Source organism: Phyllobates terribilis, unplaced genomic scaffold (genome assembly GCF_046119375.1).
Source record: "Phyllobates terribilis strain yellow unplaced genomic scaffold, ASM4611937v1 Scaffold_7__3_contigs__length_470593459, whole genome shotgun sequence".
In the NCBI taxonomy this organism is placed as follows: domain Eukaryota; kingdom Metazoa; phylum Chordata; class Amphibia; order Anura; family Dendrobatidae; genus Phyllobates; species Phyllobates terribilis.
Genome location: NW_027362767.1, coordinates 39,473,161 through 39,544,584, shown reverse-complemented (window position 1 = coordinate 39,544,584; position 71,424 = coordinate 39,473,161). Strand labels below are relative to the sequence as shown.

Genomic DNA, 71,424 nt, shown 5'->3' with positions numbered 1-71,424 from the left:
CTTGTAAAAATAGGCTTTGTGACTTTCAGAGTCCCTCCTTCATAAATGAAACAGGATGTGTCTGATCATGTCTCACACACCACATGGACAGGTAAGGTGTAACGGGTCTGGGAGGCGGAACCTCTGAGCTACTATACAAGGGGGCGGTCCTTGTAAGGGAGCGGGTGGCGACCAGGCAGGCAGTCACAGCAGGTGACCGGGACAGTCTCTAGAAGAACGGGCAGGAGGTCACGGCAAGTGACCGGGGCAGTCTCTGGATGAACGGGCAGATGGTCACGGCAAGTGACCGGGGCAGTCTCTGGATGAACGGGCAGATGGTCACGGCAAGTGACCGGGGCAGTCTCTGGGTGAACGGGCAGATGGTCACGGCAAGTGACCGGGGCAGTCTCTGGGTGAACGGGCAGATGGTCACGGCAAGTGACCGGGGCAGTCTATGGGTAAAGGGTTGGTACGACATGTGGCGGCTGATGGTAGACGTGAGCTCCCAGGTGAGCAGGCGAGAGTCTCTGGATAAACGGGTGGTCACAGCATGTGACGGCGGAGCCTCCAGGAAGACCAACAGACAGGCGGCAGATGAGCGCTCCCAGGTGAGCGGGCAGAAGTCTCTGGACAGGCGGGTGGTCACAGCACGTGACGGCAGAGCCTCCAGGTAGGCTAGCAGACAGGCAGCAGATGAGCGCTCCCAGGTGAGCGGGCAGGAGTCACTGGACAGGCAGGTGGTCACAGCACGTGACGGCAGAGCCTCCAGGTAGGCTAGCAGGCAGGTAGCAGATGTGCGCTCCCAGGTGAGCGGGCAAGCTGGTCCATAGACAGACTGACAAGAGTTGGAAGGCAGACCGTCGGACCTCAGGCAAGCAGGCAGGTAGTTGATGTGCGCTCCCAGGTGAGCGGGCAAGCTGGTCCTTAGACAGACTGACAGGAGTAGTAAGGCAGACCGTCGGACCTCAGGCTAGCAGGCAGGTAGCAGAATATTAGGCAGGAATAAGACAGCAAGCTGGCAGGAATCTGGCAGGTATCTGGCAGGTAACTGGCAACGGGACCTGAGGGCTGAAGCAGAGTAGTGAACAGTGCAACAACATTGCTCGGGCACCTCCATTTTGGAGGAGGTGCCTTATATATGGTGAAGTCCTCCGGCCATTGGCCGGGGACTCCTTAGGACGGCGCGCGCGGCCCCTTTAAGAGGGAGGGAGAGCGCGCGCGCCCTAAGCACAGTCGCTGGGAAGGAGCGCGCGCTGCCAGCAGAGCGGGAGGAGGACGCCGGGCACGGAGCAGAGAGGTGAGGGGAACAGCGTCCCTGCCTAGGAGAGGGCAGGGACGCCGGCGCTACATAAGGTAGTAAAATGTTAAAATGACATTTACTGGTGAATGTATTTTTCAACGCTGAAAGCAATGCAAAAACGCATAAAAAACGCTACGTGTGAACATAGCCTAAGGTGTGGAGGAGCATTTTTTTGGTGTTTTTTCTTTTTTTGCCTTATACACAAGTCATTACTCTGGAAAGAATGTTCCTTAATGTTTTTTTCCAGGAAAATCCATTTTGGCGTCGTTTTTGTATGTTTTTTTGTGAGTCCATAAAAGTGGTGTAATACTCTGACAACATTGTTCACAGCAGTGACCTGGAAGTCAGAGATGCTTCCAGGGGTCTTCCCTGTGCTGTTCCCATGCCATTTGAGCACTGTTCCCATCGATTTAGGCAATTTTTAGGCCCCCTGCAGACCTCCGGGTGGGGCTGCCGGAAAAATGCTCGAGTTTCCCATTGACTTACATTGGGCTCGTTGCTCGGGTCATGCACCCGAGCATTACGATTTGCTCAACCCGAGAAACGAGCACCCGAGCATTTTAGGGCTCGCTCATCACTAATTCCAAAACAGTATAATGCCCCCACAGCCTCCACACACAGCATAATGCCCCCACAGTGACTCCTTACAGCATGATAACCCCCACAGCCCCCCTCACACAGCATAATGGCTGCAACATAGCCCTTCACACAGTATAATGCCTCCCACCACATTGCTCCCTCAATGTACTCATCAATAAAAAAAAAAAATACTCACCTTTTCTTGTTCCCTCACTGCTCCGGTTTGGCAGTGAATGTTCTGAAGCTCTGCACTGCTCGGCACCGCTAGCACATTGTAGTGACGTCAGGGCTGCCACCAGGAATTTCAGGGCCCCATACTGGCAACATTTTCAGGCCCCCTTGAGACTCCGGCCAGGCTCCAACCCAGCTCCGCTTCCATCCCTCGAACCTTCCAAAGTCCCACCGCCCACTTTTGGAAAGACTCCACTTCTGCACCACATCATCACCAATCACACATTAACAGTTCCCATCGAACCATATCACATGCATACATCAGTTTTTGTTTTGGCCAAAAGATTTTTTAAGCTGCCACCACAACAAGGTAGACTCTTTTGGCAGGGCCCTACTCTACTCTAACCTAATAAACATTTCTTAAAATATCCAACACTTTATGTATTTTTTTATTTATTTTTCTTTAAATTAATGTGTCACATACATTTTTTAAAATGACCAATAATACCACATAGAAGGATCAAATATCGCCACATCATGACCAGAGCACATATTACTACCACATAGTGACCGAATAATAGCACATACAAGGGACAAATGCCACCACACCATGACCACACCACAAAACCACCACATTGTTACCAAATAATACCACATATAAGAGACAAATACCATTACACCATGGCCGGACCACATATTAACACCACATAGTGACTGAATAATACCTTGTACAAGGAACAAATACTGCCACACCATGACAAGACCACATATTACCACCACATACAAGGAACAAATACCACCACACCATGGCCGGACTACATATTTCCACCACATAGTGACCGAATAATACCACATCAAAGGAAAAAATACTGCCACACCATGAGCAGACCACATATTACCCCACATAGTGACCGAATAATACGACATAGAAGGAACAAATACAACCACACCAAGATTAGACCACATATTACCACCTCATAGTGACTGAATAATACCACATACGAGGAACAAATACTGGCACACCATGACTAGACCACATAGTGACTGAATAATACCACATACAAGGGACAAATACGATGACACCATGACCAGACCACATATTACCACCACATAGTGACTGAATAATAGCACATATAAGGAGCAAATACCACCACATCACATATGAGGAACAAATACTGCCACACCATGAGCAGAGCACATAGTGATCGAATAATACCACATACAAGGGACAAATACCTTCATACCATGACCAGATCACATATTACTACCACATAGTGACCAAATAGTACCATATGCAAGGTGAAAAAACGCGAAAATGAGTATAGATGGCATAAAAACGTTAAAGTTTATTAATCAATTACAAAATGTACAAAAATGATAATACAAAATGTATAGACATATATAAATATAGAGACAATAAAGTGCTGGCCAAAAGTATTGGCACCCCTGCAATTCTGTCAGATAATACTCAGTTTCTTCCTGAAAATGATTGCAATCACAAATTCTTTGGTATTATTCTCTTCATTTAATTTGCTTGCAAGGAAAAAACACAAAAGAGAATGAAGCAAAAATCAAATCATTGATCATTTCACACAAAACTCCAAAAAAGGGCCGGACAAAATAGCCTAATACTTGGTTGCACAACCTTTAGCCAAAATAACTGCGAACAACCGCTTCCGGTAACCATCAATGAGTTTCTTACAATGCTCTGCTGGAATTGTAGACCATTCTTCTTTGCCAAACTGCTCCAGGTCCCTGATATTTGAAGGGTGCCTTCTCCAAACTGCCATTTTGAGATCTCTCCACAGGTGTTCTATGGGATTCAGGTCTGGACTCATTGTTGGCCACCTTAGAAGTCTCCAGTGCTTTCTCTCAAACCATTTTATAGTGCTTTTGGAAGTGTGTTTTGGGTCATTGTCCTGCTGGAAGACCCATGACCTCTGAGGGAGACCCAGCTTTCTCACACTGGGCCCTACATTATGCTGCAAAATTTGTTGGTAGTCTTCTGACTTCATAAAGCCATGCACACGGTCAAGCAGTCCAGTGCCAGAGGCAGCAAAGCAACCCCAAAACATCAGGGAACCTCCGCCATGTTTGACTGTAGGGACCGTGTTCTTTTCTTTGAATGCCTCTTTTTTTTCCTGTACACTCTATGTTGATGCTTTTTTCCAAAAAGCTCTACTTTTGTCTCATCTGACCAGAGAACATTCTTCCAAAACGTTTTAGGCTTTCTCAGGTAAGTTTTGGCAAACTCCAGCCTGGCTTTTTTATGTCTCGGGGTAAGGAGTGGGGTCTTCCTGGGTATCCTACCATACAGTCCCTTTTCATTCAGACGCCGACGGATAGTACAGGTTGACACTGTTGCACCCTCGGACTGCAGGGCAGCTTGAGCTTGTTTGGATGTTAGTCGAGGTTCTTTATCCACCATCCGCACAATCTTGTGTTGAAATCTCTCGTCAATTTTTCTTTTCCGTCCACATCTAGGGAGGTTAGCCACAGTGCCATGGGCTTTATACTTCTTGATGGCACTGCGCACGGAAGACACAGGAACATTCAGGTCTTTGGAGATGGACTTGTAGCCTTGAGATTGCTCATGCTTCCTCACAATTTGGTTTCTCAAGTCCTCAGACAGTTCTTTGGTCTTCTTTCTTTTCTCCATGCTCAATGTGGTACACACAAGGACACAGGACAGAGGTTGAGTCAACTTTAATCCATGTTAACTGGCTGCAAGTGTGATTTAGTTATTGACAACACCTGTTAGGTGCCACAGGTAAGTTACAGGTGCTGTTAATTACACGAATTAGAGAAGCATCACATGATTTTTCAAAGGGTGTCAATACGTTTGTCCACCCCCTTTTTTAGGTTTGGTGTGGAATTATATCCAATTTGGCTTTAGGACAATTCTTTTTGTGTTTTTTTCATTAAAGACAAATTAAATGAAGAGAATAATACCAAAGAATTTGTGATTGCAATCATTTTCAGGAAGAAACTGAGTATTATCTGACAGAATTGCAGGGGTGCCAATACTTTTGGCCAGCACTGTAGGTGAATGTTGGATCACAAAGAGAAGAAAGCCCCCATAACATCTTCAAAACCCCTCGTAAAGATGTATTACAAATTGCACTGTGTGCAGATAAAGTCCACAAGGGAAGAAATAAAGAGGGAGAAAAGAGGGAGAAAAGAGAAAAGGGGATAAAGCAAAAAAAGAAAGCATAAGAAAGGTGGAATCAGAGGGAGAGCATATAGTCACAATCAGGTAACTGGAGTAGAATACCCCTTACATGTAGTTCCGAGATACCGGAGTTAAAAGTGAATCAGGGCACTCACCAAGCTGATTGATAGCTCTCACAGATGTATAGGGCACAGGGAGGCAAACAAAAAAAAAATACTGCCACACCATAAGCAGACCACATATTACCCCACATAGTGACCGAATAATACGACATAGAAGGAACAAATACCACCACACCAAGATTAGACCACATATTACCACCTCATAGTGACTGAATAATACCACATACGAGGAACAAATACTGGCACACCATGACTAGACCACATAGTGACTGAATAATACCACATACAAGGGACAAATACGATGACACCATGACCAGACCACATATTACCACCTCATAGTGACCGAATAATACCACATACAGGGGATAGAAACCGCCACACCATGACCAGATCACATATTACCACTGAATACTACAATACTGATCATTAATAAAAAAAAACACAATACTAATATTACCATAAGTGCCATTATACACAGGAGCTCTGTACATAGTACACAGTGTATTCAAGAGGGAGCCGAAGCACAAAACAACGATATATAGCCTATTATATTGAAAATATGAAACAATCTTTATTAAACATATAGCCACAGAGAGTCTGGAGAGACTATTAAATGCAAAAAATACATACATAAATATAAAAACAAGCAAGTATCACGCAAAGTACAGATTTCTCTTTTATCAAATTCCTATTGCACAAAAAACATTGTATAGCAAAGAGGATATATGTGGATATATAGAAAGAGCAATCTATATATATCCAAGATGCCCCTATTCAAGTGAACCTATCACCTACCCTCACATCATATCCAATTGTAATCAATCATATTTACCTCAGTGGGAAGGGCAGAGCCCGCACAACCTGCACAATGCGTGTATCCCCGACGCGCGTTTCGGCGCTTTTGCCTTCCTCAAGGGGACTGCTCTGGTACGGCTGCTGATCATTTAAATACTAACCAACCGGGCAACGTAGACGCCCCGAGCGGAAGTGGTGGATCATATGTATGTGTTACTATATGAACGGAAGATGCTACCCAGTAATGCACCGCGACTCACCGGAAGTGACGCAGGATGCGTCGCCGTAACTAGGACACCGGACTCCGGCGGCATCGCGGCAGCACAAGGCCACCCAAGGATGCCAAAGGAAGTCAGGCGTGTAAGGACGGCGATGCTCCTGCGTACTGAGTCACAGGTATATATGGCATATAACTGTAAGCGGCATCACGGCCCCACAACGATAAAGAGAACATCCAAGATAACAAGAGACATCTCAACCATTTGCCCTTAGAGAAGATAGATTCCATCAACAGTGCATTGATATGTGCATAAATCCATAATGATATATCGGCGACAAATACATATATATATACGTGTGGGACATACATCATTCTCATCGCCAACATGGCATTCACAAATATCCCTGGTATATATATATATACCACCACCATAACCAAATACATGTAGGTGATTCATGAACCATTTTACATAATATTGGTCAAAGCACATATTGAAACTTAGATAGAATATATCGCCGAGTCAGAGCAGAATTTTTATATATTTGGGTCACTATAATAGTATATGGGGCAATAAATTGCAGCCACAGAAGTATCTAGAAACTTCCCACATAGGACAATACTAGCCAATAATATCTCCCAGGATGGGTCAGCACCATAGATGGATATATCATACATTATATGAAGATTATACAGCCAGAAATTAATGTAGAACTACAAATAGAATCCCTCATGTATATAATCATATTATTCATGATTCATATCTTCTCAAAGGAAATCCCTTAGTATATTCCTTGGATGGAATTCTCATTCTTTGTTCCAAAAAGGATGTTGTGCCGCGGATTCATAAATGACCATACGTTCAACCAGAGCAGAGAAACATATTAAACCTGCTGAAAGAAATAAAATTAATATCACACCATGACAACCTATAAAAAATATACTGCATGCATTAATCGCATGGGTGCAATGATGTACCAACTGGACTAAATTACAAAAACGGGGCAAAACTATTGCTCTCATTAAGACCATCAGGGTATAATGTTCTCAGGGTCCAAATCCACCTTGTCTCAATGCAAGCAAGTCTCTTAGACACCGGGCCACCCCGTATCCCTGCAACCACCATATCTATCCCCCTTACCTCTAATAATTTGGCATTACAGTCGTGATAGGATTTAAAGTGTCTTGGTATAGTTTTTAGCATGGATATATCATTTTGTTCCGCAGCTGCCAATATCCCTAATACATGTTCTCTAATGCGTGTTTTTAAACAACGTGTGGTCATCCCAACGTAAATAAGACCACAAGGGCATGTGGCATAGTATACCACATTGCGTGATGTACATGTGATGTATTTTTTAATCTCAAAAGAACGCTTGCCTGTAGAGTCAAGAAATGTGGTGCTTCTAATTACGTGGGGACAAGCAACACATCGGCCACATGGTGTGCAACCTTGGTGAGTTGTTGCCTTGTCCATAAATGTGTGTATTGCACCACCCTCATAGTGGCTATGGACTAAATGGTCACGGAGATTTTTGGCACGCCGAAATGTAATTGTAGGCTCCACGGAAACATATTTAGCTAATACCGGATCCGCTCTCAGGACCGGCCATGCTTTAGCAAGAGCATTTCTAACTGCTGGTATCTGAGTATGGAATGTTGTGATAAACCTCACCATATCATTTTGTTGCTTATCATGGGATTTATATAGTAAATCCTGTCTAGAGGAATGTTTAGCTCGATTATAAGCTCTTTTCACCATTCTATGACTGTATCCACGTTCATAGAGGCGTTCCCTCAACTCTAATGACTGTACCTCAAAATCTTGTTCAGTGGAGCAGACTCTGCGAAGCCGCAGAAACTGCCCCACCGGAACAGATTGAATCATGTGTGACGGGTGAGCAGAAGAAGCATGGAGAAGAGTATTGGTTGATGTCAATTTCCTAAAGATATTAGTTTGGACGGCATTGTCATTGTCTCTTGTCAGACATACATCTAGGAATTCAATTTTGTCCGAATCACATACATATGTAATGCGTATGTTCAACATGTTTTTGTTGAGGTCTTGCATAAATGTATCAAGGTGGATGCGTGGTCCCTGCCAGATCAAAAAGATGTCATCGATGTACCGCGTCCAGAAGAGGACACGGCCCATCGACGACTCATGATCAGGCAGGGGGAGGTCCCTCTCCCACAGCCCCAGGAAGAGATTAGCATAGGAGGGGGCAAAGGCCGCCCCCATGGCCGTCCCCTGGAGCTGTAGGTAGAAGGACCCATTGAACACAAAAAAATTATGAGTTAACGTGAATTCCAGTAATTCCATAATGAATTGTATAATCAATTGTATAGTGTCAGGTTATAGGCAATACAGTTATGACCAGTGACTTTATACACAGAAGATCTGCTGCACATAGTGTCCGTGTACAGGTAATACAGGGATCACCATTGACACTATACACAGTAGCTCTGTATATAGTGTATAGGTAATAAAGTGAACACCAGTGACATTATACACAGGAGCTCTGTACATAGTATACAGTGTATAGTGTCAGTGTACAGGTAGCACACTGACTCACCAGTGGCGTCTCTAGTTGAGGTCCTTCATCTTCGCTTTTCTTCTTCATCCAGTGCAGACCGCCATCACTTCTTCCAGCCAGGACTCGTCTCTGCAAACAATAACACAATTATCTAGAGCACATTCTCCAATTTCTCCTCAACTTCTACACTACACCAGATGAAGAAAAAAAAAGCGACATAGTGCCAACTTGCACAATAACAGGACCCCCTTCACTGAAAACAGTATCCTCAAAAATAAAATACATTGCTGCAGTAATAATATCCATAATTAGCCCCTACAGTAATAATATCCCCCATCCTGGCCCCCTTGTGTCTCATTCCTGGCCCCATCCATATGGTTTCCCATCGTGGCCCCATATGATCTCCCATCCTGCCCCATATGATCTCCCATCCTACTCCAATATGTACTCCCATCCTACTCCATATGATCTCCCATCCTACTCCATATGATCTCCCATCCTGCCCCATCTGCCTCCATGCTGCCCAATCTGTCTACATCCTGCCACATGTGTTCCATTATCTCACCCTATGTGTCCCATTATCGTGCCCCATGTGCCCCATTATCTTGCCCCATGTGTTCCATGATCCTGCCCCATGTGTCCCATCATCCTGCCCCATGTGTCCCATGATCCTGCCCTATGTGTCCCTATGTGTCCCATCATCCTGCCCCATGTATTCCATCATCCTGCCCCATGTGTCCCACCATCCTGCCCCATGTGTTCCATCATCCTGCCCCATGTGCCCCATTATTTTGCCCCATGTGTTCCATGATCCTGCCCCATGTGTCCCATCATCCTGCCCCATGTGTCCCATGATTCTGCCCTATGTGTCCCATGATCCTGCCCCATGTGTTCCATGATCCTGCCCTATGTGTCCCACGATCCTGCCCCATGTGTTCCATCATCCTGCCCTATGTGTCCCATTATCTTGCCCCATGTGTTCCATGATCCTGCCCCATGTGTTCCATCATCCTGCCCCATGTGTTCCATGATCCTGCCTTATGTGTCCCACGATCCTGCCCCATGTGCTCCATCATCCTGCCCTATGTGTCCCATGATCCTGCCCCATGTGTCCCATGATCTTGCCCTATGTGTCCCACGATCCTGCCCCATGTGTTCCATCATCCTGCCCCATGTGTCCCATGATCCTGCCCCATGTGTTCCATCATCCTGCCCCATGTGTTCCATCATCCTGCCCCATGTGTTCCCTGATCCTGCCCTATGTGTCCCACGATCCTGCCCCATGTGTTCCATCATCCTGCCCTATGTGTCCCATGATCCCGCCCCATGTGTTCCATCATCCTGCCCCATGTGTCCCATGATCCTGCCCCATGTGTTCCATCATCCTGCCCCATGTGTTCCATCATCATGCCCCATGTGTTCATGAATCTGCCCTATGTGTCCCACGATCCTGCCCCATGTGTTCCATCATCCTGCCCCATGTGTTCCATCATCCTGCCCCATGTGTCCCATGATCCTGCCCCATGTGTCCCATCATCCTGCCCCAGGTGTTCCATCATCCTGCCCCATGTGTTCCATGATCCTGCCCCATGTGTCCCACGATCCTGCCCCATGTGTTCCATCATCCTGCCCTATGTGTCCCATGATCCCGTCCCATGTGTTCCATCATCCTGCCCCATGTGTCCCATGATCCTGCCCCATGTGTTCCATCATCCTGCCCCATGTGTTCCCTGATCCTGCCCTATGTGTCCCACGATCCTGCCCCATGTGTTCCATGATCCTGCCCCATGTGTTCCAGCATCCTGCCCTATGTGTTCCATGATCCTGCCCCATGTGTCCCACGATCCTGCCCCATGTGTTCCATCATCCTGCCCCATGTGTTCCATCATCCTGCCCCATGTGTTCCATGATCCTGCCCTATGTATCCCACGATCCTGCCCAATATGATCTCCCATCCTGCCCCATATAATCTCCCATCCAGCCCCATCTGTCTCCATCCTGCCCCATATGATCTCCCATCCTGCCCCATCTGTCTCCATCTTGCCTCATGTGTCCCATGATCCTGCCTCATCTGTCTCCATACTACCCCATGATCCTGCCCCATCTGTCTCCATACTACCCCATGATCCTGCCCCATCTGTCTCCATACTACCCCATGATCCTGCCCCATCTGTCTCCATCTTGCCCCATGTGTCCCATGATCCTGCCCCATCAGTCTCCATCCTGCCCAATGTTTCCCATCATCCTGCCCCATGTGTCCCATTATCTTGCCCCATGTGTCCCATGATCCTGCCCCATCTGTCTCCATCCTGCCCAATGTTTCCCATCATCCTGCCCCATGTGTTCCATCATCCTGCCCCATGTGTTCCATGATCCTGCCTTATGTGTCCCACGATCCTGCCCCATGTGTCCCATGATCCTGCCCCATGTGCTCCATCATCCTGCCCTATGTGTCCCATGATCCTGCCCCATGTGTCCCACGATCCTGCCCCATGTGTTCCATGATCCTGCCCCATGTGTCCCATGATCCTGCCCCATGTGTTCCATCATCCTGCCCCATGTGTTCCATCATCCTGCCCCATGTGTTCCCTGATCCTGCCCTATGTGTCCCACGATCCTGCCCCATGTGTTCCATCATCCTGCCCTATGTGTCCCATGATCCCGCCCCATGTGTTCCATCATCCTGCCCCATGTGTCCCATGATCCTGCCCCATGTGTTCCATCATCCTGCCCCATGTGTTCCATCATCATGCCCCATGTGTTCCATGATCCTGCCCTATGTGTCCCACGATCCTGCCCCATGTGTTCCATCATCCTGCCCCATGTGTTCCATCATCCTGCCCCATGTGTCCCATGATCCTGCCCCATGTGTCCCATCATCCTGCCCCAGGTGTTCCATCATCCTGCCCCATGTGTTCCATGATCCTGCCCCATGTGTCCCACGATCCTGCCCCATGTGTTCCATGATCCTGCCCTATGTGTCCCACGATCTTGCCCCATGTGTTCCATGATCCTGCCCCATGTGTTCCAGTATCCTGCCCTATGTGTTCCATGATCCTGCCCCATGTGTCCCACGATCCTGCCCCATGTGTTCCATCATCCTGCCCCATGTGTTCCATCATCCTGCCCCATGTGTTCCATGATCCTGCCCTATGTATCCCACGATCCTGCCCAATATGATCTCCCATCCTGCCCCATATAATCTCCCATCCAGCCCCATCTGTCTCCATCCTGCCCCATATGATCTCCCATCCTGCCCCATCTGTCTCCATCTTGCCTCATGTGTCCCATGATCCTGCCCCATCTGTCTCCATACTACCCCATGATCCTGCCCCATCTGTCTCCATACTACCCCATGATCCTGCCCCATCTGTCTCCATACTACCCCATGATCCTGCCCCATCTGTCTCCATACTACCCCATGATCCTGCCCCATCTGTCTCCATCTTGCCCCATGTGTCCCATGATCCTGCCCCATCAGTCTCCATCCTGCCCAATGTTTCCCATCATCCTGCCCCATGTGTCCCATTATCTTGCTCCATGTGTCCCATGATCCTGCCCCATCTGTCTCCATCCTGCCCAATGTTTCCCATCATCCTGCCCCATGTGTCCCATTATCCTGCCCCATGTGTTCCATGATCCTGCCCCATCTGTCTCCATACTACCCCATGATCCTGACCCATCTGTCTCCATCTAGCCCCATGTGTCCCATGATCCTGCCACATGTGTCTCTATCCTGCCCCTTCTTTCTCCATCCGGCCCTATGATCCTGCCCCAACTGTTCCCATATTGCGGCTTGCCACTTCTTTCAGTACAAAAAAAAAAGTAAAAAAAAAAAGTTTCTCCTTACCTGGCCGCAGTCCAGAGGCTCCGGCTCTCCCTCATCCATTTGAAGCGTGGACACATCGGCACATGACAGTGACGTCATACGCCGGTGACGTGCGCGCGACGTCAGCTGCCGGCTTCTGATTGGCTGGCGGCTTTTAATTATTTCCGTGCGGCTTCCCGCACAGAAATAGATTTTAACTGAACGTGAGTCCGAGGATGCATGTTCAGTTACTGAACCTGCAGGATCCTGCCCCTGGGGCCTGGTGAGCAGAGGGGGGCCTGGTCTGGGCCCCCCTCTGCTCACCAGTCCCCATATGCAAGTAAGGACAGTAAAGCACAGATGACAGACCTGCATACAAACGACAAATACCACCACACCATGACCAGACCACATATTACCACCACATAGTGACCATATAATACCACATACAAGGAACAAATACCATCATCATACTTATTTGCTCTCCCCCACGCTCAAGTCATCATTTGATGTTCCAAATCCCCCACCCTCAATTCATCATTTGCTCTCCCCCACACCCAATTGATCATTATTTGCGCCCCCTCACCCTCAATTCATCATCATTTGCTCCCACCACACCGATTTAATTAATTTTCTTTAAAAATATAAAAAAAGTTTTTCATACTTACCTCTCATACGATCCCCTGCAGCTCCACTTCTGGACTGGTATCCTGGCGAGTGGTGCGCGTACATGCCTACGAGATGACATCACCAGCGCGTCACAGAAGAGGCGGAGGGAGCTCCCCTGGAGCTGCGCGCCCGTTCTGTTTTGACAGCCGTGGAGCTCCAGGAAAGCTCCCAGCGCAGAGAGCATGATGCATTATTATACCCTGGGGCATGATGAGCAGAAGCACAAGAGGGAGAGGCCCGGACTAGGTGACCCCCCTCTTTGCTTCTGTTCACCGGGCCCCATACAGCAGTAAGGGCAGTGATGCCCTGATGGCGGCCTTGAGTGACGTCATCATACCGGCTGCGCTGAGATGGCCCAGAACTCATTCAGGCCACTCTTAAGAGACCTAAATTTGATGCGAGGCATTTAACACGTTTCGGCGCTACTTTTATATCTTCGGTAGCTGCTTGTGAGACTATTCACGTTTTATCATAGGGATCATTACTGCTTCTAATTAAACTTGTAAAAATCACACAAAAAAAAAATCTAAATTCTGCGAATATGAAACCAATTTCAGCATCGTCAGTGAGAAACGTCCATAATTATTACATTACAGAAAACCGCGACTCCTATAACAGCGCCACGTTGGGTGACGTGGTCAGGCGGGAGTATTACACAGTGACGTCAGAGAGCAAGGATTTCATGCAGCGATGTAGCATGCCAGGAGTAATAATGTCGCAACACGGGTTTTATAAGAGGATTTGCTCACTTTGCAGGTCCAGCAGGACTTCTTCCTCACAATAGTTTGTCCTGTAGTTTCACTGTATACTTGTGATTTTAAAACATTTTGCCTCCTCTGCCATCAGCTGGCCGGTTAGCTCAGTTGGTTAGAGCGTGGTGCTAATAACGCCAAGGTCGCGGGTTCGATCCCCGTACGGGCCATTAGCTTTTCATTTTTTATTTTTAATAAACTTTTATTATTCCACTAATCAGTGTCTGTGATTTATAGATTTACCATTTTTCCATTACTAACTTTGTAGCAAATTCATGACCGTAAAGCTGTCACTCATCCGAACTCAGTAAACTAAAAACGCGCTCTGAATTTTGAATCACGTCGGCCACCGTACAGCACTTCCTATTTTGACCTTCCGTGATCGGAAGAAAAAAAAAAACTAAAAGGAAAACCCCGTGACTGCTTCCTCCTCATTTGGAGCTGCGTCCTGGACACTGACACTGATTGAAAAACGACAGACGAAGTTTTATATATCGGCGACAAAAACTCCAACAAAATGGCGGCGCTGGGTTGCCCCGGAAACATGGCGGAGGTGGTGAGCGCCGCGGTGCAGGAGTACGTGCAGGTGGTGGTAGAGGAGCACGGTGACCCCGGACAGGTGGTGTTCGTACATGAGGGAGGCGGAGGGGACGCCCTGAGCCCGGAAATCCTGCAGAGCATCTCTCATAGTGACACCGTCTACTACGTGCAGCCGGACGGGAGCCTGGTGCCCGGGGGGAGGCTACTAAATGGGGGCCGTGTGCTGGAGGTTGCCCACCCTGAGGTCAGGCTGGAGGCTGGAGGTCGTGTCATGGAGGCCGCAGTTATGGAGACTGCAGTCATGGAAACTGGCATCATGGAGGCCGCAGTCATGGAAACCGCCATCATGGAGGCCGCGCACCCCGGGATGGTTCTGGTTGGAGCCCCCGGGGTGGCAAATGGCGATGAGGAGGATATGGCCATGGAAAGTGCATTAAACCTCACTATGGAGGCTGCAGACAGAGGCCGGGAGACCGCTACAACGCCCTCGGGTGCCCCAAACATGGCGACGCATCAAGGCCTCTTGCCAACAATCGGGGGGCCCACTCCGGTCCCGCAGCTGCAGACAGTAGCCCACCCTGTGGTCCTACAAGAGGGGACCCTCGCATCCAGGATCCCGGAAACTAAGGTAACTCGTCTGGGCATAACGCCGCTTATTTTCTGTTTGTTTTTTTTGCAAAATGAATGCAAATTTTATTAAAATACGTGGATTTCAAAGCAAATTCAATGTACAAAAATGCACGAAATCCTCCCAATGAGTCTCCTCTGCGGGAAAAAACGTGTTGATAGCGCGCACAGGGCTTAGGGGGATGAAACGCGTCGCTGGATCAATCAGAAAGCGAATAAAAAGAAAGCAAAAAAAAAAATGCTGCTCCCCATTAACAGTTTCTGCATATATGTACATATAAATATTTATTAGCCTTTTTATTTTCATTTTTTGCTCCACATTATTTTTTAAACTATTATACAGGATTTCATGAATTGGCAAAAATTCAGATTATTTTTTTTGCTACTTTAGAGTAAAGAGTTGCACGATAATCAAAAAATAAAAATTAGATTTTGCACTCAAAAAATAACATTAGTTCCCAAAAAGTCGAAAATGATGAGCTAGGAAGAAACTTCTGGATGACCAAAAAAACACCTGTAAAGTTAACACAAATAAAGTCACTTTTAGAATCGTTTTTGCTCCTGAAAAAAGACGCAAATGTAACCGTATACCAGCCCCTTGTTGCTTCTCATGGCTGAGGGTTTGTTACAATTGTATCCAGTTTTCCTAATCCCCTGTGAGGACTCGGGCCCCTTGGTTATATCTGGACTGATACAATGCAGCAAACACAAGAAGAGAAGGATGCTTAGCTGGAGGATTGATGTGGCACATTGTAACGAATCCTCAGCTGTGGGAAGTCTTAGCATTATGTGTGAATAATAATTTTATTTTCGCTGCAGCTCAATCCCGTCCCCGGTCTCCAGGCGAAGAAAAGCGCGGATCCGGTGGTGCTTAACCTGAGCGGCGTCCATGTGAAGAACGCCGGTCCCTGTCTCCTCGGCACACAGGTCGTGCAGATCAAGTCTCTGAGCGATTCGGGGCAGCCATTGGTGGTAAACGCGTCCGCTCTGGAGTCTCCGATCCAAATCCTCGTTCGCTCGGCTCAGCTGTCCACTGCAAAACCGAGGACCCTCGACCTTAATAGGAACACCGGGGAATCCTTAGTCATGCACTCGCAGAACGGCGCTCGCACGTTGACCGACCACGCGCAGAACAAAGGCCATAAACGCAAGAAGGCCATAAAGATTAAGACCCGCTCCGGACGTATATCTCGGCCCCCCAAACACAAAGCCAAGGACTACAAGTTCCTTAAAGTGGGTGACATGATTCAAGACAGCCCCTCAGATTCAGAAGACTATTCGGAGCTGAGCACGGACGAAGAGGAGAAAGGCGCGAAGGAGAAAGCACCGAGCGAAGTGCTGCCGAACACAGTGAAAAACGCCCTGTTCCAGTGTCAGACGTGTGAGAAGTCCTATATGGGTAAAGGAGGACTGTCCCGACACTACAGGCTGTACCCCGGTCACGGGCAGATGGAGCCGGCAGTAGTTATCGAGGCCAAGAAAAACGGAGAATCTGGTGTTGGTGGGAATTCGCTGCCTGGTCAACCAAAGGTGAGGGTTCTGATCGGTCAGAGACTGGCGCTGTGTGCACAGAAGGAGGCTGCTCCTCACTGAGCCGGGGCGCTGCGTCCCTAAGGGTTGGACCTTAGTTTATTAATGGCATGGTATCATTGTCTTTATATAATGTGATTTGTGTTTCAGAAACCAATACCGAGACCCAAGAAGAGGCTGTTAGAGGACCCCCTGAACCCCGATCACTCCAGACTTCTAACTTTAGATAATGATGGACTTGAGTTTGCTTCAGTATCAACCACGTGTCAGGGACGGCGGCAGAAAACAGCCAGGAGATTCGGACGCCCCCGGAAAGCATTGGCCATTGCCTCCTCTGAGCAGAACGCACTGACAGCAAAAGAAGTGAGTACAATATGTATATCCATCATATGAATCGTAAGTCTGTGTGAGGAAGCCGAGAACTGGGCTCTTTACAGGCTAATAACTTACATCCTGCATTATACTCCAGAGCTGCACTCACTATTCTGCTGGTACAGTCACTGTGTACATACATTACATTACTTATCCTGTACTGATCCTGAGTTACCTCCTGTATTATACTCCAGAGCTGCACTCACTATTCTGCTGGTGCAGTCACTGTGTACATACATTACTGATCCTGAGTTACATCCTGTACATCCTGTTTTATACTCCAGAGCTGCACTCACTATTCTACCGGTGCAGTCACTGTGTACATACATTACATTACTGATCCTGAGTTACATCCTGTATTATACCCCAGAGCTGCACTCGCTATTCTGCTGGTGCCGGCCCTGTGTACATACATTACATTACTGATCCTGAGTTACATCCTGTATTATACTCCAGAGCTGCACTCACTATTCTGCTGGTGCAGTCACTGTGTACATACATTACATTACTGATCCTGAGTTACATCCTGTATTATACCCCAGAGCTGCACTCGCTATTCTGCTGGTGCCGGCCCTGTGTACATACATTACATTACTGATCCTGAGTTACATCCTGTATTATACCCCAGAGCTTCACTCGCTATTCTGCTGGTGCAGGCCCTGTGTACATACATTACATTACTTATCCTGTACAGATCCTGAGTTAAATCCTGTATTATACTTCAGAGCTGCACTCACTATTCTGCTGGTGCCGGCCCTGTGTACATACATTACATTACTGATCCTGAGTTACATCCTGTATTATACTCCAGAGCTGCACTCACTATTCTGCTGGTGCAGTCACTGTGTACATACATTACATTACTGATCCTGAGTTACATCCTGTATTATACCCCAGAGCTGCACTCGCTATTCTGCTGGTGCAGTCACTGTGTACATACATTACATTACTGATCCGGAGTTACATCCTGTATTATACTCCAGAGCTGCACTCGCTATTCTGCTGGTGCCGGCCCTGTGTACGTACACTATATACTCTTTCTCTCCATCTTTTGCAGCTCATTCAGCAGTGTGACGATGCAGACATAAGGGAGCACGTTGCACCGTGTCTTTCCGAGCGCCTCTCTGTCTGTGATTACTCGCTTGTGAAGGTTGGTGCACTGATTCTTTAGACTTTTTTTGTTTTGTATGTGCCTTTATCTTATATTACTGTTTGTGCTTTTTACTGTGTGCTTTTTTTTTTTAAAGGTCAAACGGGAACATCCAGACGAGCCTTTGTTTCCGCACCTATACAAAGAATTGGAGAAATTGCACTCCATGGTCCGAATGTTGGCTGAAGAGTATTTCAGTAATGGGGCGGGAAAGATTCTTGAAGTTACTGATAGTAAGGTGAGTTAAAGGGGCTGTCGCCTATCATGTATATGTGGTGGGACGATCCTCTATCAAGAGATTTATGACCCATCCTGTAGATTTGCCCTGAGTGTAACACATGGGAGCCCTACATTTTTTCATGCAATTTGGCTAATGAAGGGATAACTCTCTGCTCTTCATGTGATGTGTTTTATGTCCACTAGGTGGCAGCATCTTTGGGCATTTCTGCAGAACAGATTGTAGAAGTTTCTCCTCTCCCAGAAGAAACATCAGAAGAACAGAGAATACAGTCACAAGAGGAGAATAATGAGGTAAGAGGTCTCTCCCCAAATAATGATCTGATTTAAATATTATTGGTCGATGAATATTAATTATAATATGCTCTGTGGTAGTGTTCAATAGAAGAGAAGATGCCGCCATCCAAAAGATCAAAACTGGACGAAACAGAAAGTGAGAGTCCGACCACAGAAATATCCACAGTGAACACGTTGTTCATCCACGAAGAACAGACGCCGGGTAAGTTACTCTTTACATTCTTGTACATAGGAGCAGTATTATAGTAGTTATATTCTTATACATAGGGGGCAGTATTATAGTAGTTATATTCTTGTACATAGGGGGCAGTATTATAGTAGTTATATTCTTGTACATAGGGGGCAGTATTATAGTAGTTATATTCTTGTACATAGGGGCAGTATTATAGTAGTTATATTCTTATACATAGGAGCAGTATTATAGTAGTTATATTCTTGTACATAGGGGCAGTATTATAGTAGTTATATTCTTGTACATAGGGGGCAGTATTATAGTAGTTATATCCTTATACATAGGAGCAGAATTATAGTAGTTATATTCTTGTACATAGGGGCAGTATTATAGTAGTTATATTCTTGTACATAGGGGGCAGTATTATAGTAGTTATATTCTTGTACATAGGGGGCAGTATTATAGTAGTTATATTCTTGTACATAGGGGCAGTATTATAGTAGTTATATTCTTATACATAGGAGCAGTATTATAGTAGTTATATTCTTGTACATAGGGGCAGTATTATAGTAGTTATATTCTTGTACATAGGGGGCAGTATTATAGTTGTTATATTCTTGTACACAGGGGGCAGTATTATAGTAGTTATATTCTTGTACACAGGGGGCAGTATTATAGTAGTTATAGTAGTTATATTCCTGTATATAGGGGCAGTATTATAGTAGTTATATTCTTGTACACAGGAGCAGTATTATAGTAGTTATATTCTTGTACATAGGAGCAGTATTATAGTAGTTATATTCTTGTACATAGGAGCAGTATTATAGTAGTTATATTCTTGTACATAGGAGCAGTATTATAGTAGTTATATTCTTGTACATAGGAGCAGTATTATAGTAGTTATATTCTTGTACATAGGGGCAGTATTATAGTAGTTATATTCTTGTACATAGGGGGCAGTATTATAGTAGTTATATTCTTGTACATAGGAGCAGTATTATAGTAGTTATATTCTTGTACATAGGAGCAGTATTATAGTAGTTATATTCTTGTACATAGGGGCAGTATTATAGTAGTTATATTCTTGTACACAGGGAGCAGTATTATAGTAGTTATATTCTTATACATAGGAGCAGAATTATAGTAGTTATATTCTTGTACATAGGGGCAGTATTATAGTAGTTATATTCTTGTACATAGGAGCAGAATTATAGTAGTTATATTCTTGTACATAGGGGCAGTATTATAGTAGTTATATTCTTGTACACAGGGAGCAGTATTATAGTAGTTATATTCTTATACATAGGAGCAGAATTATAGTAGTTATATTCTTGTACATAGGGGCAGTATTATAGTAGTTATATTCTTGTACATAGGGGCAGTATTATAGTAGCTATATTCTTGTACATAGGGGTAGTATTATAGTAGTTATATTCTTGTACATAGGGGCAGTATTATAGTAGTTATATTCTTATACATAGGAGCAGTATTATAGTAGTTATATTCTTGTACATAGGGGCAGTATTATAGTAGTTATATTCTTGTACACAGGGGGCAGTATTATAGTAGTTATATTCTTGTACATAGGAGCAGTATTATAGTAGTTATATTCCTGTACATAGGAGCAGTATTATAGTAGTTATATTCTTATACATAGGAGCAGTATTATAGTAGTTATATTCTTGTACATAGGAGCAGTATTATAGTAGTTATATTCTTGTACACAGGGGGCAGTATTATAGTAGTTATATTCTTGTACATGGGCAGTATTATAGTAGTTATATTCTTATACATAGGAGCAGTATTATAGTAGTTATATTCTTATACATAGGAGCAGTATTATAGTAGTTATATTCTTGTACATAGGGGCAGTATTATAGTAGTTATATTCTTGTACATAGGGGGCAGTATTATAGTAGTTATATTCTTGTACATAGGGGGCAGTATTATAGTAGTTATATTCTTGTACATAGGGGCAGTATTATAGTAGTTATATTCTTATACATAGGAGCAGTATTATAGTAGTTATATTCTTGTACATAGGGGCAGTATTATAGTAGTTATATTCTTGTACATAGGGGGCAGTATTATAGTAGTTATATCCTTATACATAGGAGCAGAATTATAGTAGTTATATTCTTGTACATAGGGGCAGTATTATAGTAGTTATATTCTTGTACATAGGGGGCAGTATTATAGTAGTTATATTCTTGTACATAGGGGGCAGTATTATAGTAGTTATATTCTTGTACATAGGGGCAGTATTATAGTAGTTATATTCTTATACATAGGAGCAGTATTATAGTAGTTATATTCTTGTACATAGGGGCAGTATTATAGTAGTTATATTCTTGTACATAGGGGGCAGTATTATAGTTGTTATATTCTTGTACACAGGGGGCAGTATTATAGTAGTTATATTCTTGTACATAGGGGGCAGTATTATAGTAGTTATATTCTTGTACACAGGGGGCAGTATTATAGTAGTTATAGTAGTTATATTCCTGTATATAGGGGCAGTATTATAGTAGTTATATTCTTGTACACAGGAGCAGTATTATAGTAGTTATATTCTTATACATAGGGGGCAGTATTATAGTAGTTATATTCTTGTACATAGGGGGCAGTATTATAGTAGTTATATTCTTGTACATAGGGGGCAGTATTATAGTAGTTATATTCTTGTACATAGGGGGCAGTATTATAGTAGTTATATTCTTGTACATAGGGGCAGTATTATAGTAGTTATATTCTTATACATAGGAGCAGTATTATAGTAGTTATATTCTTGTACATAGGGGCAGTATTATAGTAGTTATATTCTTGTACATAGGGGGCAGTATTATAGTAGTTATATCCTTATACATAGGAGCAGAATTATAGTAGTTATATTCTTGTACATAGGGGCAGTATTATAGTAGTTATATTCTTGTACATAGGGGGCAGTATTATAGTAGTTATATTCTTGTACATAGGGGGCAGTATTATAGTAGTTATATTCTTGTACATAGGGGCAGTATTATAGTAGTTATATTCTTATACATAGGAGCAGTATTATAGTAGTTATATTCTTGTACATAGGAGCAGTATTATAGTAGTTATATTCTTGTACATAGGAGCAGTATTATAGTAGTTATATTCTTGTACATAGGAGCAGTATTATAGTAGTTATATTCTTGTACATAGGAGCAGTATTATAGTAGTTATATTCTTGTACATAGGAGCAGTATTATAGTAGTTATATTCTTGTACATAGGAGCAGTATTATAGTAGTTATATTCTTGTACATAGGAGCAGTATTATAGTAGTTATATTCTTGTACATAGGGGCAGTATTATAGTAGTTATATTCTTGTACATAGGGGGCAGTATTATAGTAGTTATATCCTTATACATAGGAGCAGAATTATAGTAGTTATATTCTTGTACATAGGGGCAGTATTATAGTAGTTATATTCTTGTACATAGGGGGCAGTATTATAGTAGTTATATTCTTGTACATAGGGGGCAGTATTATAGTAGTTATATTCTTGTACATAGGGGCAGTATTATAGTAGTTATATTCTTATACATAGGAGCAGTATTATAGTAGTTATATTCTTGTACATAGGGGCAGTATTATAGTAGTTATATTCTTGTACATAGGGGGCAGTATTATAGTTGTTATATTCTTGTACACAGGGGGCAGTATTATAGTAGTTATATTCTTGTACATAGGGGGCAGTATTATAGTAGTTATATTCTTGTACACAGGGGGCAGTATTATAGTAGTTATAGTAGTTATATTCCTGTATATAGGGGCAGTATTATAGTAGTTATATTCTTGTACACAGGAGCAGTATTATAGTAGTTATATTCTTGTACATAGGAGCAGTATTATAGTAGTTATATTGTTGTACATAGGAGCAGTATTATAGTAGTTATATTCTTGTACATAGGAGCAGTATTATAGTAGTTATATTCTTGTACATAGGAGCAGTATTATAGTAGTTATATTCTTGTACATAGGGGCAGTATTATAGTAGTTATATTCTTGTACATAGGGGGCAGTATTATAGTAGTTATATTCTTGTACATAGGAGCAGTATTATAGTAGTTATATTCTTGTACATAGGGGCAGTATTATAGTAGTTATATTCTTGTACACAGGGAGCAGTATTATAGTAGTTATATTCTTATACATAGGAGCAGAATTATAGTAGTTATATTCTTGTACATAGGGGCAGTATTATAGTAGTTATATTCTTGTACATAGGAGCAGAATTATAGTAGTTATATTCTTGTACATAGGGGCAGTATTATAGTAGTTATATTCTTGTACACAGGGAGCAGTATTATAGTAGTTATATTCTTATACATAGGAGCAGAATTATAGTAGTTATATTCTTGTACATAGGGGCAGTATTATAGTAGTTATATTCTTGTACATAGGGGCAGTATTATAGTAGCTATATTCTTGTACATAGGGGTAGTATTATAGTAGTTATATTCTTGTACATAGGGGCAGTATTATAGTAGTTATATTCTTATACATAGGAGCAGTATTATAGTAGTTATATTCTTGTACATAGGGGCAGTATTATAGTAGTTATATTCTTGTACACAGGGGGCAGTATTATAGTAGTTATATTCTTGTACATAGGAGCAGTATTATAGTAGTTATATTCCTGTACATAGGAGCAGTATTATAGTAGTTATATTCTTATACATAGGAGCAGTATTATAGTAGTTATATTCTTGTACATAGGAGCAGTATTATAGTAGTTATATTCTTGTACACAGGGGGCAGTATTATAGTAGTTATATTCTTGTACATAGGGGCAGTATTATAGTAGTTATATTCTTATACATAGGAGCAGTATTATAGTAGTTATATTCTTGTACATAGGGGCAGTATTATAGTAGTTATATTCTTGTACATGGGCAGTATTATAGTAGTTATATTCTTATACATAGGAGCAGTATTATAGTAGTTATATTCTTATACATAGGAGCAGTATTATAGTAGTTATATTCTTGTACATAGGGGCAGTATTATAGTAGTTATATTCTTGTACATAGGGGGCAGTATTATAGTAGTTATATTCTTGTACATAGGGGGCAGTATTATAGTAGTTATATTCTTGTACACAGGGGGCAGTATTATAGTAGTTATATTCTTGTACATAGGAGCAGTATTATAGTAGTTATATTCCTGTATATAGGGGCAGTATTATAGTAGTTATATTCTTGTACACAGGAGCAGTATTATAGTAGTTATATTCTTGTACATAGGAGCAGTATTATAGTAGTTATATTCTTGTACATAGGAGCAGTATTATAGTAGTTATATTCTTGTACATAGGAGCAGTATTATAGTAGTTATATTCTTGTACATAGGGGCAGTATTATAGTAGTTATATTCTTGTACATAGGAGCAGTATTATAGTAGTTATATTCTTGTACATAGGAGCAGTATTATAGTAGTTATATTCTTGTACATAGGAGCAGTATTATAGTAGTTATATTCTTGTACATAGGAGCAGTATTATAGTAGTTATATTCTTGTACATAGGAGCAGTATTATAGTAGTTATATTCTTGTACATAGGAGCAGTATTATAGTAGTTATATTCTTGTACATAGGGGCAGTATTATAGTAGTTATATTCTTGTACATAGGAGCAGTATTATAGTAGTTATATTCTTGTACATAGGAGCAGTATTATAGTAGTTATATTCTTGTACATAGGAGCAGTATTATAGTAGTTATATTCTTGTACATAGGAGCAGTATTATAGTAGTTATATTCTTGTACATAGGAGCAGTATTATAGTAGTTATATTCTTGTACATAGGAGCAGTATTATAGTAGTTATATTCTTGTACATAGGGGCAGTATTATAGTAGTTATATTCTTGTACATAGGGGGCAGTATTATAGTAGTTATATTCTTGTACATAGGAGCAGTATTATAGTAGTTATATTCTTGTACATAGGAGCAGTATTATAGTAGTTATATTCTTGTACATAGGGGCAGTATTATAGTAGTTATATTCTTGTACACAGGGAGCAGTATTATAGTAGTTATATTCTTATACATAGGAGCAGAATTATAGTAGTTATATTCTTGTACATAGGGGCAGTATTATAGTAGTTATATTCTTGTACATAGGAGCAGAATTATAGTAGTTATATTCTTGTACATAGGGGCAGTATTATAGTAGTTATATTCTTGTACATAGGGGCAGTATTATAGTAGTTATATTCTTATACATAGGAGCAGTATTATAGTAGTTATATTCTTGTACATAGGGGCAGTATTATAGTAGTTATATTCTGGTACACAGGGGGCAGTATTATAGTAGTTATATTCTTGTACATAGGAGCAGTATTATAGTAGTTATATTCCTGTATATAGGGGCAGTATTATAGTAGTTATATTCTTGTACACAGGAGCAGTATTATAGTAGTTATATTCTTGTACATAGGAGCAGTATTATAGTAGTTATATTCTTGTACATAGGGAGCAGTATTATAGTAGTTATATTCTTGTACATAGGGGCAGTATTATAGTAGTTATATTCTTGTACATAGGGGGCAGTATTATAGTAGTTATATTCTTGTACATAGGGGGCAGTATTATAGTAGTTATATTCTTGTATATAGGGGCAGTATTATAGTAGTTATATTCTTGTACACAGGAGCAGTATTATAGTAGTTATATTCTTGTACATAGGAACAGTATTATAGTAGTTATATTCTTGTACATAGGAGCAGTATTATAGTAGTTATATTCTTGTACATAGGAGCAGTATTATAGTAGTTATATTCTTGTACATAGGGGCAGTATTATAGTAGTTATATTCTTGTATATAGGGGCAGTATTATAGTAGTTATATTCTGGTATATAGGGGCAGTATTATAGTAGTTATATTCTTGTACATAGGGGCAGTATTATAGTAGTTATATTCGTGTACATAGGAGCAGTATTATAGCAGTTATATTCTTTTACATAGGGGCAGTATTATAGTAGTTATATTCTTGTACATAGGAGCAGTATTATAGTAGTTATATTCTTGTATATAGGGGCAGTATTATAGTAGTTATATTCTTGTACATAGGGGGCAGTATTATAATAGTTATATTCTTGTATTTAGGAGCAGTATTATAGTAGTTATATTCTTGTATATAGGGGCAGTATTATAGTAGTTATATTCTTGTACATAGGAGCAGTATTATAGTAGTTATATTCTTGTATATAGGAGCAGTATTATAGTAGTTATATTCTTGTACATAGGGGGCAGTATTATAGTAGTTATAGTCTTGTACATAGGGGGCAGTATTATAGTAGTTATAGTCTTGTACATAGGGGACAGTATTATAGTAGTTATATTCTTGTACACAGGAGCAGTATTATAGTAGTTATATTCTTGTACATAGGGAGCAGCATTATAGCAGTTATATTCTTGTACATAGGGGGCAGTATTATAGCAGTTATATTCTTGTACATAGGAGCAGTATTATAGTAGTTATATTCTTGTACATAGGAGCAGTATTATAGTAGTTATATTCTTGTACATAGGAGCAGTATTATAGTAGTTATATTCTTGTACATAGAAGCAGTATTATAGTAGTTATATTATTGTACATAGGGGGCAGTATTATAGTAGTTATATTATTGTACATAGGGGGCAGTATTATAGTAGTTATATTCTTGTACATAGGGGGCAGTATTATAGTAGTTATATTATTGTACATAGGGGGCAGTATTATAATAGTTATATTCTTGTATTTAGGGGCAGTATTATAGTAGTTATATTCTTGTACATAGGGGACAGTATTATAGTAGTTATATTCTTGTACATAGGGGACAGTATTATAGTAGTTATATTCTTGTATATAGGGGCAGTATTATAGTAGTTATATTCTAGTATATAGGGGCAGTATTATAGCAGTTATATTATTGTACATAGGGGCAGTATTATAGCAGTTATATTCTTTTACATAGGGGCAGTATTATAGTAGTTATATTCTTGTACATAGGAGCAGTATTATAGTAGTTATATTCTTGTATATAGGGGCAGTATTATAGCAGTTATATTCTTGTACATAGAGAGCAGTATTATAGTTATATTCTTGTATATAGGAGCAGTATTATAGTAGTTATATTCTTGTACATAGGGGGCAGTATTATAGTAGTTATATTGTTGTACATAGGGAGCAGCATTATAGTAGTTATATTCTTGTACATAGGGGGCAGTATTCTAGCAGTTATATTGTTGTACATAGGGGGCAGTATTGTAGTTATATTTTCTAGGATAACTGTACTTTACTTGTGTAACATGTTTTATATCGTGCAGATCTCATGGCTGATGAGTTACTTTGTGGAAACGACACACGTTCAGATGTTACAATAAATTGTACCGTACAAGTCTGTGAACCGTCAGTCACAATTGTGATGGAGGAAGAAGCTAAGGAGCTGGCTGTGATTACCGATCCAGGGTCTATTCCATGTGGTATAGACCAGGACATGATGGAGGCCGCTCCGCCTCTGCTCGGTGGAGAATCGGGTGACTCCGTACAGAACTCTACGGATCGTTCAGAGGAAAGTCCAGGTGATGAATTTTGCAGTCACATTACGCAGGACGACACACGGCCCGATGAGGTTTTACCAGGCAGCCTTGTCCCTCCGCTCTCTTGTCTTCCGGCTGACTTTGCCCTTCCTTCTAATGCTTCTCCACCAACCATTACTGAAAAGACATGCAGCGAAAGCTTCCAAGGAGTTGACGCTTTCATCTCCTCAGACATCATTGCCAGCGCCTCGTGCACACAAGTTTTTGGCTTCCACCATGGACAGGAATTGGTGTTTGTTCACGAGTCGGAAGTAGCCGCCGTGGGCGAGGCTGGTGTAATATACGAGCCCCCCGCTCACCCGCAGCTGGACACGGTGGCGGCACTTATGGAAATTAAGTGAATCTACTTTTCTGACTTTTTTTTTTTTTTTGACGTGTGGATTTTTGTAATAAATTTAGGAAATCTCCTATGTATATTCTTCTAAGATCGAATCTGTATCTTTATAGGAGTTATTTTTTCACTAAGGAGCAGTTTTCAGAGAAGAAAGTTTTCACATTTGCACTATTACCCTATGACTGCGTCCTCCGACTTTCTTTTTGATTTTTTTTTTTTTTTAATTGCTCACCATTTGCAATATCTCAGCTTGCTGTCAGTGAAGGCAAACCTTAGAATCCAGACGGATCTACTGTTTTTGGAGCTAAAATATATATATTTTTTTCTTTTTACTAAAAAATGCTGCAGCGTTTTGGCCTTTTTACAGGCTCTTTATTTTGATCCTTTTTGCAATAAGTCGCCGTTCGAGATGTCTGGTAGCGACTCGGAGAACACAAGGGGCACTTCTGTGTATGGGAGGAGTGGATTACATAGGTCCCATCTATACAGTATGGTGGGGGAAGCTTTAAACTTTCCCAACCACGAGGTCGCTGATGGATTCTTAGCCGATTTTGTAACCCGCAGTCGACAATGCAACAAAAACAAGGCGTACCGTGCCAAACTTTTAATGAAACCCAATTGTAAAAAAAATTTTAAGTCTAAAATAAATGCATTTGAGTAAATAAAAAAAAAAAGTTCCTTTAGAGTGACAGCACCTTTAAGGGATGGTTCAGAAAAATTTATTTTTAATCCATATGTGCAAGGCACACAAGTGATTTCTCCATTTGGACTATTGGAGAAAAAAAAATGGCAGCGTGCATTATTTTTATCCATAAAACACAATGGGGTTGTAGTCGCGTTAGACAATCAGATTTCTCCCCTTTCTGTAGCTTCCTGAGATAGGAACGGCGTCACTGTGAATATTAGGGGCTGCCTCGTTTTGTTAGGAGTGCCACATTGCATCTTATTCGCAGGCAGCAGTCACATATATTTGATGCAGCTCAAGGTAAGTGAGTTTATTAACCTCCTGCACTATGTCAGGAATTATAAAATGTGTTAAAGGGTTTGTCCAGGATTACTGCACCTCCCCCCCCCCCCCTGTCTACAGGTCGTGTCTAGTACTGCAGCTCATGGAAAGTTCTGCAATACCTCACATAACCTGCGGACGGAGGGGGGCGCTGTGTGTTAAGAAGGAAGTTTTCTTTTTCTTCTAATCCTGGATGATGACGATCAGATTTTAATTTCCTGTAGTCGTCTATGTTCGATCTTGCAACAAGGTCTGCGTAAAATTTTTCTAGACTATTTGTGAATTTACTGTTAATTTGCCGTCGTTACTTTTGTTTCAGTTCTGGACTCACAGCAAGAGCTGCATTCTAAATTCTGCTGTTTTCCTTTATCCAAGCGGCTCTGCAATAGGCCATTAACACAGGGGAGATAATCGGCTGATTTGCAAAGAAAAAAAACAAACTCGTTCTTGATAAGTGGCCAGGGAAACGTGGCAGTATCGGCTGACTGTTGCTCTGTCGGCAGCACATTCAGGGGCTGTGCTGCCAACTGTAATCAAACTCTATGGGGTGCGGACGATCATTAGCGAGCAGCCGTTCCCATACAGTGTAAAAGCAGCAGCAGATCCAACTCTGGTTAAAGGGATATTTCCATCTTCATAGATGGATGTTGTCAGTTCCTTTAAATACAAGCACTTTTGTAACTTACTGCTTATTAAAATTTGCAGCTGTTCTTGAGCTATAACCACTTTTCGCTTAATTACGGCTGGTTGCCAAGGAAACCGACTACTGCTGCTGTCTAAGCTTGCAAGCACTGCTGAAATTAGGAGCTAACACCACGTCAGTGATCCACGAAGGCTTAAAAACTGGATGTAGAAGTGTAATAGAAAGGGGCTTGTAAGCGTTGGGCCTGTTCTGTGGTGGTCGGTTTCCAAGGCGACATACTGTAAACTTAAGTGGTAATATCTCAAGAACGATTAAAAATTTTATCAAACAGCAAATTGAAAAATTGCTTGTATTTACAAGCAGTATCTGACCCTAGAAGATCGGAATAACCCTTTAAGGGCTGCGTTCTTACGCAGTGACAACCCCACCCGGCCGATGCTGTTTGGTCACATAGTTCAGTGAAAGGTTTGGATGTGACCATAGTTTATTCTTAGTTTTTGTACAGCAGGGTCCCCAGTCTACGACTGTTTTAAGCGAGGTCCAACCCCAGCAGCGCATTTCTGCTTTTCTTAATAGAAACCTTTTCTACTCTTGACCTTCAATGGGCGCGAGGAAAAGGACTCGGTACAAAAGTAACGACTGAGAAAATAAGCTTGTATAATTCACTTCCATTGCTGTTATATTTGCAAAGTTGATCAGCATTTCAGTGTAAATAAAATATATAGGTTTATGTCCTTAAAGGGATAACCTCTTTCTGTATAATATTTGTAGGAGGAACAAGACATGTAATTGCCTTTTACTGCTCAATAAAAGTTTTTCATTAATGAAGTCTGTGTCATCCGTACGTCGTCTCATTATACCCAACAACCTTCAGGGGTATTTATCATGAAAAAATGTAAACTGTTCTGTTGTCAGAAACTCTGTCAGGTTGTTCAGGGGTTAATCCCGCAGTGAAGGCCGTTCATTCTCCATTCCATAGGATAGGTAATTGATTTTTTTTTACAATATACCAGCCGTAATGATGGAGAAATTTTCTTGGCGGTTTTTATACTTGGTCAACCAGTTAGTATTCCTATGCTCAATTTAATTCTCCTACCGTTTTCTGTATGCAGCTCCTGAACTAATGTGTTGCTATGGTTTCAGTCTGCAAACAAGCCCCGTTTGTAGTCTGATCCTACAGTCATGTGTATCTCTGCCGCCTCTGATCACATTCTTCCTATCATCAGCCTGCAGTATAACTCAACTGCAGGATCCATGATCATGGAGACACGTAGGACTGCATAGGAGCTGCATACAGAAAACGGTAGAACTTTAATCACAAGTATCTGAAAACTATTTTTTTTTATCCCAAAGTACATATACCTTTTTCATATTGCCTTTAAGGCAAAACTCAAACTAATTCCACACTTTTTTTTTTTTTTTAAGAAATGACACATTCAAGTTTCTTGCAATTTGCAGGTTGGAAAATTCTTCTCCTTTTGACCCCAAATCCCAGTATTTTTTGTGGTTGCATTTGCAATCCCATTACCAATCATCAGATGCAATGTGAGAGGATGCCTGGTGCCACTATCTAAGAGAAGACTGCATGTGAAGACCACAAGGGAACGTCCCCATTAAAGTGTCCGGTGCCCAGTCTCCAGCAGCATGCTCTCGAGTAGGACTTTACTACCGCTGTCGATGTAGGGCTGATATAACCAGCAGGACAGATACACCATTAACAAGTCCTGATCTGCGGTGTGTGCGATCTCTCCAACAATCGTCTTCTTCAGGGAGACTTCCTTTTTATACATTTCGGACATCTTTAAGGAGGCCTCGTCTGCAAGGCAAGAAAGCGGTAAAAGGGGTTTACTCAGCAAGTTGTGTGATGGCAACGGTAAGAAAGAAATGTCTCAGTAAGGGCAGGTGCAGACAACCGTGTTCTCCATCTGAGAAAATCGGTCCGATAATGCTAATCACACTGATTAGAGTGGGATCCAATTTTCTCAGAGGTGGTGGAAAAAAAATAAAAAGTTTCTCAATTCAGTCTGTCCGTGAAAATCGGACCGCACTCTGATCGCAGCAGAGTGCGGGCCCATGTTTTCCATGGACCTATAGACCTGAATAGGCAAGTACCATCCAATTATCGGAGGCAAATGGTGCAATTCTTTTTTTTTTTTTTTTATCCCACCCCCCTCTAGAAGAAAAAAAAAAATCAGACGTGCACTGCCCTATACAATACCATTGGTCTGAGTGCGATCAGTTGTTTTGATCGCACTAGGACCGAAACTAGTCGTCTGCACCTGCCTTTATAATGGGGTGTTAAAGGGGTAAATTGTGACATTTCTAGGGTGCAATTAAGAGAACAACAACAACAAAAAAAACGCAAATGTTTTGTTATTCTTCATGGAAACGGTGTAATGACAACAAAAAAATAAAAACAAACGTCTTAATGCTATTTTTTTCGAGAATTTTTCAATATGGGAGTCATTAAAAACTACAAAGGTAAAAAAATAAACCAGTCCTCATTTTGTGATGTGGATGGAAAAAAAAAAGTTATGGCTCTTGGAAGAAAAGAAAAAAATGTCCCGGTCATGAAGGAGTTAAAGCTGCACGTCCCGAACACAAAATACTCACAGAACAGCGTGGTCGGCCACGTATGGAAAAGTATCGGCCGCGGATTTTCGCCCCTGTGCTGATAATCCTCCAGGTCGCACACGCCTTTGAATGTAGACGTCAGCTTCTCCATCTTCAGCTGAATTTGGCTCTTTTACAACATAAAAACATTTTAAAAAAAATATAAAATGTTATGCAAAACTGATAAAAAAAAAAAAAAAATCCATGTGGGAAGAGACTGACCATTTTCTCTATCAGGTCCAGTAACTCTGAGCACAATCTTTCCAGTTCTTCTTTGTCCTTATCCGGACCCTCGTGAGCGGACGCCGCGTCGTCTAATATCAGCTTCTCATATGATCTAGGAAGAAGAAAAAAAGTCTCACTGTTCATGAATGAGCCTTAAAGGGGGGCATCACCATTAGATATCTGCACATAGCTGTAACGTGCTACCTTGCAATGTCCCTTTAATATCTCGCAGAATGAATGTGTTATTATATCTCCAGCATTGTACTGCCTGCCCTCTAGTGGGGGTATCACTTATCTACACGTTTCTGGTCTGGGTGACTCTGTGACCTACATAGAAGCTCCACAGCTGGTAAAGATGGCCGCTGCTTCCAAAAAGGAAGACATCACATATAGTAAAACACCTTTGTAGATTAACCCCTTACAGGGCGCTGATTTTGAGATTGATGATCTTGTTGGCAGCGCTGAAAGCCGCGTCATTGCCGCTCTCCCATCTCTGCATCAGGTTGTGCCAGTCGGCGGCGTTGTCTTTGATCTTCCTGGCACTGCCCGTCAACGCCATCTTTTTAGGGGTTTTACCTGAATGTGAAAAAATAAGAATTTAAGTATGGGGACATAAGAATAAAAAAAAGCCCCTCTAATAAGGATTGTGGTTCAGGTGGAGTTATTTTCTAACACTAAGAAAAAAAGTTGTAAAAATCTTTGTTCTTGCAGTTCAAAAATTGGTGTAAATCTAGCGATCGCCGTAAAAGAAAATGCTGCAAAATCTGCAGAGCCAACCAATCAGATTGCTGCTCTCCTTAGGGAAAAATGAAAGCTGCGTCCTGATTGGTTGCTATGGGCATCTTTTTCTTTGGGTTTGTTCTCACAGCTCCACCCGCCGTCTACATTGAGATCACAGTACGGCCAAAGATATTAAAGAAAAAAATCACTCACTGCCCATCCCGCCGGCGCGACAGAGTCAGGGACAGGACACGTGACCCTCCATAGTAACAGTCACTTCCGACATCCGCAACACAACGGAAGTGGTGTGACGTCACGGGGGAGAGGTGTCTGATTGGCCGGCCTGCTCCGGTGTTTTGGTGTCTAGTTGGGGGCTGTGCTTGAGCTGCGTCAGGGGTTGCGGAGCCGAGAAGACCCGGAGAGGCACCGGGAGCAGGTGAGGGGACTGCGCATGTCTGCTGTGTGTGCCGTGTATACATAGACATATCACAGAGCGCATGGATGCATGGTGTGCTGGGTGTTGTGCTTTTAAAAGGAGTTTCCATGCTGTATGACTGGGTTCTTCCACCCAAAAAAAGAAAAATCTGAAGACACAAAGAAAAAAAAAAGAGATGTGTAATTTAACAGACCGAAGCCCGGACTGTGAGCCCCCCAGCGCTTATATGGAGCCCGGACTGTGAGCCCCCCAGCGCTTATATGGAGCCCGGACTGTGAGCCCCCCAGCGCTTATACGAAGACCGGACTGTGAGCCCCCCAGCTCTTATATGGAGCCTGGACTGTGAGCCCCCCAGCGCTTATATGGAGCCTGGACTGTGAGCCCCCCAGCGCTTATATGGAGCCTGGACTGTGAGCCCCCCAGCGCTTATACGGAGACCGGACTGTGAGCCCCCCAGCGCTTATACGGAGACCGGACTGTGAGCCCCCCAGCGCTTATATGGAGCCCGGACTGTGAGCCCCCCAGCGCTTATATGGAGCCCGGACTGTGAGCCCCCCAGCGCTTATATGGAGCCCGGACTGTGAGCCCCCCAGCGCTTATATGGAGCCCGGACTGTGAGCCCCCCAGCGCTTATATGGAGCCTGGACTGTGAGCCCCCCAGCGCTTATATGGAGCCTGGACTGTGAGCCCCCCAGCGCTTATATGGAGCCTGGACTGTGAGCCCCCCCAGCGCTTATATGGAGCCTGGACTGTGAGCCCCCCAGCGCTTATACGGAGACCGGACTGTGAGCCCCCCAGCGCTTATACGGAGACCGGACTGTGAGCCCCCCAGCGCTTATATGGAGCCCGGACTGTGAGCCCCCCAGCGCTTATATGGAGCCCGGACTGTGAGCCCCCCAGCGCTTATATGGAGCCCGGACTGTGAGCCCCCCAGCGCTTATATGGAGCCCGGACTGTGAGCCCCCCAGCGCTTATATGGAGCCTGGACTGTGAGCCCCCCAGCGCTTATATGGAGCCTGGACTGTGAGCCCCCCAGCGCTTATATGGAGCCTGGACTGTGAGCCCCCCCAGCGCTTATATGGAGCCTGGACTGTGAGCCCCCCAGCGCTTATACGGAGACCGGACTGTGAGCCCCCCAGCGCTTATACGGAGACCGGACTGTGAGCCCCCCAGCGCTTATACGGAGACCGGACTGTGAGCCCCCCAGCGCTTATACGGAGCCCGGACTGTGAGCCCCCCAGCGCTTATACGGAGCCCGGACTGTGAGCCCCCCAGTGCTTATACGGAGCCCGGACTGTGAGCCCCCCAGCGCTTATACGGAGCCTGCACTGTGGGCCCCCCAGCGCTTATACCGAGCCCAGACTGTGAGCCCCCCAGCGCTTATACCGAGCCCAGACTGTGAGCCTCCCAGCGCTTATACCGAGCCCGGACTGTGGGCCCCCCAGGCGCTTATACAGACCAACTGCACGGATGCTCCTGCTCCCCTTTCTCCCTCCCTGGTGTCACGTCCTGATGGGGCCGGTGTGTGGGCGACTTCCAGGCAGGAGTGAGGATCTGTGATTAGAGCCTTTCCCTCCTGCGGTCGCTCCCTTGTCTCCTCGTCCCTCCACGTTCAGTGCCGTCATTGAGGCTTTCATTAGTGTAATGGAGTCTCAGTAAGTGACAGATTTATAGATGATGCCGCCAGTAGTCTAATAAAATGGAAGCACCGCAGGGCCTGGAGCTGAGGAGGCCGGGGGTGTCCCACCGCTGGATATAGTCGCCTTTCACTCTTGATCTTAAGCTGCTTGGTGCAGAAATAGTCGCAGGGGGATGAATAGTATCGCACATTATTATTCACGGGCAGCCTGTACATGCCATGTATTTCAATAGCAGGACGTTTCCCCCATTCTTTACACCGCGGCTCTGCTTCTTCTGCTTGGTCACAGTATTAGAGACATTAGAGCTGCAGATAATGTTGTATAAATGACCATCATCAGCCAGAACCGTGCACTGTGCCCCGTGTCCGTCCCCTCCGGTCCGTGCCGTGGCCACGGCTCTGTCATCTCGGAGAATAGGCGCTTTGTTGCAGGCCGCTGTCTGACGGCTTCTGTCCATTGTTCCGGGGGCAGGTTTGTAATTGAAAGGCAATTTTGTGGTGTAATGAATGGTCTCCTATATAGTCCATGACTGGGGGTCTTCTCCCCTCTTTTTAGCACAGACGTCCATTGTGTTGGGTTCAGTACTTTCATGCTGAATATTCGATCTTCCGTACTGGCTTTTTTTTTTTTCTTAATTTTACTAATAAAAGCTGTTCCTTCTGCCTGCGCTGCTCGCCGGTCTCCCATCTTCCTTATCCATCATGGGGTGATGGCAGCTGTACCCCAGCAGTGGTCACCAAAGGCCCCCCACCCACCAGAGGAGGAAGCCAGGAGACAAGCCAGAGGCACCAGCAGCGGTTACTAGGAGTGTCGGGGGTCTGGTAGGTGATCATGTTGTGCTTTTATTATTTAACCCATTAAGGCCAGTGCTGCATTCTCACACACCCGCCTGTCAGACCTCCATCTCTGGCTTCCTCTTCCAGTGAGGGAGGTTTTAGGTGACCGCTGCAACCAATCAACAGGGATTTCTTTGCTGCAGCAGTCAAATGCCTATTAATGGGATATTTCCACTGTCAAAAGTGATCCCGGTTTTATAGGACAGGAGATAAGTAACTAATCTCTGGGGGTCCAACCACCGGGACCCCCAATATTCCTGAGATTGTGGCTCTGCATTAATTGGAGTGCAGATGCTCTGCGCCATTCATTGTCTATGAAACCGGCAGAGAAAGCCGAGCGCGGTGCTGCATCCGCGGACCTTGTAAGGTGGTAGCCGGAGACCCCTTTATCGTCTGTAGGAAAGCGCAGTCTGAGTTTAGTAGAATTTCCCTTGTTCTGCTTGAATGAAAGCAAAAAAATCCCCAGTACGGAAAATCAAAAGACACCGAGGATCTGATACTCCTGACACCCAGCAAATAGAAACGTACAGGGACGAAAATATCTTTAAAAAAGGAAATGAAAGTGCAAAATAAACTCCCCGTCTGCAAGTAACATCTGCCGCAGAGGTGAGGAGTGTGAGGCCGCAGAGGTGAGGAGTGTGATTCTCGTCCCATCATTCGTCCTACTGCTGCCATTAACGGCGCTGACTTGCATCTTTCTTCTTATTTCCAGGTCCCTCCTGATGATGATGATGATGGATTGAGCCACCTGCACCTTTCCACATGTGAGACAGAACGCCATGGCCGCTCTCCCGGGATCTGTCACGTTTAAGGAGTTCTGCCCCTTGTACTCCATTCTCAATGCTATCCCGGCTAAAATCCAGAAGGGTTTCCGATCCCTCATCGTCTATCTCACGGCTATCGATGTCAATGGCGACTACATTGCTATCGGCAGCAGCATCGGGATGTTATATCTGCACTGCCGGCACACCAATCGGATGAAGAAGTACAACTTAGAAGTAAGTCGTCCGTGGATTAACCACCTGCCGCTAACAGCAGCGACTGGGACTAGCGCTGATTGCTGCTTTGTAACTACTGAAATCCGTCTGATGGTGGCATTTTTGCAGCACGCTTCCAGTTGGGCCCTCAGTCAGGCGCCCATGGCCCCATGCAATGCGGATGGGTTTCCCTGATATCCGGGGGTTCTGATGAAGGTCCATTTTCACCACCATCTTATTTTGCTCCTGTGAAGTCCAGCCACAGGCTTGGCTCATTATTAGATAAATTACTGCCAAATACTAAATTACTGGGCCAAAAAAGAAAAATGAAAAAAAGCTGCTTTATAAAATATAAATGGTTGAGTCATCCCTCTTAAAAACTAACAAATATGCTTCTTTTATTTTTTATTCTTGCGTTCGTTTGTCAGATCTATGAAATTATAAAATTATTTAAACCAGGGCTGTGGAGTCGGTGTCGTGGAGTCGGTATAAAATGGACCGACTCCAACTCCTAAAATATATAATACATTGGGTACAGTAGTTCAATGCAGTTTGTGGGGAATATTTTTTCATAAGAATTTTGGAAAGTTATGAAATCTCCTATTCCTGATCTAAGGGTCTGGACTTTTAGCTGAGATGAATCTGTGCTACAGTAAATTTATCACTTAAACGTGAGCCATGTATGGTTTGGCTTACTGACTCCACAACCCTGATTTAAACTATACAGTAAAGTAAAAAATAATCTTACATCAAAATTTCTATTATTGCCCCACACACCACCCAAAAAAATAATGCAATGAAAATATTTTGTACCCCAAAATAGTGCCAATTAAAATGAAAACTCGGCACACAAAAAAACAAGCCTCGATTGATAGATAAAAATTTACAGATATCAGGAAATGTCCGCTAAGACTTTTTCTGAACTTTTTTAATCCATTAAAATGATAAAAACAAAACATAAGTTTGGCATCGCAGTAGTCGTATTGACGGGGGCAATCGTGGTGGAAGGTCATCTTTACAACACGGCAAATGCTGTGAAAATGAAGCCCATAAAGCATTGGTGGAATTGCTTTTGTTTACTTTTTTTCCACGTTCGGTATTATATTTTAAAGGTATCGCCAAAAAAACCAAATCCTCATACTGCGACGTCAGCGGAAAAATCAAGTTCTGTCTCTTGGGAGAAGGGGAGTTAAAAAAACGAAATGTGGCTGCATCCTAAATGGGATAAAGCCTCAGTTGTCTTGCTGCATTATTAAAACCAAGCACTTAGGGCTCAGCAATAGCTGCGATCATTAGAGCTTTTTTATGAGCTGCTTGGACGTAGATCACCCAGTTAATTTCCACTACCAAGAGCTGGACTAGATCCCAGCGATCCTGGAATAGTCAGGCCTAAATTGCTGCGTCCTCCCTGCTTCCACTAAATCACTTTTCCACCTAAATAAAATGTCCATTTCTTCTCGAATGTTCCGGCTTCGTTCGTCTGCACAGTGGCCTCCAGAGCTGACGTTCCTACTGTACATGGGGATAGGAAGCTGCAGCTACCATCAGTCATTTTGGAGGTGATGGAGAGCGGTCATCCGGTCACTGAGCAGGGAGCTCCTGCGCACATGTGATCACATTGTTGTATGTTGTACATGGGTGTACTTTTAATTCTGTGTCCAGGTTTCTTCAGAATTTGGATCATGCTCTTGCTTTTTTTTTTTCGTTCCAGGGGAAGACCGAGTCTATATCTGTCGCTAAGCTCCTGAGCTGCTTCGATGACCTGGTCGCAGTGGGCACAGTCTCCGGCAGGGTGGCTATTTTCCAGCTCGTGTCTCCTCTCCCTGGACGAAACAAACAGGTCTGTATTTGCAAGTAATAAAATCAGATGCATCAGGTCTGATCATTATCAGCCTCCCCCATCGGATCACCATGATGACTACAACCATCGCTTGTAAAGGAAGGGAACATAAAACAAAGTAAACCATGAGTCAGAGCCTTTTAATATTCCTGTTCTTGCAGTTGCGGAGGTTCGATGTGCTCGGCGGTCACAAGTGCAGTATCACGGCCCTGGCCTGGAGCCCTAATGGCATGAAATTATTTTCTGGAGACGAGAGAGGGAAAATTATCCAGTCCAATTTGGATTTTGATAAGGTGACTGCGACCTGATCGCCCACCCTCGCCCTCGTGCTGTCGCTTCAGTCGCTGACTCTTCCTCTTTGTTTAGGGCACGTGTGACTCCTGCCTTATACTGGAGGAATTGTCCTCTATAGTCCAGCTGGATTACAGCCACAAAGTTCTGCTCATATCGACCACGCAGAGATGTCTGCTCTTCTACACCGAAGAAAAATCCATCAAGCAAGTTGGAAATCAGCCGAGAAAATCGTAAGTCGTCTTTGCATTAACCCAGCCTGTTGCAGAAATACATCAAAGGTGCTTGAGGCTCCTTATTCTCACCGGCACAGTCCCTGTGATCACTGACAATATGGATTCATGGCAGCACAAAGAAGGTTAAAGAGTTGTTGGTCAGTGCTTGTAAGGGCTTGGAAGCCCGTCCACCGCTGAACATGGGCAGTGCTTACAAGATCTATCTAATAGAGCTTGTAAGCACTGCACTACATGAGTCCGCATCGGAGGAGCGCAGGGGGCACTGAAGCTGGCTGGAATTGGGAGAAAACAGCTCACTATGGTGACCCAGATCGTTTCATTACCCACTGCGCCCCTCTGATACTGCAGAGACCAAGCTGCCTCATATAGCACTAGTCGGGACAGTGTTGTGACGGTGCTGGTCCAAACTGTCAATATAGCAGGAGCGCACTGTCCCCTGGCAAGCATGAAGCCTGCAACCTGTGGAGCGGTGCGCTCTAAAATTGAGAAGATGGGAAAACCCCTAAAAAACAAACAAACAAAAAAAAAACAGTCAATGTTTTTGCCGGTTCCAGCAGTCGTTGCTGTGTATTACAGCTGAACTGCCAGAAATGATCACATAGGTTCAGTTGGCGAGGGATTGTCAGTGCTGGCATCACTCTAGGGTTAAAAAAGGACTCTGGGCGGTTTCTTTTTAATAGACTGTTGTGGGCAGAGCCATGGTATTCCCTGACGGGTGCATGCGCAGATCTCTGTGCTCCAGTACCACCGTATACCAGCAGACTTATTCATAAACCTGCCAGCATGGAGCTAAAAAGCCAAATCAGACATGGAACCAAACGAATAGATTGCACAGGTCTGCAAAAAAAATAACATTTCAAGAGCTGTTTTGGTTATTCCACGTAATCTTTGTTTTTTGGTGCGCTGAATATGAAAATGACCTCCTTTTTGTCATAGGACATCACGTTTCCTGACAATTTAGAGAACTGTTAAATAAGGCAATACCACGAAATAAATGAAAATAGACTTATAAAATTAATTTTTATTACAAATTTTTCATGAAAATCATTTTTGTACCGAAATGAGCTCACACTAACACTTACTAAAATCGATTTTTTTTTTCCCTGTGAGGCTCTTGGTACATTTTACATTTGTGGGTAGCATCTGGAATTTCTCTCTGAAGCATCCATCAGTAGTCTGCCATCATTGCAATGCTCCATTTTCTCTGGTATCTTCTTTCCATCTCTTTAATGTCCTGCTGGAATCGTTCACTTTGCTTTTCACTCACAGCTCCCAAATTTTCAGGAAAGTAGTTAAGGTGGGAATGGAGGAAATGCACTTTCAAACTCATCAGGCAACCCAAAGCTTGAAATGCTTTCAGCATTTGTCCAAGAATCTTTTACAGGACGTCCCCCTGACAGCACCATGGAGGACGTCCTTCTTATCCTTTCAGGGACAGGAAACACAGAGAGGCGAAAAGCTTTCCCCTCCCTCCACCCCTCTGTGTTTTTCCTGTCCCTGTGAGGATAGAAACAGAGAGGTGTTGTGCACAGAGAGCGTACCTGTGTGCGGGCTCAGGGGATCGGGCGCCTCAGAACCTCTCCTTCCTCCTGTGAAGCAGCCTGCGGCTGACACCCCCCAAACTGGGGTTCCTCAGCCCGGTCAGTGCAGCGCTGCTCCTGACCAAGGAGTCTCTTCCCTCCGGCGAGGGCTCTCGGCTCCGGCGCCTGCCTCCGCATCTGGTTCCCATGACGTCAGGGGAGTGCGTGCGAGACAGGGCGCGAAATTTACAATATTAAAGTGGCAGTCGGCGTGCGTTCCATTATGGAACGCAAAAGGCCGGGAAGTCATCAGACAGGTAAGTATAAAAACGCCTTGCCTGTGTTTGGCTTCCCTGCTGTGCTGGAGACTGCAAGATGGACAATTTTGGAAAGCCAGAGACCCCATGAATCATCAATGGTACATGTGAGTTGGTGTTTAAGACAATCTGTGGGAGAGAGGGTAATCCGCCAGAATTAGTCTAAAAGTTCTCCTCCTAAATATCACAGTGCTGTTCCCCTATCTTAAGATAAAAGCTCCACTAACCCACCAACGACAATAAAGAAGGATAAAAAGTCGGGGGGAAAGATGAAGAGATGCCCCATATGTAATTACAGGTTGCCTGAAGCATGGCTTAAACAGATATGCGAGAGCTGCACGGCTAAAATTGTGACGGATGAACAACCGTCCATCCTTTCGGATATGAGGTCCATCATCAGAGAGGAGGTTCGGGCTTCCATCTCGGGTCTGGTTTCCCCCCAGATGTCTCAGCCGGGACCCCGGGCAAGACGACCGAGGTGGGAGATGGAGCTATCCTCAGAGGAAGAATTACAGTCCTTTGCTTCTGAGGAGGAGGAGGATGAAGATGTAGCTTCGGATCCACTGGAGGAGGGAAAGAGATATCTTTCTCAGCAGCGGACACAGATGAGCTGCTAAAGGTGATCAGAAATGCCATGCAAGTGGAAGAGACCCAGACATTGCATACAGTGCAGATTGAGATGTTTTGGGGTTTAAGATTCCAGAGAAACAGGGTCTTCCCTGTAAATAACCACACCCGTTCCATGATCCTGGAAGAATGGAAGGATGCAGAAAAGAGACTGGTAATTCCACAAGACTTTAGGCTGCGCCTGCCCTTTGAGCCAGAGGACATTAAGCCCTGGGAAGAGATTCCCAGGATCGACGTTCCCATTGCAAAGGTGGTCAAGAAAACCTCAATCCCTTTCAAGGACTCGTCCAGCCTGAAGGATCCTATAGACAGGAAGGTGGATGGCCTTCTGAAAAGGACCTGGGAGACGTTGGCGGCTATCATAAAGACTAATATTGCTGCCACCTCTGTAGCTAGGTCAATGTATTTGTGGGTAGAAGATCTTGAGGAGCAGTTAACATCAAAAGCTCGTAGGGAATCTATTCTTAGGTCCCTTCCCCTCCTTAAGATGTCTACAGGTTTCATGGCCGACGCTACGGCGGAGTTGTTAGGTTTGCGGCCAGAAACAGCGCTTTGTCTAACACAACTAGACGGGCTATCTGGTTGAAAACCTGGTCTGGGGATAACCAGTCAAAAATAAATTATGCTCCATTCCTATTTCGGGGGATAGGGTGTTTGGGCCCGGTATTAGACGACATCCTGGAAAAGGCGTCCTATAAAACCAAAGGGTTTCCCGAGGATAAACCTCGCCCCTCGCGTAAACCAGAGTATAAGGGTAAAGGAAAGTCCGGCAGATGGAGTTACCCCAAAGGGAACAAGGGCAGAGGGCCCCCCTTTAGTTCGGGATTCGGCTCAAGAAAGCAATGACGCCAGACGCATAGGGGGATGTCTAATGTCGTTCCTCAGAGGCTGGCAAGGAGTATCGCAGAATTCTTGGATTCTAAAAACCGTATCTTCAGGATACAGAATCGAATTTGCCCAGTTACCAATTCCCAGCCAGTCTCTGGTACTTAACCCATGTGGTTGGAGGTACAGAAACTTTTAAAAATAGGGGCCATAAGTCCAGTTTCCCAGGGAGAGAGGTTCCAAGGACACTAATCAAGACTCTTTTTTTTTTTTTTCCATCAGGAAACCCTCCGGGGAAACGCGAATAATAATAAACCTAAAACCGTTAAACCACTGGGTAAAATACAAGCGGTTCAAGATGGAGTCAGTTCGGTCTACCATTTCCCTGATAGACAGAGGGGCTGTGATGTGTACCTTGGACCTCCAAAAAGCATACTACCATGTCCCCATCCCTCCCATCGACCAGAAATAGTTGAGATTTGCAATAACAGTTGGAAATCAGTTCCACCATTTTTAGTTCAGATGTCTTCCCTTTGGTTTGGCCCCAGCTCCATAGATGTTTACAAAGCTGGTAACCGTAGTAGTAGCCAATTTAAGACATTTGGGAATCATCATAGTTCCTTACCTCGATGATTTCCTTCTGGGGGGGCGTAGTCTCGTCGGGAGCTTCTAGATCATGTAAGGGTATCCATTTCCACCCTCCAAAAATTGGGTTGGTTGATAAATTGGGACAAATCAGACCTAGATTCCGGGGAAAGGAAAAACTTTCTGGGAGTCACTCTCGATTCTCGCCTAAGAACCTCATTTCTACCCGTAGAAAAGCAGAGGTCACAGAGAAAGGAGATTGTTCAGTTTCCAAGGAACCATTGCTCCATCAGAAGTGCCATGAGGATCCTGGGACTGATGACGGCCTGCATTCCATGTGTCAGATGGAGCCAGTTTCATGCCAGAGATCTACAAAAAGCTGTTCTGTCTGCCTGGGACAGGCATCAGATATCCTTTGACAAAGTAATGCCCCTTTCCAGAGCGGTACGAAGGTCTCTAGTATGGTGGATACTTCCAGAAAATCTCCAGGTCGGAGTATCTTGGATCCACTCCCCAACCATAGTAATTACCACCGACGCCAGTCATTCAGGGTGGGGCGCCCACATAGAGGGGAAGTTCTTTCAGGGAACGTGGTCCCCAGAAATTCGTGTAAGAGCTTCAAATTATCGGGAATTACGAGCCGTGAGGGAGGTTCTCCGCCACAACAGACCATTGTTTCTGAACAGACATATAAAAGTCCTATCGGACAACACAACAGCGGTTGCCTTTCTGCGGCATCAGGGAGGCCCTAACACCCTTTACTGCAGAGCCTTTCTACAAAGATGTTTCTTTGGATAGAAAGAACATCCCTATCTATAACAGCTGTCCACTTAGCAGGGGCTCAGAATCAGATAGCAGACTTCCTGAACAGACGGAGAATCTGTCCCACAGAGTGGGAACGGAATATGCAGGTCTTCCTCGATCTTACCCATCGTTGGGGTACTCCAGAAATAAACCTCTTTGCAAGCAGAGAAAATGCCAAGGTCAGGAGATTCTACTCCCTAAATCCGCTAGACAATCCGGAAGGAATAGATTCCCTTTCCCAGTAATGGAACGAGGGCCTGTTGTATGCATTCCCTCCGTTAGCTCTGATACCGAGGGTACTAAGGAAAGTGCAGGAAGAGCAAGCAAGGATAATACTGGTAGTGCCCTTTTGGCCTAGGAGGAGCTGGTTTCCTCTATTGGCCAAGATGGCACTGGAAGACCCCGTCCAGCTTCCTTTGAGGAAGGACCTTCTTCATCAGGGTCCTGTGTTCTACCAAGAAGTAGACAGTTTGCACCTTACAGCATGGATGCTGAGAGGCAGATCTTGAAGTCCAGAGGACTTTCTGATCAGGTGATAACAGCCCTACAGGCGAGTCGAAAACCGGTGACCTCGGCCATATATAGTATAGTAAGACTTGGAAGAAATTCTGCTCAGAATGTGGAGTTTCAGCTATTGATGTTTCTAATCCTAATATCCCTAGGATTTTGGATTTTTTACAGGCCGGGTTTAACAAGGGTTTAAAACCAAGTACTCTAAGAGTCCAGGTCTCTGCCCTGAGCGTATTCTTTGATATGCAATTGGCAGCAAATCCTTGGATAGCTAGGTTTTCCAAGGCGGTTCAGAGATTGAGACCCTGGGTTAAGAAATCTGTTCCTCCTTGGGACCTCAATCTTGTACTTAAAGGGGTATTCCCATCTCCAAGATCCTATCCCAATATATAGTAGGTGTCATAACAATAATATTAGCAAATACTTCCAATTAGAAATATAGTATAGTTCTTCTGATTCATTATGTCTCTTTCCTCATGTTCAGGCATAGCAGGACCTTAGGTATCCATGGTTATGACCAGTGGCAACTAGCTAGCTAACTGCCACTATACCAGCGGTCGTAACCATGGATACCTAAGGTCCTGCAATGCCCTGCACATGAGGAAAGAGACATAGTGAATCAGGAAAACTATACTACATTTCTAATTGGAGGTATTTGCTAATATTTATATTATTACACCTACTACTTATTGGGATAGGATCTTGGAGAGGGGAATATCCCTTTAATGCTCTTTGTAAACATCCATATGAGCTGTCCAAAGACTTGACCATAGGCAGACTCACATTTAAGACCGTTTTCCTGGTAGCAATTACAACTGCTAAAAGGGTGGGGGGGATGCATCCACAAAGGACCCGTACTTGCAGATTTATGAGGATAGAATAGTTATTAGATTCGATCCATCCTTTCTACCATCTATAAATCAGCAAGTGGTACTTCCGTCCTTTTGTCAGAATCCTAAAAATCAAAAAGAAGCCTTCTTCCATTCCCTGGACGTTAGACAAGCAGTCATCACTTATTTAGAGGCCACCCAGGGTTGGAGACAGGATCACAACCTGTTTGTCCAGTTTGGGGGTAGAAGTAAAGGTAAAACAGCCTCAAAAAAGACAATTGCCAGGTGGATTAAGTCTACAATAGGTCTAGCCTATTCGGCAGAAGGAAAGACCCCTCCTGTTGAGTTGAGGGCTCATTCGACTCGATCAATGGCCACTTCTTGGGCGGAGAAAGGGGGGGCCTCGGTGGAGCAGATATGTATGGCTGCAATTTGGTCTAACCTAAGTACATTTTCTAGACATTACAAGCCAGATGTTGTAGCCAGTCAGAGAATGGCTTTTGGTAGGAAATTTCTCCATTCGGTGGTCCCACCTTAACTCAATACTTTGGTATTCGCCATGGTGCTGTCAGGGGGACATCCTGGAAAACGGTAATTAGTCTTACCGGTAATTGTATTTCCAGGAGTCCATCCTGACAGCACAGTTAGTTCCCTCCCTTTCATGTCCTATACAGTGTGAAGTAACATTGTCATATAGAATTGTAATAAAAATGTTTGTTTGTTGCAACCATCCTAGTGTGGTACTTAGAAATAACACTAAGGGGTGGAGGGAGGGGAAGGCTTTTAACCTCTCTGTGTTTCCTGTCCTTGAAAGGATAAGAAGGACGTCCTCAATGATGCTGTCCAGATGGACTTCTGGAAGTACAATCACCGGTTAGACGAATTACCGTTTTTGTAGTTGGGAACTTTTTTTATCGCCTAAAAATTTCTCTACGACCTCTTTAAATGCAATCCACCCTTCTTTTTGAGGATCCTTCATGGAATTGACTAACTCTTTTATCAGCTATAAGCCTTCTAATGTCTGGTCTGATGAACACGCCTTCCTTCAATTTTGCCTCCAAGAGGCTTGGAAACTTGGTGACCAAGTATTTGAAGCATTCCTCATCTCTTGGAAGTGATTTTACGAATTGCTTCATCAAGCCCAATTTTATGTGGAGAGGTGGTAGAAGAACTTTATAGGGCGGTACCAAAGTTTCTCGGAGGACGTTCTTTTTTTTTCACCAACTGTGAGCACCCTCAGCTTTTCTTGGTCCAGTGATTTTGTCGGTCTCGACTGTCCCACAGACACAGAAAACAAGGGTATTTGGTATACCCAGCTTGTTGCCCAAGCAGCATGCACAAGACCTACAAATCCCCACACATTTGCCAACCGTGGTCTTTATATTTAAGTTTACGAAGAACCAATTCCAAGTTCTCGTAGGTTTCCTTCAAGTGTATGGAATGACCTACAGGGATGGAAGCGTAAAAACCGCCGTTGTGGAGTAAAACTGCTTTGAGACTTCTTTTTGAATAATCTATAAAAAGACGCCATTGCGCTGAATCTTATTGGATTTTGAATTGACCCTTCAAACCTTCGACATCGTTGCAATAAACCAACTTGTCTTTCTGGGCAAAGTAAGGGACGATCTCCTTTTCACGATGTCTGAACCATAAAAAAGACACTCCTGGTAACAATAAATTCCTGCTTTTGAGCCTTGATCCGAGTAACTCAGCGGCATCTTTGGGAAGATTCAAGTCTCTTACTAAATCCTTCACCTCCTCCTGGGGAAAAAAAATGTTGGTCTTGTATCATCTTCAAAGTCAGAACTTGATTCGTCATTTGGTTCAGGTGTGATTCCACCTTCATCGGAGCTAGGACTCTCTTCCAAGGTAGCAGGGGCCTTGGGTACTGGTTTATCTGTGCTATAGGGGATGGGACAAATTGCTGAGTGAAGATTGGGGTATGAAGTGGAATGCTTCCATTTGGCATTATACCCTTTCACATTGCATGAACAAAAGTAACAGTCGTCACTATGGTTCTTTTGCTCTTGCCATACCATAGGAATCCCATAAGCGAAAGCTTTTTTTCTTACCCTTGAAACAATTTTGGAGGTCCTCAACACAACGTTTGCACACTTTATGAGGCGCCCAAACTTTATCTCGATCTCCAAGTTTTAGTCCGAAGTATGCGAAGTATACTTTTTTTTCACAAAGTCTGTAATATTCAGCTGTTGTTTCAACACTGTACATTCACCACAAATGAAACAGAAACGGTCAGGCGAATTAATATGTTTCCACAAAGCCATAACGCTAATTTGGGGAAACACGGTTGAGGAATGAAATTCCAATGCAAGTTTCTTGAAAGCATAAGGACCTTTCATTATTATGTCACTAACCACCTGACTGCCACCAGCCAATCACACAGTTCCTATTCATGTTAATGGGGAAAGAAAATAAGCCGATGATTCACACCAGAGTTTGCAGAAGAACCTATAGCTTTGTGGCAAGTCCTGACGTTTAGGATTTTTTTTTATATATTTTTTTTTAGTTATTAAAACACCAAAATACATGGAAATTATATGAAAATAATCAAACAGCTTTTTAGTCACAGACCTGTGTTGTTACTGTATTGGCGCAGTGTGAACGGCGGCCAAACGCCAACTTGTCATCGAGACTCAACTGTTTCCAGCCTCATCACATCTCCGGTAACATCGTCTTGTTCTTTCAGTAATGGCAGATACGGAGCGTGCTTTATCCCCAGCCTCTGCAAGCAAAGTGACCTTACCTTGTTCGCATCCCGGCCCGGACTGCGCCTCTGGAAGGCGGACGCCCACGGAGCCGTTCAGTCAACTTTCATTTTGAAGGACGTGTTGTCTCGTGGACTAGAATCTTTCGAGCTGTATCCTCGCGTGGAAACAACGAATCAAGCAAAATATGTCCTGTCTGAGAAACACCTGGGCCCGGTGACCTGTTTCCTACATGACGGATGGGTCCTGAGCTGGGACGAGTACAGCATCTATCTGATAGACACCATCAATCAGGTATGAGCGCTACAGAACCCGAGGACATAGTCAGCGGGCCTAGTATTTTTTTTGCTTATTTCTGGTCATATTCTAATAAGTTGTTGTTTTTTTTACCCTCCAGGCTGTGGTTGGAGGTCTTGAAAGTGCCGGGGATATCGTCTCAGTCTCCTGTATCAACAACGAAATATTTTTCCTGAAGGGTGACCGGGAAATCATCAGAATCTCAGACATGCCAGAAGGAGCCGTATCCGGTGAGGGCAAAAATGCTCCTTGCGTTATTAGCGGAGGTTGCAAATAATGAAGTTTTTCATCAGACTTTTTAAAGGGCTTTTTCTCTATTAGAAATCACTTTTCTGAAATGCTAAGTTGTCCATGATAAATAAAAAAATATATATATATATACACAGTACAGACCAAAAGTTTGGACACACCTTCTCATTTAAAGATTTTTCTGTATTTTCATGACTTTGAAAATTGTACATTCACACTGAAGGCATCAAAACTATGAATTAACACATGTGGAATTATATACTTAACAAAAAAGTGTGAAACAGCTGAAAATATGTCTTATGTTCTAGGTTCTTCAAAGTAGCCACCTTTTGATTTGATGACTTCTTTGCACACTTTTGGCATTCTCTTGATGAGCTTCAAGAGGTAGTCACCGGAAATGGTTTTCACTTCACAGGTGTGCCCTGTCAGGTTTAATAAGTGGGATTTCTTGCCTTATAAATGGGGTTGGGACCATCAGTTTGTGTTGTGCAGAAGTCTGGTGGATACACAGCTGATAGTCCTACTGAACAGACTGTTAGAATTTTTATTATGGCAAGAAAAAAGCAGCTAAGTAAAGAAAAACGAGTGACCATCATTACTTTAAGAAATGAAGGTCAGTCAGTGCGAAAAATTGGGCAAACTTTGAAAGTGTCCCCAAGTGCAGTTGCAAAAACCATCAAGCGCTACAAAGTAACTGGCTCAAATGAGGACAGCCCCAGGAAAGGAAGACCAAGAGTCACCTCTGCTTCTGAGGATAAGTTTATCCGAGTCACCAGCCTCAGAAATCGCAGGTTAACAGCAGCTCAGATTAGAGACCAGGTCAATGCCACACAGAGTTCTAGCAGCAGACACACATCTACAACAACTGTTAAGAGGAGACTTTGTGCAGCAGGCCTTCATGGTAAAATAGCTGCTAGGAAACCACTGCTAAGGACAGGCAACAAGCAGAAGAGACTTGTTTCTGCTAAAGAACACAAGGAATGGACATTAGACCAGTGGAAATCTGTGCTTTGGTCTGATGAGTCCAAATTTGAGATCTTTGGTTCCAACCACCGTGTCTTTGTGCGACGCAGAAAAGGTGAACGGATGGACTCTACATGCCTGGTTCCCACCGTGAAGCATGGAGGAGGAGGTGTGATGGTGTGAGGGGGCTTTGCTGGTGACACTGTTGGGGATTTATTCAAAATTGAAGGCATACTGAACCAGCATGGCTACCACAGCATCTTGCAGAGGCATGCTATTCCATCTGGTTTGCGTTTAGTTGGACCATCATTTATTTTTCAACAGGACAATGACCCCAAACACACCTCCAGGCTGTGTAAGGGCTATTTGACCAAGAGTGAGAGTGATGGGGGGCTGCGCCAGATGACCTGGCCTCCACAGTCACCAGACCTGAACCCAATCGAGATGGTTTGGGGTGAGCTGGACCGCAGAGTGAAGGCAAAAGGGCCAACAAGTGCTAAGCATCTCTGGGAACTCCTTCAAGATTTTTGGAAGACCATTTCCGCTGACTACCTCTTGAAGCTCATCAAGAGAATGCCAAGAGTGTGCAAAGCAGTCATCAAAGCAAAAGGTGGCTATTTTGAAGAACCTAGAATATAAGACATATTTTTGGTTGTTTCACACTTTTTTGTTAAGTATATAATTCCACATGTGGTAATTCATAGTTTTGATGCCTTCAGTGTGAATGTACAATTTTTATAGTCAAGAAAATACAGAAAAATCTTTAAATCAGAAGGTGTGTCCAAACGTTTGGTCTGTACTGTATATATATATATATATATATATATCTCTCTCTATAATATAACCGGGGATGCGTGTCTCTGTCTGAAACCTTTATAGACTGCTCATGCGCGTCACGCAGTCTGGCTCCAGACAGAAGCACGCATCCAGCCGTTACAGGTAAGAGGAGTGTGTATGGTGCCGGAGATCGCGGTATGCATAGACACTGAACGCATACCGCGATCTCCAGCGCCATACTTACATACTTACCTGACCGGGAGGAGCGTTGCTGCGGCGCCTCTCTTCGCCGGAGACCGGGGCAGGAGTGAGGCGTCAGATCAGCGCATGCGCATAGCGCTGTCCGGCGCCATTTTACTGAATACACATTTGCAGTGTGTCTTAAGCAAAATGGTGCCGGACAGCGCGGTGCTCCGGTGCCGCACTCCTCCCCCGGCCTCCGGCAGAACAGGACGCAGCAGCACTGGAGCACAGAGAAGAAAGGTGAGTATAAGTGGTTTATGTTTTTGTATGTGTGTACAGCATGAAAGGGATGAGGGGGCCACACATACCAGGATTGCGGGGTGTGGGGACCATGCATACCAGGATCGGGGGGTGTGGGGACCATGCATACCAGGATCGGGGGGTGAGGGGACCACGCATACCAGGATTGGGGGGTGAGGGGTACCACACATACCAGGATTGTTGGATGAGGGGTGCCACACATACCAGGATTGGGGGGTGAGGGGACCATGTGACGCCTTCCCTGGGCCGTGGGGTACCCGGAGCCGGGCCTGTAGATGCTGGGGGTAGTAGTCACCGTGGCGGTGACCCAGGTGGTCAATCCAAGGGTAGTAGATGTATATAGGTTATATAATGTCCGACTACGCCACCTGTGGAGTGCGGTTAATAGAGACCGCCGCTGCGGAACAGTCCTCTGAAGCCGGTGGTATAGCAGCAAAGGTGGTATAACTCCCCACAGGAAGAGTTAGCTTCAGGGCAGTGTGTATGGATGATGGTGGTTGTGCAGGGTATTGCTGTGCAGAAATAACCACAGAGTCCGTATAGTGCAGTCCCAGGGTCTTTACTGGTAGCAATTGGACAGGCCTCGACTGGAGTACTGGCTAGTGATAGGAGCCTGGTCAGTCTGGGAGCAAGCATAGAGTCTTCCTGGCCAGGTGGAGTTGTAGGCCTGCCGTCCTTACTATACTCTTTTGGCTTCTCTGCTTATAGCTGTGTTGTAGCCCACGTCCCTGAGTGTAACGTGCTGTGCTCACCCGTATGGCTGGCAGCTCGGGCCTTGTGGATGCCTCGCTCCTCTTTAGCGGTACTGGTCCTTCGGTGCTGCTGAGCCTCCGGGCGTCTGATGGGGGCCAGGAGACCTGCAATCTCCTGCCCTACGGTATCTGCTGCTGGGTCTAGAATTCCCCACAGCCTCGGACTCCGGTGTCCGGTTCTCTGTGTAGTCCAGCTAGGACGAGCTATCTCCAGCTCCAGTCCCTAGCTCCTCTCTCCTTGATGTCCTAAACTCAACTCCTCACTCTGAGACTAACTAACCCTGCCCCCAGATACCAGTTGCCAAGGGGAGGTGCCTCCCCTTGTTGGCGTGGAGACAGGAAGTGTTGCATGTATTGTGTTCCTGACCAGGAAACCCCCGCTTGCCTCCAGACATGGCATTACTACTTTTAAGGGAAGCAATGCCACTGTGGCAACCAGACCCTCTGGGGTGCCACACATGCATACCAGGATTGGGGGGTGAGGGGTACCATGCATACTAGGATTGGGGGGTGAGGGGACCATGCATACCAGGATGAGGGGTACCACGCATACCAGGATTTGGGGGGTGAGGGGTACCACGCATACCAGGATTGGGGGGTGAGGGGTACCACGCATACCAGGATTGGGGGGTGAGGGGTACCACGCATACCAGGATTGGGGGGTGAGGGGTACCACGCATACCAGGATTGGGGGGTGAGGGGTACCACGCATACCAGGATTGGGGGGTGAGGGGTACCACGCATACCAGGATTGGGGGGTGAGGGGTACCACGCATACCAAGATTGGGGGATGAGGGGACCAGGCATACCAGGATAGGGATGAGGAGTGCCATGCATACCAGGATGGTGGTGAGGGAGACATGCATACCAGGATGGGGGTGAGGGAGCCATGCATACCAGGATTGGGGATGACGGAACCATGCATACCAGGATTGGGGATGACGGAACCATGCATACCAGGATTGGGGATGAGGGAGCCATGCATACCAGGATTGGGGATGAGGGGCGCCATGCATACCAGGATTGTGGATGAGGGGTGCCATGCTTACCGGGATTGTGGATGAGGGGTGCCATGCTTACCGGGATTGGGGGTGAGGGGTGCCATGCATACCGGGATTGGGGATGAGGGGTGTCACGCATACCGGGATTGGGGGTAAGGAGGGCCTCGCATACCAGGATAGGATGGTGGGAACAGGATGGGGGCAGCACAAATACCAGGAGGGGGGTAGCACATAACAGCATGGGAGACCATATACCAATAAAAATGCTCACCACCCGGGGCGTAGAACGGGTTCAATAGCTAGTATATATATATATATACATACATACATACATGTTCGCTGTGGGCAATCCCCTTTAAGGCCTCTGTTTGTTGTGAGTGATTGGAGACATTAAATGGGTTTCTGCTTCGCTTATAGAAAGACAGAAGCCTTATAAAGGAGCAGAGAGTAAATAGTTGCCCCTTGAATCCCCCTCTGATCCAACCCCAGTGATCTCCACCTGGATAGTGGTAACTACCAACCACCAGTCTATTAACCACTGAGGCCACAGATTTCCTACGGAGGTCAGGAGACTGATAAAAAGGAGAGCTAAGTTTTCCTTTAGAAAGGAAGGAGCCCCCCATGTGGGTGATCATTGGGCACAGCAATGTGTACGTACCCCAAAATGGTAAAAACATTGAGACAAGGCGAGAAGGTGGTAATAGTTTAATTTCGTCTTTTTTTTTTTTTTTCGTCCTTTGCGTCCGGCACTTCATTTTTTATATTTCTTACTAGATTTGTCTTCTTTTGTAACAGCCGTATTACATAGCCCTTTCCGGATGCCTGCAAAGCACACCTCACTGGAACAGAAGCCACAAAACGGACTAGTAGCCAATAGTAAAGAAAGCCAGGACCCTCCTGTCCAGACGCTGAGAACGGAGCGGATCCAGCTGTGCCCCCTGGAGCTGGAGGAAGGGGATCAAGAAGAGGCGCTGGAGCCGAGAGTCCGAAGTAGCTCTCTCCCTGTGGAGTTTCCAGACCGGGGCCCCCGCTCTATAGACAGCGTGTACAGTCTGAACGATGCCGATCAGGACTCATCCGACAACGCCGTTCGGGAGCAGCGCTCCTCCTCGCAGAGATTTAGCGTCATCAGCAATGAGGAATTTGAGCACAAACTGGAGGTGAAGCCTATAAGGGTGAAGAAAAAAAAAAAGAGGCGTCAAGGTAATTGCATGTCTGAGTATGGTGTGGGCTGATCCGTCTGCACTCCTGAATGACAATAATGAGTCTTCATACAGGTTCGGCGACCGAAAAATAAAATGACTCGTTTCAGAAAATGATGAAACAAATCCAAATTTACAAAGTTCTAATTCATTTTTTTTTCAGCCACTAAAACATACAGTGGCATGTAAAAGTTTGGGCAAACACTGGTCAAAATTACTGTTAATGCGAACAATTAAGCAAGTTGAAGATGAAATGATCTCTAAAAGGCCTAAAGTTAAAGATGACACATTTCCTTTATATGTTAGGGAAAAAAATATATATTTTTTTCATATTTTTAATTTTAAAAATTACAAAAAGGAAAATGGGCCGATGCAAAAGTTTGTGCTCCCTACATGGTTAGTACCTAGTAGCACCCCTTTTTGGAAGCATCACAGCTTGTAAACGCTTTTTGTAGCCAGACAAGAGTCTTTCAATTCTTGAGGGATTTTCATCCATTCTTCCTTTGAAAATTCTCACAGTTCTGTGAGATTCCTGGGTCGTATTGCATGTGCTGCTATTTTGAGGTCTAGACACAGATTTTCAATGATGTTCAGATCAGGGGACTGTGAGAGCCATTGTAAAAGCTTCAGCTTGCGCCTTTGATGTAGTCTATTATGGATTTTGATGTGCGTTTAGGATCATTATCCATTTGTAGAAGCCATCCTCTTTTCAACCTCGGCTTTTTTACAGATGGTGTTCTGTTTGCTTCAAGAATTTTTTGAAATTTTATTGAATCCATTCTTCCATCTACCCGTGAAATGTTCCCCGTGCCATTGGCTGCAACACAACCCCAAAGCTTAATTCATCCACCCCCATGCTTAATGGTTGGCGAGATGTTCTTTTCCTGAAATTCTGTGCCCTTTTTTCTCCACACATACCTTTGATCATTGTGGCCAAAGAGTTTTATTTTACCTCATCAGTCCACGGGACTTGTTTCCAGAATGCATCAGGCTTGCTAAGATGTTCTTTTGCATACTTCTGATGCTGAATTTTATGGTGAGGATGCAGGAGAGGTTTTCTTCTGATGACTCTTCCATGAAGGCCATATTTGTGCAGGTGTCTCTGCACAGTAGAACAATGTACCAGAGCCTGCTATATCTTTCTGAAGGTATTTTGCAGTCAAGCGGGGGTTCTGGTTTGACTCTCTAGCAATCCTACGAGGTGCTCTCACTAAAATGTTGCTTGGTCTTCCAGACCTTATCTTGACCTCCACTGTTCCTGGTAACTGCCATTTCTTAATTACAATTCGAACTGGGGAAAGGGCAGCTTGAAAACGCTTTGCTTTCTTCTTATAGCCTTCTCCTGCTTTGTGGGCCTCCACCATTTTCAGAGTGCTCGGCAGCTGCTTAGAACACATGGCTGCTGTTTTTTGGCACAAGGTTAGAGGAGGCTGGGTTTTTATAAAGCTGGGAAATTTGCATCACCTGGCCTTTCCTAACGATGATGGTGAACAAGCCATAACCCTAACTGGCTACTTAACTTTGACCAAGGTTTCAGACCTTATCTCCAAGGGTGCCCAAACTTTTACATGCCACTATTTGTAAAAATAGTACAGTATCTCCATAATCGTACTGACCTGAAGAATCATGCGTGTTGTCAGGTAACTGAGCAGTATGTAAAGAAAAGCCAAAAAAAAGAAGCAATTCTGGATTTTGTATTTTGTTTTCTTTTTAATCATTTCGCCGCTTTTAAAAATAAATACATTCCCATTTTTCAATACATTACATGGTGTTATTCAAAACTACAACAAAGCAATCTCTCGTACTGGAGCATCAGTATAAAAACTACTCTTTGAAGAGAAACATGAAAAAATTGAAAGTGAAAAAATCGCAGAGATCGATTTTAAGTTTTTAGTAATTTTTTTTCTTTCGATTTTGTTCTCCAGAAAGCGGTTCAAGGAGTCGGGTGGGATCTCTCGAGAGCACTCCGAGCGTGGACAGCCCGCGCTCTCTAACCTCCTACTTTTCCGGCACCGCGGTGGGGATGACCAGCGACAGCGCAGACCATTTAAGCTCCCAGGAAAGTTTGATCAGCGGGAAGTGTCACAGCGGAGAGGAGAACACGTCGGGCGTCTTCAGCACCATCCGAACTTCTGATTCTCCAGCTCTGGATGCAGAGAGCGAGAGCAGTTCATATCACGGGGATGAAGACCATGATGGAAGCACTAAGAATAGTGACGGCGCCACATCTGAAGCCCCCGTCGGCTGTGCGTCCGAGGTTAGTGCAGCGGCTGGTGATATCTGCACTGAGCTCGAACATGGTGACTCCAATGAGCAAGGTGCCGTAATGCAGACGCAGGATGGTAATGACTCTGGAGGACAAGGTGCGGACTTAAGCAATGACTATGAGCCCCAATCCGTGGACGGCCTCAAGCGTGAGATCTGTGAGCAGCAGAAAGAGGCGTCCGCTTTCCTGTGCCACATAACCTCAAGTTCTATTGGGGACATCTTTGGTCTGGATGCATACCGTTTACCTAAGGACACGACAGAAGCCGCCACAAAGTACCGACCGGAGCGCAGCGAGCACGAGCATTCGTTGGCGTCCAGCGATGACGAGGACATCTACGGTCACAGAATCCCGCACTCTTCCTCTGACGTCAGTGTGGCAGAAATGGCCGTATCCCAAGATCTGTCACGGTCCATGCAAGAAGAAAGCACTTTACTGAAATCGGAACAGGTATTTATAGGCATTCGCTTCTGACAGGTTAAGGCATTATCCAGTCGTGGAGACCACCCCTTTTCCCCTTTTAGTAGTTTTTCCTATTTTGCAATGGTGAAGCCCTTTCTCCCCTCCGTACAATCGCCGTCTCTGTGTTATCACAGTATATGACGTATTTCTGTGCCCCCTTTAGCTTGCGGAGAGCTGGATGGTTTACTCTGGACCTGCCAGTGGCATCCTAAGCCTCGTCGTGTCCGAGAAGTACGTCTGGTGTCTGGACTACAAGGGGTCCCTGTACTGCAGCTCTGTGCCGGAGGTCGGCCTTCGCTGGCAGAGATTCGAAGACGCCGTCCAGCAGGTGGCAGTGTCTCCCTCAGGTTTGTCCTATAGATCAGTAATCCCGATGTACCCGGGGCTGTATCGCTGCAGCTGCGTCCACAGGGCAGAATAGCCACCAGCTGTTATAGGACGGAGGCTCTCACTGTGTCCGCGGGTACGGATAACATTGTGCAATCATTTCTCTATAGGAAACCTATTGTGGAAGATCGAACAGAAGACGGACAAGGCCTTCGCGTGTGGGAAAGTGACCATTAAAGGGAAGAGACATTGGTACGAAGCGCTTCCCCAGGCCTCATCCATAGCTCTGAGTGACGACACTGCCTGGATTATCAGAACCAACGGAGATTTATACTTACAGACAGGTATGCGGGACCTTACCTATGGGGGGCAATGCGGGACCTTGCCTACGGGGCCTTGCGTCATACACAGACTACTTTGAGAATCATCTCTGTCATTATTTAACTCCTTCCTGATGAGTGTCATACATGTACATCACACGACGGGTGCTGGTTTATGCAGCGGGCTCGAGCTGAGCTCCTACCATACCCAGCAGATACCAACTGTGTTATACAGCCAACGTCTGATGCTAACATCAGCGATAGGAGCTTTCTCCACTGGCTGCAATTTAACCCCTTAAATGGTGCTGTTAATTACTGACAGCGGCATTTAAGGCACGAGATTGCAGTGTTGCTCTGTTTTTGTCTCTGATCAGCCCCCAAGCGATTCAATCGTAGGGTGGCAATGGGTTTCCAGGGCAGACAGGGGCCTACTGGAGTCCCCCCTACACCCTCCCTGGCCACCATCTTGGTACTCCAGTGATGCCCTGCCACAGCCTCATTCAAAATTACAGCTCATCCTGAAAAAATAATGGTTCTTAGAGGAAGGGGAGGAAAAAAATTAAAAACCGGCTGCAGGTTGACAGTGCTAAATGTTTTTTCTGATTATTTTCCACCAGGCCTCAGTGTGGATCGCCCGTGTGCCAGAGCCATTAAAGTTGACTGCCCGTGCCCATTATCCCAGATCACGGCCAGAAATAACGTGGTGTGGGCCCTGACTGAGCAGCGCGGCCTCCTGTACAGGGAAGGAGTCAGCAGCTTCTCTCCGGAGGGTGAAGTCTGGCAGTGCGACCTGGTTAGGTGCGTCTTACGGATTGTTCTGGGTAGTTTCCCCATCCTCCGGTCCAGTGGGTAATGACCGTCGTGTTACCATTGCAGTGAGAGGCAGGCACTGGAACCAGTCTGCCTGACACTGGGGGATCAGGACACCGTCTGGACTCTGGACACCAATGGCAACTTGTGGTTCAGGACTGGAGTCACCTCCAAAAATCCTCAAGGAGAAGATGACCATTGGTGGCAAGTAGGCACTTTGTCTTAATTTCCGAGCTCCTCGTGTAGCGCAGCCCCATAGTCTCCATACTTGTCACCAGGCCCCATTATGACTTGTATCTTCAATGAACCTTGTACGTTACAGGTCAGCATCACGGACTATGTTGTCTTTGACCAATACACCTTGTTCCAAACCCTGATTCAGGCCACGCAGACAGTGGCCACGGCGGCCCAAGCGCCCGTGGAGAAGGTGGCTGACAAGCTGCGCATGACATTCTGGTCCCAGCAGTCCCAGTGCCAGCCCAGCTTACTGGGGGTCAACAGCAGCGGCGTATGGATCACCTCTGGCAAAAATGAGTTTCACGTAGCAAAGGGGAACCTTATAGGTGAGTGTCAGCTCTGCTTTAGTCGCATCGCTGTGCATTGTAATGGGTATTAACACTTTGTCAACTTTTATCTTTGTCTTTTGTCTCCCATGGGAATGGTGAATATTCATGGCCTTTACTAGCGGGCACACTGACCACCGAGCGCAGCAGGAGCCGCGCTTTGGGTACAGCGTGCGCACTATTAGGGACAATGAATGGTCGCTGCTCCCCAGCGTGGGGAGCAGTGACTATTCCAGCACAGAGCGTGGAGGAGAGAGGAGGTGAGTATGAAAGTTTTTGTTTTTTTTCTGTGCAGCGTGACAGGTATCAGGGGGGGCCATACATACAGGGATGAAGGGGGCCATACATACCGGGATGAGGGGGGCCATACTTACCAGGAGCCGCACTGCAGGCACAGTGTGCCGGTTATTAAGGAAAATTAATATTCACTGCTACCCACACCCACGGAGAGCAGTGAATATTCATTTTCTTTAGTAGCGGGCACAGTGTAGGCTGCAGCAGGCGGCTGCTGCCTCCTGTGCACCGTTCCTCCACCACTGTCGCTTCCCCCACAGCCACAGTATTTATGTATATGGGACTGTAAGACGCACCCCCCACTTTCCTCCAATATTTTGGAGGAAAAAAGTGCGTCTTCTAGTCCGAAAAATACGGTAGTAGCTTAATTCTACAGGTCGGTCTGACTACAGCGATGCCAAACGTGGTTTCTCTTATATTTTATAACTTTAAAAAAATAATTTTTCACCATTTTCTGAATGCCTAACTTAAAGGAGTATTCCCATCTCCAAGATCCTATCCCAATATGTAGTGGGTGTAATAATATTAGCAAATACCTCCTATTAGAAATGTAGTATAGTTCTTCTGATTCGCTATGTCTCTTTCCTCATGTGCATGCTTTGCTGGATCTTAGGTATCCATGGTTACGACAACTAGCAACTAGCTGTCACAATATCAGTGGTCGTTAGCATGGATACCTAAGGTCCAGCAAAGCCTGCACATGAGGAAAGGGACATAGCGAATCAGAAGAACTATACTACACTTCTAATAGAAGGTATTTGCTAATATAGATCCCACTATAGATCCCATTAAGGGGGGAGCATAGTATTTTATTATTGTTAATAATAATAATAATAATAATAATATAATAATAATTAATTATTTTAAATTAGTATTATATATTTTTTATATATTATACATTTATATTAGGGATATGAGAACTGAAAACTGCAATCTTGGTATTTTTAATTTTAATTTAATTTTTTTTCCTTTCTATATGTTGTTTTCCATATGGGTTAAATAATTTTATATTTTGAAACTTTTTTTTATATATTTTTAGAAAAGGAGGGTGATTTTAAATAATTTAAATGTTATATTTTTGACATTTATTTATGTTCTCCTCCCCTGTCGTCTCTGGTGCTCAATCACAGGCTAGGCTTGATAGGGGTCTGCCGGACCCCTCCATGGTAATTCTCATGCCCCCTGCTTGGGGAAAAAAATGCATCGAACCCTCCTCAGTATCTAATCATTTTAAAGAATAACCATTGTTTTATTTATTTTCTTTCATTAATCAACAGTACACATGAAAATAAGAACCTTTATACTATATCGTATCTGAGAAATCTGCCTCTTTCTTCTCCCAGACTGATCTTTCACTCTCAATTCATTGGTAAAATCTGTAGTCGGTGAAGAGAGATCTTCCCATTACTGAAATAGATGACAGTTGGTGCTTGTAAAATTCTATGAGGAGGGAGGAGCTAGTGGAACACAGACATTCTGCTGCAAGTTCTCCTGACATTACAGTTACACTTCTCCATAGAACTTCATGAGCACTAACTGTGATCTCCTATCTGAGTGATGGGAAAGTCTGTATTTACAGAAGACTGATTTTACCATTGAATTGATAATTTTGAGAATAAAAGATCAGCCTTGCTCTATCCACATGCACCCTACCTTCACCATACACATTCGCCAGGGTCCATACATCCATGTTTGAGGGTGAGCCCTGCTACTTCTAATTGCTCCACATCAGTGATTTTTTTTCCATTATTTACAGGTACATACTGGCATCAGATAGTACCACGGGGTACGGCATCCACCACCAAATGGATACATATTTTCTCATCTGCTTCCCCGAGTAGAGACGGTATGTAGCACTGATAGGAGTGTAATCATTTTTAAGGCCACGATAATAAACATTTACTAGGATCCATTAAAGGGGCGTTCCCATGTGACATATCACTAGAATTTGCTGTCACTTTGTAATAGTGGGGGGTCCTACATCTGAGAATGGAGGGGCCAGATGGCTGGTGTTGCACTCTGTCCCCTTCATTGCTTTCCCTGCACAGCGGCCCCTCGGACCCACCTGCAGTGCAGCCCCATCCAAGGGAGTGGGCACTGAGCCCGGTGCATGGACCCATTCTTTCTCGTTGGATCCCAGTCAAATCCGAGCAACATACCCCCTTTTTTTAGGATGGAATTAACTATATAAGTCTGACTAAACATTTACCGCTGTACCCTGACATCATCCACTTTGATGTCACATTTGCAGGAAGCGTCTTATGGATATCCCAAAGCCGAAAAGACCTGTTCTGCGTGAGTGACCTGTCTACTCCATACAGACCGTCCACAGCGCAGCTTCCCCCAGACACGGAGATGATCCACATGTCGGCCTGCGCGGATGCTGTCTGGGCTCTGGATCAGTACGGCGCGGTGCTGATCCGCACTCTCTCCAAGACCTGTCCAACAGGAATGCATTGGACAAGACTGGATCTGTCTCAGCTGGGTAAGTGCGTGAAGAGGCCGATTGCACGTTAAACTATTTGAATTCAAAATAATTTAAAAAAAATCCCATATTTTTTATGTTTGTAAATGTGCTGGGAACTGAGAAGAGTTCAGCAGCATTTTTTGTTTTCTGTAAACCCAATATTTGCCCATCAGACGGCTGTATCTGAAGGGAGACTCTCGGATAAGGTGTCCCTATCAGCGCTAAAACATCTGTACTTAGAGCTCTCGCACCGAGTGGCGGGTTTCAGTGTTGTCGTTACTCCGGAAAACCGAGAGAAGAGACTTTGTACGGGTGCGTGCGTGTCACAGAATGTCCCAGCGCGGGGCACAGGACAGCCACTCTGTAAGTGATATTCAATGCCGCCCCGGGCGGCCGCTGACGTCCACCCCGACATATTTTAACAGCTGGAGACCCGTGTGACAGCGATACTTTAGACAAGTCACGCAAAGCTGCGAGGCCCCTACATCGGGAGCACTGCGGATTAGTCTGAGCCGCCTGGAATGTTGTTTTTAGGAGGGCAATGATTTATCGTCCCCAAATGTTGTTGCTGTTTACAAGCAAAAGCTTAGTGAAGTTTTCATTTTTTTTCCATAAGTGCATAGTAATATATTTTTATGAAACGTATTAATGCAAACAAGGAAAAAAAAAAGCGTGCACCCTTGCTGGGTTCATCAGTGTTAATAAGCCCATCTGCAACTGCACCTTCCAAATCTGCTCCAATCCGCACAGATTTTCCGCATCAAATTTAGCGCCGCACTTTATTCCGATGGTCTCTTTTACTTCTTTTGTTTTTAGAACGTGTGTTGGTTCGCCCATGACAATCACAGATGCCCCCATTGAACCTTTACCGTCTTGAACCTCTGTCTATTCACCACCATTTATTCCGACAGCTGCAAAATCTCTGGAAATCGTAACCGCATCGGACTCGCGATTTACATGCAATTCTTCAGAACACTATGAATCATTCCTGATTTATCATTTTGTGTTTTTCTTGCAATGTGCGAGTCGTGTGCACTCACATTACAGACTGCTCAGCATTGCTGCCCACTACCTTATTTTTGCAGGCAGCGGACAGGCCAAGTTCCTGTTACACTACAGCAGATCTGCTCTGGGGTAACCTGATCCGGCCGTGCCCGCTGCCTGCGTGCCAGAAGTGTTGGCGCTAAGCTTTCACATCACTGATACTCAGTATGAGCGATTTCTGGGTCCATCTTCCCACCTGCCGTCAGTCCGTCCCCAGCAGGACCTCACAGACCTCACAGGCTGGTTTCAGTTTTGTTTCCAGCTTTTCTCACCCCCATTGTGTGGGTGGAATGTGATCTGGTTTGTTTGGGGTGTGGTGTCCGGAGGTAACCGGGGGGATCTCGCCTGTATTTACACTGAGATCTGTGCATTGTCTGATTCTCATAAATGACGTGTTTGGAGTTGCTTGGAAACCGTGACTGTTTGCAGTCGGACTCTGTCTTGTGCAGAATTCCTGCCACCGCGTCCTACTCATCAGTTTTCTTTCCTTTTGTACCCCCAATAATTTGTACCCTTACACCACTAATTTTGGCAGGGTAAATGGGTGACCTGGCAGAGAGGTGTACTGCACCCCTTACTCCTGTGCCGCTCCATAGTCACAGCCCCAGTTGCTATCTCTCTGGCAGCTGGGGTCATAATGAATTATTAAAGGAGTTGTTCAGGATTTAGGATTGGTCATTGATATCAGATCAGTAGGGGCACTCCCCACCAATCAACCTTTTGTATCATAGGCAGTGTACAGAGCCATGACAGCACGGCTCCGTGCACTATGTAGTGGTCCTTCTCAGTTTACTTCAATAGGAACTGCAGTACCGAGAACGGACACTACATGGTGCACGGAACTTTGCAGTTGCAGCTCTGTACACTTTGTGTATGCGGCTGCCATTGATCTGGGGACCTACGATAATCTGACATTGATGATCAACCCTTTAAGTTATTAGCACAGCCGTAAATGCACCTCATATATTATGAAACATGGCGGATCCGGCTCGGGTACCTACTGACCGCATCTATGGATAATCTGCACCTCACAAAATTTCAGGGCACAGTTTAAAAAAAAAAAATGGCGCACCCCCTTAATAATTTCTTTGGGGATCTTGGAGTGCATTAGACATCCTCATACTAGGCTGAACTCTGCAAGGGCTGAGGATGGGGGATGGACGGTGTCGGGTGGGATGCATTCATAGATCATGCCCCCTATAAACAGCGGATATCGGGCCCGGACGGTGCTCGGGAGACGGTCTGTAAATATATATATTTTACCGCCAGTTGTCTTATGATCGCACACACTCTTCCTCCAGGTCCGGTGAGGCTCTGCAGCCTGTCCTGCGGCAACCAGCACATCTGGGCGTGCGACACCAGCGGAGTGATATACTTCCGAGTGGGAACTCAACCCCTCAATCCAAGTATGATGCTGCCTGCCTGGATCATGATCGAGCCCCCCATACAGGTAATAAGTACAAGTACTAGACTGTTATAGGGGTTGTCCAAGATTACAGAAACAGCGCCACTCCTGACCTTTGGTTGTGTCTGGTATTACAGCTCAGCTCAGCTCTACTGAAGTGAATGAGAATAAGCTGCAGTACCACATCTAACCTGAGGACAGGTGTGGCACTGTTTTTGGAAGATAGCAGCCATGGTTTTCTAATCCTGGACTTTGTGTGTAGAGACCCCCTTATATCATCTGTGAGATGAGCAGCGCCCGGCGGAGCACGGATACGTTATCAGCTAGGGGGAAAAAGCCCTTTAAGGTTTATTTACACAACCCCTTTAATTTCTTCCTGCGCCTCAGTTTGTGTTCTGGATGAGGGAGAAATATCATTTGCCGAGCGCTGATCCGATGCAGCTGTCTCACAAAAAGGACATCAGTCCGTCTAAATATTCGGAGAATCCGCACCCGTCGTCCGCCGCTGCCGCCGCCGCATACTTTCCACATGAGCGACCGCATCGTACCTGATGTAACGCAGAGATCTGTGTGTAAACAACGCTCCTTCCAGGGACGGCGGCGGCTAAATATAACCGTAACCTCAAATGGTGCGAACAGGAAAGACCGGAGCTGCGCTCCCACCGCCGTCCTCCCCGCCACCTCCTCCCCGCTGCAGCCCTCGCAGACACCAAAAATAACAACAAAACAGACTTCACAATCTCCGCTTGCTCTCAGTGAATAGACATTGTTTTTTGCTATCAAATCCATGTGGAATTAATTCTACTTGCACCGCTGAGGATTTGTTACAATGTATCAGTGCAGCTCAGTAGAGAGAATTGAACTGCTGACATGTTGAGAATTGACAGAAACACTGTTGCAAAACATCTGCTGTCATAAGCGGGCTGAGATTTCCAATCAGTGACTGGAAGCACAACTTGTTTATTTTATTCACATTATATTAACCCCTTTTTATTTAATTTTTTTTGCAGCCAGTAGGAATCATCCTGATAAATGTTTACTCCGGTCCAAATGACAATATGCTGTGGACGCTGGACAACAAGTGCAACGTTTACGTCCGGATCGGCATCACCGAGGAGATGCCCGTCGGGGTGGACTGGGAATATGTGCCTGGTAAGAGAAGAGCCATGGGCCCATTCCTCTTGATTATATCCTGTTAAATATATATATTATTATTATTATTATTGCTGTTATTTTTATTATTAATTTCATTTATTTATTTTTTTAAATAACAATTTCGTTTAGGTGTATACAGCTCCCATGCAAAGCTTTGTGTATCCATGGTTACAGACTACAAACAGAGCCTGTGTAGTCAGATCTCCTGCAGCTCCATCTGCCTCCTCTCGCCATCCTTATTGTTTGGTCTGCAGCGGAGCTGTGTACATAGAACTGTAGATCTTTAATCCAGACCATTGCAAAGTTAAAAAAATTAGTTGCAAAAGTATACACGCCCTTCAAGCATTCGCCATCTGTCTCTGTAGGTTTGCAGGCATGTCAACTGGCAGTGAGCACAAGAACCGTCTGGGCCCTGTGTCCGAATGGGGATATCGCTAGACGGTACGGGATCACAGAGAAGAACGCGGCCGGGGACTACTGGAAGAAGATCCCGGGCAACATGGCGTGGGTAACAGGTAAGGGCATAAGGTGCAGCAAGGGCTATTCCCTAGGGCAGGGTTCCCCAACTCCAGTCCTCAAGGCCCACCAACAGGTCATGTTTTCAGGATTTCCTTAGTATTGCACAGGTGATGGAATTATTGCCTGTGCAGGTGATGCAATTATCACCTGTGTAATACTAAGGAAATCCTGAAAACATGACCTGTTGGTGGGCCTTGAGGACTGGAGTTGGGGAACCCTGCCCTAGGGAGGAGGTTGTGGAGTTTTTTTAGGTGTCTGGTCCTAACACTTCTTTCTTTCTTCTGAATGGGTCCATTGTTCTGTGCCGATTTTACTTTCTCAATTTATCTTCATAAATATTCTGATTCAGAGCTTCAATTCCCCTGCGGAAACACATGTGAAAGTAATGTGGGCTACTAGCAGCCACCACACAGTTTTACAGAAGAACGCAGTATGACGCAGTGAGCTCCCCCTAGTGGTGACTGCAGACAGAATGTTATCATGTATCTCTGTATACAGGGAGCTCCCCCTAGTGGTGGTTGCAGGCATGCTGAATTGCAACATGTTTGGAGATTTTTCCAGCAGGAATCCGGCTCTGACAGCCTCCCCAACAATCAGATATTTATGACTTCTCCTTTGGATAGGTCCTGGATATGTTGTGACCCGACAATGATTCAGTTCCTGACCATTCCTGGTTTCTTTTTCAGTGACGCCCCAGGACGATCTTTGGGGCGTGAGCAGCTCTGGGAGCCTCCTCCAGCGTCTCACCAAGTCGTACAGCCACCACCCTGACATTCCTATGTGCGGCGGCATCCTGGCGCAGTCCGACTTCGAGGAGGAGTGGGAGGTGATCTGAGCGCGCGCTGCTGATCCACGTGATAATAGTTCTTATGCTGCTAAAGCCTGTGTTGTCCTTATAACACTCCCAGCACTTTCCCGGTCCAGAGCATTCCCACATTCTGTCCTTGTTACAGACGTCGTGTTTCTAGATGGACTGAGCACCGGCCACCACGTTAGCCGCTTCCCATAGCTGAATTATTACATATTGTGCGGGGACAACGTCTGGTATCCTCACCGGATCCCCCCCGTAACCCGCTGCCAATCTGCACTAAACAACGCTGCCATCGATCTGACGTCGTCACATTCACAGTGATGTGTAAAGGGGTCTCACCGCCACATAATGGCGGGCTCTATATGTTGTGCCATAGCATAGCGATCTGTGAGGCTGTCGCCCCGGACAGGGGTTTGATGTCGTTGCTGCGGATCAGTGAAGGAGCCATTCGTTGTGGGGGTCCTGGCGTTCTGCCCCCTCACCAGTCACTGAGAGAGATTATATCCTACAGGTGTGTTACATCTTGACCATTTACTTCTAACTAGATTAATTTGACCTTTTTTTATTAAAAAAGAAAATCATCTTAAAGTCCACCCAGCCAAAAGTGATGATTAGTCCTGGAGTCGTCCGCTGCTGTCACTCAGATTTAATTTAGTTCATTTTTTTTTTCTGTTTCTGGAAAATGTAGCTTATTTTTCAACTCTTGGGTTATCTAGTTTTTCCCTAACATACCCAGCTGGGAATAACCTTGTATTTAATGATTGCTCGGGGTCTGACCGCTGGGACCCGTTTACTAGTCCTGATGATGGGTCTCTGTAGAGCCTGGGTAGAGTGGGGCATTGGCCGCGCACACACGACATCACTGCGTTCATGGCAACGGGATCCCGAGAACAGGACGCTGTAGAATGGAGCGATAGGACTGTGTATGTGGGAAGGGTTCAACTGGGGGTCTGCACAACCCCTATAGAATGGGGAGGTGGCCCCGCAGGTGCACCCCTACCTCTGACAACCCCATAGACCATGAATGGAGCCGTCTCTGGATGGGTGGGATCCCGGCGATTAGCAGGTTATCACCAATTCTTTGGATAGGGAACATCTTGCTCATTGGGGAACAGCAGCTAGTGATGTCCTGGTAATTACTAATACTAGCCACGTTAGGTCGGACTTACACCCACGGCCATGTTGACTGTTTCCCACAAACAGGTGACTGGTGACAACCCGTCCAGCATCTGTATTGGTGGCTGCCTGTTCCGCCTGTCACCCAGCTTTTCCAGGAGCAGATATATAAAACAAATATATGGGAAAAGCGACTTTTTTCCTCGGTTACTTCCGGCTTAGCCACTGGCCCCATCATCACAAACTGTTAGCTCTCGCAAGACATTGCACATTTTTCTCTCCTTTTCCATATAAATTGTTGCAATTTTATTTTTTTGCCGGTTTCTCAATCCCGGTCTATACCGTCAAGGTGTGTCTGGTCTTCACTCGCTCTTCAGTCCTAGGGCCTAGCGCTGTTTAGTCCTGTCGCCGGCATTGCACATCCGTGGGTGTAGGAAGGGTTAATGAATGTATCTGCACGTGATTCTCCTCCGGCCTTTATGAGCATTTTGTTACAGTGACCTCAAAATTAGGTTTGTTTTTTTTTTTTTGTATATTGTCCTGTATGACCGTGGGGTGTAGTGGATACGGGCTGCTAATTTATTGTCCTCTAGGTGTCTGGCGTCACGGTTTATATGACCTCCTCTCCCTTTATTATCGTTGGTTAAATAAAACAATAATGCGATTTTGTGCCAGGTTCTTATTTCTTACGCGTTGTGCTTCATGTAGCCGACCTCGTGCATCACATACCGCCGGGATCTGTATGTAGCAAAGGGTGTAATATGCTGCAAAATATGCATGTGGGTGTGCAGACTATGCAGTAAGGCCACGTGCGAGGGCGATCTACAGGCCAGCCACGTCTGCGCATTGCTCATATAGACAGGAAGGCCGTTTACACCATAGAAATGTGAAGTCCAGCCTGTGCCAGACGATCTGCGGATGGAGGATCATCGCAGTGTCGGTAAGGACATGTCACCCCTGGTAATGTCAGTCGGTAAGGATGTGTTACCCCTGGTAATGTCTGTTGGTAAAAATGCGTGTTACCCCCGGTAATGTCGGTCGCTAAGGATGTGTCACCCCCACCGGTAATGTCGGTCGGTAAGGATGTGTGTCACCCCCTGCCGATAATGTCGGTTGGTAAGGATGTGTTACCCCCGGTAATGTCTGACTGTGGTGGGCTCGCTCCAGGTGACCCCCGTCCATGCGGGCTGTGCCCTCAGCCTCTGCTCTGGACTTTGGCAGCAGTGCAGTGTTCCGGGTGAGGATGGGACAAACCTGCACAGATGAGGAGCGGCCGCGCTGCACCCAGGGGCTGTAGCGCTGCACCATGGGGGGCCGCAGCGCTGCACCGACCGTGGAGGTTATCGCTCTCTAGTGTCGCTCTGCTCATCTCCTGTATAATATGGTATATAGGGATATTTACAGCCATTACTGCTCCTCCTCCTGCTCTCCATGTATACACTTATGTTTACGTCCATCGATTCTCCTCCGTCTTGAACCTTATCTGTCTCCAGCACCTTACAGCCGAGAGGTGTCCAGAAACAAGCACCCACTCACACAAGTGGCCTCTTCTGTTTTCGCGCACATGGTGCAACATTGGAAATCCACACACTACTCCCCCCCCGGGACTTTGTAACCTTTATCTGTCACATAAGTGTGCTTTACCCCTTAAATACTCTGTGCTGCCTCTGAGAACGCCACTTCTGCGATGTACATGCAGTAACTGTGTGCGCCCTGGTCTTCTCCACTTGTCTCCATTCCCCCTTGGCCCTCACTAACGTATAATCATGTGATCAGCTGGGTCACTGCCCCCATTGTATCAGCATTCTCTGCTGAAATACTCTGTGCTGCAGGGAGCACAACTTCTTCCATGTAACGGTCTGTGACATGCCCTCTCGCTTGTCTCCATTCCCTACCATTGTTCCTACTAACATCATCACCTATCTATAATGTAAGTTGTGCTGTTCTCCTTAATTACTCTGTGCTGCGGGGCACACAGCTATGCCCCTCTGTGACGTGACCTCTCGTTTCCGTGACTCGCCCCTGTACTTGCTAACGTCACCACATGCTAAATTGTCTACGTAATATTAGGCTATCATATAAGCCTGCTTCTTGTCTTAAATACTCTGTGCTGCGAGGGGGCATCACTTCTACCGCGTAACTCTCGGTGAAAGGACCTCTTGCTTTTCTCTGTCCCCCTACCCTAATGTCATCACTACAATATGATATAAGCATGCTTCTCTCCTCAAATACTCTGTGCTGCTGGGAACACCACTCCCATCGTGTACCTCTGTACCCTTTCACTTGTCCCTTTTCATTGCCCTCTGTAGCCTCACAGAAAAAGACAAGTAACGCGCACACACGAGATTAGTGGGCACCTCTCCTGAAATACTTTGTGCTGCTGATAAACCATTTTATTTTATAGAAACTTCTGAGCAACTTCCCACTTGTCTCCATTTTGACCCCCCCGACCCCTGACCCTCTCACTCGCCCATGGCCACCAGCGGTGATACCTGAGGTTACTGGGATGGAAATGGTCACAAACCGATGGACGGATCCGGGTCCTCTGATGCTTTGTACACCGGGTTCTTTCTTAGTGTTTGTGTTGTTACATTGTTATTGTTCTTCCTCAGAGGTGACAGATACAATCGGACAGTTTTGCTCGTAGTAAATATTATGAATGGCAGATAACAGAGAACGTCGCCTTGTGTGTTGTGATGTCAGGAGGCGTCTCGGCCCCGTGTGTCAGGGAGATAAGGGGGCCATAGTGTTGTCAGTATGTGACCTGCTCTACGTGTCACCGGGGGAGGTAAAATCTGTAAGAAATGAACAGAAGGAATAATTACCCATAATGTGGGGGGACGCAGAGCTTATACTTAAAGGGACACAACTGTAGGGTCAATAATGAAATAAGCAGATGCCTCTGCTGGCGACTTGTCCCCTTTAAGAACAAAAGGATCAGACCTAATGAAATCCAATAGGTCTTATCCTTTTCTCTGCCATCAAGGGAGAAATGGATACCCAATTTTGTAGAAATTAGTGGGTTTGCTGGATATGTTCTGTCTTAAGTGCATTATATTTATTAAAGGGTTAATCCTTATATTAAAGAATAGGAGATGGTCTGATAGATGGGACCCTCACCAATGCCAAAAAGAGGGATCTGACGCGCTCCATTCTAGAGCTTGCCGGAAAATAGCGGAGTAAAACTTATTAACGGGAGACTGTAAGCTGAAAATGACTATTCAAACCAAGCGGCGGCGCTCGGTGCTCACCTGTCGTGGCTGCCGCGTTCAGTCACCTTCCATCAATCTCTGCCCTCTTCTCGCTCCTGAAAAGTCAAATCTGCCATTCAAGAAAAAGAAAGGCAGAGAAGATTGCAAGAAAAAAAAAAAAAGTAGGAAGGGGAGGTTCACTGAATCAGTCGGCCACCACGAGGGTGCACTGAGCGTCTGTGCTTGGTTTGAACAGTCAGTGCTCACTTTAATAGGCTTGCTGCGTCACTTCATTTATTTGGCACTTTCTAATCCAGCCAGTAAATGTATAAATCCGGCAGATGTAACCCCAGACCCTGAGCTGATCCCCCTGATGTAAAGACGCCACATAAAGTGCAATAATTATTTTATTTCTCAGACAAACAAATAATTCCAGAAAGTGCAGAAGCCGGAAGACTCTGAGGTAGTCAGAGGGAGTCTCCGGGCACATAAATATATGGACATTTTATTGTAAAGTGCTTTATACCGAGTGGCATTTTCCCATCCTTTGCTCCGCCAGGAAGGAGTGCAAATAAATATATATCTATATATATATCTCCTAGACCCTGAGATGTGCATGGTTGGGAGGGGGCGCCACTTCTAAAACTACAAAAATCTAGAGCAATGCTCTCCAACCATTGCAAAACTACGACTCCCAACAGGCCTATCAGCCTTTATCTGTGCAGTGCATGTTGGGAGTTGTAGTTTTGCA

General features: G+C 45.0%; 4 protein-coding genes, 1 long non-coding RNA gene and 1 other non-coding gene across 8 annotated transcripts in view; 3 read left to right on the top strand and 3 right to left on the bottom strand.

Annotated features, from left to right (window-relative positions):
• The first annotated feature begins 14,197 nt into the window (after positions 1-14,197).
• Positions 14,198-14,271, top strand: TRNAI-AAU (transfer RNA isoleucine (anticodon AAU)). The gene has a single exon. It is a non-coding gene; the product is annotated as a tRNA-Ile (tRNA).
• Positions 14,272-14,464: 193 nt separating this feature from the next.
• ZNF839 (zinc finger protein 839) lies at positions 14,465-28,645 on the top strand. The gene is made up of 8 exons (XM_073638389.1): positions 14,465-15,269; positions 16,088-16,798; positions 16,949-17,161; positions 18,228-18,320; positions 18,418-18,558; positions 18,744-18,851; positions 18,933-19,056; positions 27,365-28,645. The coding sequence occupies exons 1-8, from the start codon at positions 14,619-14,621 to the stop codon at positions 27,976-27,978; spliced, it is 2,655 nt and encodes an 884-aa protein (XP_073494490.1). The 5' UTR covers positions 14,465-14,618; the 3' UTR covers positions 27,979-28,645.
• Positions 28,646-31,048: 2,403 nt separating this feature from the next.
• Positions 31,049-33,512, bottom strand: CINP (cyclin dependent kinase 2 interacting protein). Its single transcript, XM_073638391.1, has 5 exons — positions 33,392-33,512; positions 32,881-33,034; positions 32,456-32,570; positions 32,234-32,363; positions 31,049-31,436 (listed from the first exon to the last, which is right to left on the bottom strand). The coding sequence occupies exons 1-5, from the start codon at positions 33,396-33,398 to the stop codon at positions 31,234-31,236; spliced, it is 609 nt and encodes a 202-aa protein (XP_073494492.1). The 5' UTR covers positions 33,399-33,512; the 3' UTR covers positions 31,049-31,233.
• TECPR2 (tectonin beta-propeller repeat containing 2) lies at positions 33,458-68,146 on the top strand. Of its 3 annotated transcripts, XM_073638387.1 has the most exons (21): positions 33,462-33,614; positions 35,971-36,075; positions 36,803-37,088; positions 38,779-38,907; positions 39,069-39,200; positions 39,274-39,431; positions 48,160-48,472; positions 48,576-48,705; positions 53,517-53,924; positions 55,849-56,639; positions 56,815-56,998; positions 57,149-57,322; positions 57,916-58,096; positions 58,175-58,316; positions 58,431-58,671; positions 60,722-60,811; positions 61,217-61,450; positions 63,778-63,926; positions 64,892-65,033; positions 65,402-65,551; positions 66,242-68,146. In XM_073638387.1, exons 3-21 carry the CDS (start codon positions 36,870-36,872, stop codon positions 66,388-66,390), a joined length of 4,116 nt encoding a protein of 1,371 aa, XP_073494488.1. In that variant the 5' UTR covers positions 33,462-33,614; positions 35,971-36,075; positions 36,803-36,869; the 3' UTR covers positions 66,391-68,146. The 3 variants fall into 3 exon arrangements, with proteins under 3 accessions (XP_073494489.1, XP_073494487.1, XP_073494488.1); XM_073638388.1 differs by lacking the exon at positions 35,971-36,075 and having other exon boundaries at positions 33,458-33,614; positions 58,491-58,671; XM_073638386.1 differs by lacking the exon at positions 35,971-36,075 and having other exon boundaries at positions 33,458-33,614.
• On the bottom strand, positions 53,413-64,870 carry LOC141153515 (uncharacterized). The gene is made up of 2 exons (XR_012247314.1): positions 64,430-64,870; positions 53,413-53,888 (listed from the first exon to the last, which is right to left on the bottom strand). It is a non-coding gene; the product is annotated as an uncharacterized lncRNA (long non-coding RNA).
• A 2,916-nt stretch (positions 68,147-71,062) lies between the features above and the next one.
• Positions 71,063-71,424, bottom strand: part of ANKRD9 (ankyrin repeat domain 9) — a 7,331-nt gene continuing 6,969 nt past the window's right edge. Inside the window, exon 2 of the mRNA XM_073638390.1 lies at positions 71,063-71,424. This exon is cut by the window's right edge and continues 2,057 nt beyond it. The gene's annotated coding sequence lies outside the window, so the exon portion shown is untranslated.

Coding starts and splice junctions, on each gene's coding strand:
- CINP (XM_073638391.1), bottom strand. Junction 32,571..32,880: donor AATCTCAAAATCAGCGCCCT/GTAAGGGGTTAA, acceptor TCTTCTTCCTAG/ATCATATGAGAAGCTGATAT. Junction 32,364..32,455: donor TGGACCTGATAGAGAAAATG/GTCAGTCTCTTC, acceptor ATGTTGTAAAAG/AGCCAAATTCAGCTGAAGAT.
- ZNF839 (XM_073638389.1), top strand. CDS start 14,619: ATGGCGGCGCTGGGTTGCCCCGGAAACATGGCGGAGGTGGTGAGCGCC. Junction 17,162..18,227: donor ACGCACTGACAGCAAAAGAA/GTGAGTACAATA, acceptor CATCTTTTGCAG/CTCATTCAGCAGTGTGACGA. Junction 18,852..18,932: donor CACAAGAGGAGAATAATGAG/GTAAGAGGTCTC, acceptor GCTCTGTGGTAG/TGTTCAATAGAAGAGAAGAT.
- TECPR2 (XM_073638386.1), top strand. CDS start 36,870: ATGGCCGCTCTCCCGGGATCTGTCACGTTTAAGGAGTTCTGCCCCTTG. Junction 39,432..48,159: donor GGAAATCAGCCGAGAAAATC/GTAAGTCGTCTT, acceptor TTGTTCTTTCAG/TAATGGCAGATACGGAGCGT. Junction 58,672..60,721: donor AGCAAAGGGGAACCTTATAG/GTGAGTGTCAGC, acceptor CATTATTTACAG/GTACATACTGGCATCAGATA.